This window comes from Rhinolophus sinicus, linkage group LG15 (assembly GCF_036562045.2).
Source record: "Rhinolophus sinicus isolate RSC01 linkage group LG15, ASM3656204v1, whole genome shotgun sequence".
Taxonomy (NCBI): Eukaryota; Metazoa; Chordata; class Mammalia; order Chiroptera; family Rhinolophidae; genus Rhinolophus; species Rhinolophus sinicus.
The window spans coordinates 21,271,331-21,342,493 of record NC_133764.1 but is presented as its reverse complement, the minus strand read 5'-3'; the positions used below and the strand labels follow the sequence as shown (position 1 = coordinate 21,342,493).

Genomic DNA, 71,163 nt, shown 5'->3' with positions numbered 1-71,163 from the left:
AAATGCAGCCAGAGTCCAACCACATCCCTCTCTCTCTCTCCTACCTGGCCCTGGTCTGGGCCATGGTCATCCCTTGTGTCATGGGTCATCCAGGAGCCTCCTTACTCCTCGTCTGTCTGCTATTCTTGCTTTCACCCTTGCTCCTGCTCCCTACCCAACGGGCCACTCCTGAACAGAGTAATTCATGAACACAGAGATCAGGCCATGTCACCAACATGTACCAAACCCTTAATACCCTTTAATGACTCTCTCTCTCTCTCTCTCTCTCTCTCTCTCTCTCTCACACACACACACACACACACATCTTCCTATAACTTATGAGACCCAACACAATCTGTCTCCTCTTACTTCTTCTGATTTTACCTTTTACAACTTTCTTTTTCATTTTCTCATACATTGGCTTCCTGGCTAGACCTTGGGTGGGCCTGCCAGGTTTCTATCTCAAGGCTTTGCACTTGCTGTTGTCTTTTTTCCGGAATGCTCTTCTCCCAGACACCCGGTAGCAAGCTCCCTCACTTCCCCCAAGTCTTTTCTCAGTGAGGCCTTTCTAATGGCCTTATCTGAAATTTTAATCCCTTAACATATTATATTTCCCTTTCCTGCTTTAATTTTTTTCCTCTGTGGTAGCTATCTCCACCTAATATTTTTATACACTTTTTATTTATTGTCTTGGGTATTATCTCTCTCTCCAACAGGAATATAAATGCCATGAAGAATCTTATCTATTTTGTTCACTGGTCCTTTGAGTAGTTATGGCACATAGTAGGTGCCCCATAAATATCCACTGACAAAAATGAATAAATTAAGCCCATGAAAAGATGCTTACCATCATTAGTCACTGAGGAAAGCAAATCAAAACCACAATAAATTACCACTTCTTAATGCTAGAATGGTTATTGTAAAACAAACATCCAATAACAAGTGCTGGTGAGAATAGGAAGAAACGGGAATGCATACATTGCTGGTGGATTGTAAAGTGGTACAGCCATTTTGAAAAACATCTTGTCAGTTTCTTTAAAAAGTTAAACATAAATTTGCCATATGACCCAGCAATTTTACTCCTGGGAATCTACCCAAGAGAAATGAAAACATATGTCCGCATATGCAGCAGGCTTCATAGTTGCCAAAAAATGGAAACTCCCCAAATGTCCATCAGCGGGTAAATGGCTAAATGAAACATAGTAAATCCATGCAATGGAATACTAGTCGGCAATCAAAAAGAATGAAATACCAATGCATGCTACGATATGGGGGAACCCCAAACTCCCGCGAAATGAAAATAGCCAGACACAAAAGACTATATATTGTATGATTCTACTCATATGAAATGTCCAGAAAAGGTAAATCTGGAGAGACAGAAGGCAGATGAGAGCTTGCCTGAGGATGGGAGGGGGACGTGGACCAACTACAAATGGGTATGAAAGCTCTCACTGGGGTGATGAAAATGTTTAAAACTGGGTTGTTGACGATGGTTGCACGACTTGATAGATTTACTAAAAACATTGAATTTAATAATTAAACACTTAACAGGGTAAATTGTATGGCATGTAAATTACAGCTCAATCATGTTGGTTTTGAACAATGAAGGCGTGATGCTCCCTGCCCAGAGCTCCCTAAGTCGGGAATCCTGGGGTGACTGGGGGACAGAGAGGGGACCAGGGCAGGGTCTAGGCCTTTCTGGTCCCTTCCGTGTGACTGCCAACATGGATACAAAGGTCACTCTGCTCACTGAATGGGAGCAGAATAGGGGCGAGTCGCAGCCAGACAAACCCTGGTTGCTAATGGGGCTCTATAGGGTCTGAAGGTGGGAACAGCTGCAGAGGCCAAGCCTGGCACGAAGGAGGGAGGGCGAAGCAAAGGCTGCAGGAGGCAGTTTGGGGGTGGGGCGCAGAGAAAGGAAGCTCTGGAATCAGCAAAGCCTTCAGAGAAACAGAAGGGCAAGAAATAAAAGGGAAGAAATAAAAGCTGCCGAGAGTCTTGGGACCGCCAAAGGGAAAAAGAAGGGCATTTTACAAATATATCAGGGGAAAGAGATCCTTGAGAGCCGCCTGGGCCATTAATAAATGAGAAAGGAAATAAAATTAATGATGATGATAAAAATGGCTGAGCCGCTGAAGTGCTTTGTAAAATTGGTCTTTAACCAGGAAAAGAAAAAAAAAAAAAAAAAACTCCAAGGGATGGGCAATTAGAAAGGGACAGAAGCCTTGTCAATATAGTTGATGAAAGGTAGGAAAGAGAATACTTAGAAAAATTGGATAATGTCTTCCCAATCCAAATCACCGTGTCTGGCACTGGGGTCTAAAGGGAATTAGCTGAAGAAATTATTAAACTCTGAGCAGGTATTTTAATATTAATATATACAAATAGTATTTTATATATTTACATATTACTTTTTTTTGAGGAGGAGGAGGAGGGAAGCAGACTAAATGAAGAGTCAAGAGCTTGGGGAAATAGTGGAGAGAACAAGAAGTACCGTATGTTGAGCTCTTTCACTGGGCCTGGTACAACGCATTACACATCTTCTGTCATTAATTCCCCCAGCAGCATTGTGTGGTTCTGTAATCAGCATATTTTACAGGCAAGGAAACTGAGACCCAGAGAGCTTAGGTGACTCTCCAAGATTACTCAACTCGCAATTGGGGGTGGCGGAACTTGAACCCACATTCGTTTTTCTGATGCCAAAGAGAGTTCCCTTCCATTCTACCAGCTGGTGATTCTAACTCTCAATATATGAGTCCACATGTCAGAGGGAATAACACCCTCCTGCCGGCAGTGATCGTGCTTTGTCCTGGAGCCTTGGGATTCTGATGACACAGAGAGAGGGCTGTCTGATTTTATTGTTGAGATGTTTAGAGAGAATGTCAGACTTTACATGTTTAGGAGAAGGAAATGAGACAGAGGTTGAGGCACGTGGACCCAGAGACACAGGATGTCAGAGGCGTGAGGGATGTGTATTTCTAGTGTCCAAAGTCTTTACCTCACCTGTGGGAAACTGAGGCCTGAGAGGGAGGAGGGACTTTCCCAAGGCGACACCAGAAGTTGGAGCCATAGCCAGGCCTATTGACTTGAGGCACCTGGCCATATTTTCTGCACTTTGGGCCTAAGCCCATTATTTGCCCTTGTCTCTGACTTCTGTCCTTTGGCATTGACCTTGACTTTGGTTCTTGGCTTTGGCTCTGTTCCCTTCTCTCTACTTTTGGGCTGTAATCTGTAGCTCACATCAGTGGCTTCTTTCACCTCACATCTCATCTCCGTTGCTGTTTTGTTAACCGTGATGGCCAAGGAGTGGGCAGGGCAGAGGGTGAGGATGATGGAGGGAGGAGCCTGTAGGACTTGTTGGGCTCCTATCCCACTGGGATCCTGTCATTTCTGGGTCCTGTGCATGGCATGATGGGAACCCATCGATGGTCGATTAAAATACTGACCCCAATCCTTTACTCCCCTCCACCAGCCCTTGCCATGGCTTCATCTTATGTGGAGTTCACTTGCCTATTTCTTGACTCTGGACTTCACCATATGACTTGCTTTGGTCACTAAGGTGTTAATAATGTGCCAAAAGCGAGGACTTGAAATGCGCTTGTGTGGTTGAGCATCTCCTCTTGCACCTCGACCGCTGCCACGAGATGAGCACACCTCAGAGAGCCCACTAGTCCAGAGTGGATGAAAGACACTGGGAGCAGAGCCAGCTCAGCCAATCCCCACTCTTCCTGGGAGAAGCAAAGCTGCCACAGCTCTTATGGCTGGAAGCAATTACTTGACTGAACTGAGACCAGCCAAATTTCAGTTGACCTGCATATCCTTGAGAATAAATGCTTATTATTGTATACTACTGAGAGTTTGTGGGGTTTTTGTTATGTGGCAATAGCTGACTGATACACAGCCATCTACACAATGTCCTTTGAGAGATCTATAGTTCCTATCTAAAATCTCTTTTCACCTCAATTCATTAAGAGTAAAAACAAATCATTAAACACCCACTATGTGCCCATTTAAAAGTTAGGCATGATGTGTTTAGAAGTTTTGGATGTTGTCTTTGAGGAGCACAGAGGTGGGGAGACAGGGAGGTAAAAGATGATTACAAAATATGTCAATGAAAGTTTCCTGGAGGAAAAAGATCTCTGAGTTGTGTCTTAGAGGAGAAAGAGGGGGAAGGGTGGTCAAGGCAGCAAGTATAGCATGAGGGTCTGTACATGCATGGAACCCAAGCCCGTCTCTGTGTTGGAACGTTAATCCCAGAATGGAGAGGCAGGCAAAGCCCAGATCTGGCTCTGACACTTTTCAAGTCCCTGACCAAATGTTTGCATAAAACAAGGCATCAACAACAGCAATTTAGAACCAGATGATGAAGTCCAGGGGAAACTCCAGTAAATAAAAAAGTGGCACAAATGTGATAAAACGCAAAGAAACTCAAAGGGAATAAAAGAGTCTGGGTACTGTTGCAGATGCAATAAACAAGCAGCATAATCCACGAATGCCAAAAGAGCTGAGGTAATTACACACTGACACCTGCTCCCGGAAGTCGGAAGTCGGGCTGGGTCCCCGAGGCCCAGTGGAGGGCTGCTGACGTGGAAAGCACCCAGCACTGCCTGCACCCCAAGGTGCCCAGATCCCGCCTAAGAAGCAGACCCTTCCCCTTGGCTTAGGAAGCAGGGGAGGTGGCTGGGGTGGGGGTGGGGGGGACAGAAAGCAGCCTCCCTGGCCATATGGCCTGAGTATGGCCTCTCCCTTGAGGCGCACCCCTCTCCTTGTAACACTCCCCCTCCAGGAGTGGGGAAGCCCAGCCAGAGTGTGTGTGATTTCAGAGTTAATCTGTCTGCACTAATTAAATATTGACGGCTGTTAAATATTCATGGGGTGTTTTAGCTGGCAGGTTTGATGTCCCAGGCCCTGCTGGCTGCAGCAATGCTGATGGGCTCCTTTGGCTGCACTGTGATCCTGGCGGCCTCTCCCTCACCCCGCTAGTCCCAGCTGCTGCAGGCAGCCTCACCTGACAGGACTCTCTCAGCCCCTAGGTCTCAGTTAACCTCTCCCCAGGCCCAGGCCTCCCCGAGGAGCTTGCTTGTGTGGAAGTTGATTTGGGAACCTGAAGCTTGGGGTTTGAGGGCTTGGTGGGAAAGAGCCTCCATTGTAAACAGTTCCACAGAGGGGATCTGGCCTGGGATGCGGGAAAGAGACCGAGTTCAGGGGTGACTGAGGGGCCAGGTGGTGTGTCCTCCAGTGGGGACCCCTGGGAGTTTCCTTCCTTCTTCCACAGACTTCTGTTAGCAGCTTAAAGGCTGAGCTCTGTGGGAGGTGCTGGGAGAAAGCCAGCCATCAGACAGAATCTCCGATGAGTGCCCAGTCTGGGGCAAGGAGACAGCCTGCAAAGGGCCTTCGTGATCCTGAGGGAAAGTGTTAGGCTGGGGCAGGGAGGGGTGAACTCATGGACAGGGAATGGAAGGAGCCCAGGAGGACACCAGCCAGATGGGGGCGGGGCACTGTCAGGGCAGGTTTTGCAGAGCCAGACTTCAGGAAGAATCCCGAGACACAAGCAGGAACCAGGCAAAGCAGGACCAAAGGGTTTGTGTGGAAGGCCTCCTGTCAGGGGAAGGGCATGAGTGAAGGCTTGGACTAGAGAGAGAGGATGGGTCCGAGCGAATGGCAGGCGTTCTAGAGTCTGAAGGACAGAGGAGGACAGGGGTAGGGAAGGAAGGGGAGGGAAGGGGAGAAGTCAGCAGCTTGCCAGGAATGGAGTTGCAGGGGCTGCCAAGTAGCCTGGGCCAGGTGCTTCTTTCCTTTCTCCCTCTGTGTTCCTACATCTGTCCATCTTTGCTCTGCACCCCATCGGAGGCTCTTCCTGCTCTCCCAGCCTGACCCAGCATCTTGCTCCCCAAATGACTGATTACCTCCACCTTTGACTTCCTGTGGGAGAGAAGGGGTGGGGTGGGGGGTTCAGGAAGGCCAGAGCCAGAGAGCAGGACATCCCTGGAGACATGGTGGCGAGCAACAAACAGGAAGTAGCTCCTGCTTGCTGGTCAGGAAGTCAGTTCATGCTTGTGTTTTCTTCCAGAACTGCACACAGACCTGAAGTAGGAGCCGGCATCTCCTTAGCTCCAGAATCTGTGGTTTCTCAAAGAGTGGCTCGTCTCCAGACAAAGGAGTCCAGGTTCCAAGTCGAAAATGCCAGTCGGTCAGCTCCAGCCACAGGTCATAAGCAGATGGCTCCCCAAGGCCAAGAGGAAGTATCCAGGGCCCTCCAGGCCCCCCAACTTCCCTCCAGGTGATAGAGCCTGTGGCTGGCCTCAGGTACCTCTATGTAATTTTCCACCTCAGTGCAGTGCCAGGTGTCTGAGAGGCTACCTCCTTCCTGAGGGTACAATTCTAGGGTGGGGTCCATATGGTCCAGGACAACTTGACCTGAGTAACAATGTGTATCAGCTCTCCCTATGAGATATGAGGTCTTGGGTGAGCAACTGGTTGCCTGAGTCTCAACATTGCTACCTGCAAAACGGGCTAATTATATCACTTAACTGAGAGAAATGTTATAGCATTAAATGAGATGCAGGATGCACAATGCCAGCAGTAGCTACCTCTCATGTGGCACTTCCTACATGACAACCACTACGTGCTTTACATACATTAACTCATTTAATCCTTACATCAGCCCTAAAGGCGGTATTACTGCTGTCCTTAGTTTCCAGGTGAGAAACTGTGGCATAGAGATATTATATTAATCCACTTGCCTACAGTCCCACAGGTAGTGAATGGTGAAGCTGAGCCCACCCTGCTGGGCTCCAGAGTACCTCCTCTTAACCCGTCATAGGTATCCAATGAATGTTAGTCACACGTCCTCTGTTTTCCCCAAGCTTCAGGGAAACTCTATGTTCTGTTTTCAATGAAGGCATTTCGTGTCTGGAGAATCCTCTTCTCAGGAAAACCCCCTGAGAGAATGGGTTTCTCCCTGGTCGACTCTGGGCTTTTCCCAGGGGATGTGCCCTCACTTGCTCACTTCCTTCCTTCACTCATCATCCCACAACTGTTTATTGAGCGCTTCCACGTGCGCTGCGCTGGGAAAAACAGCGGACAGGATTTGTGACCCTAATGAGACCACATTTGGGGAACAAAGAGAATCCAGGAACAAGAAACTAAGCATAAAATACAATGTTTCAGTGTGGTAACTGCTGTGGGGAAAGTAAAGTGAAGAAGGGAGGAGAGACGGGGGTGTCAGGGAAGGCCTCGCTGGACACATGCATTTGAACAAGGAGCTGATAGGGGGAGGGAGTGGGCCACGGGGGTGTGAGGGAACAGTGTGCCAGGAAGATGGAACACCAGGAACAAAACCAGGCAACGAGACCAAAGAGACCAGTGTGGCTATTGGCAGGGTGGATGGAGATGAGGTCAGAGAGAGAATGGTGGAGGGAGAAGGTTATAGACGGTCCCTTCAGGCGTTGCTAGTTCATCAATGGGCAAAAGAAGGGATAAGAGCGTCCCTTCAGCCATTGCCAGGCCGTCAGTGGACAAAAGAAGTGACGAGACATGATTCCTCACGGTTTCAATGAGTACGGCAAGGGTGGGTGCAGGGGACCAGTTAGGAGATCCTAGTGACAGGTGATGGCCTCTGCCAAGGTGCTAGGGTCTGAGATGGCAAGGAGTGCTTGGATGATGACATACATGTAAGTTCACGGTGAAAAGTTCACGAACTTAATTGTCCGACCTTTCGTATGGTGTTTTGAAAGTAGAACCAACGGTATTTATTGACGTATTGGATGAAGGATTGAGAGAGAAAGAGTTAGTCCAAGGATTCTGGCTGGGGCAACCAGAAGGATAGGGGTAGTCGTTTACTGAGGTGGGGTGGAGAGTAGGGTTTGGTGTGGAGCTTGGGGTTGGCTACACTGAGTCCAAATGGAGGCTCAGGTCGCAAGGGGAATGCACATCTGAATTTGAGGAGATGTTTAGACTAGACCTACACGTTTGGGAGTTACCAGCATACAGATGGTATTTAAAACTATGACACGTGCTGAGATTGCCCAGGGAGGAGGAGAATAGAAAGAAGCAGAGGTCTGAGGACCGAGCTCGGCGAGCAGGGCTATTTACAGGGCAGGGAGATGTCCAGGAGCTAGTAACAAAGACTGGGGCCTTGTCCCTACATCCCCAAACGCCCGTCATTGGATTCTCCCAGATCGCCGCCTTTCCTAGCACCAGCTCTGCGCTTTTGGCAGGCCTTTTCTGCCCTCTAGTGGTCATGATTGGAAATGCACCCAATGGATCTACGTAGCACAACCTTTCTGGGTTTCTTCTGGGTCATTTCACTCATTTATTCAGTAGGCAATTTCTACTAAGTACCTACTATGTGTTGCGCATTGACTAGTGAAGAAGATAAAATGCTCTTTCAGAATTCACTGCCTAATTAAAGACACACAAACACAACTGTAAGACCATGATTGTCAGCTGGGGGTAGGTTTGCTAATGTCTGGAGACAGTTTTTCAGTTGTCACAACTGGGTAGGGGTAGGTGGGTTGCTCCTGGCATCTGTGGGTAGAGGCCAGAGATGATGCAAAAGATTCTGTAACACACAGGACATCCTCCTACGACAAAGAATTATCTGGCCTCAAATGTCAGTAAGTGCTGAGGTTGAGAAACATTGATCCAAGGCAACGTGATAAAGGTATTAACCAAACCATTTGGATGCAGAGGAGAGAGTAATCAAACCTGTCTCTGGGGGAAAGGAAGGCTTTACTTCACAGAGAATGTATGGTTTTAGCTTGTCTTGAAATATGAATAGGGCTTTGCCAAGTAGAAAGCGGAGAGATTAGAAAAAGGAATGCTGGGAACATGTTCAAATCATGTCAGAAAAGAACCTGGCTTAGCGAGGGTGACCACAGACCCAGGTATGTCTGGGAGAGCCCAGTCTCTGCAAGGTGTTCCAGCATGATTCACTGGGCTCCCTTCCGCTCTCAAATGTGGTCAACTGCGATGACAAAGCAGATGGTCATCCTAGACTCAGCAGGCTCGGTGTGGCTAGAATGGCAGGGGATACATGGGAGCTGGGTCATGAGAGCTTTGTAAGGTAAGGCAGAGAGGATGTGTGTTAGCCGCGAGCAGTGGGGACCCACTGGTGGTGGCAAGCAGGAGTCTTACCTCAAGAGACCAGAGTAGAGGCTGCCATGAAGATCCAAGATAGGGAAGAAGAGAGTTTGAGCACCGGCTGTTAGAGCAGCCATCCCTTCCCAGGCCTGAGCATCCCTGTGTGGAGTGAAGGTTGCAGAGAACAGGGCCAAGAGCTCCATACAAGGAAAGACAAATGGAAATCCTTCCAGCCCAAAGCACAGAGCCCTGGAGGGGTCACTTGGCCTCCCTCTGCCTTTGGCAGGCCTTTCCTCATTCCCTGTCCCCAGGCAGAGGTGGCAATTGGGTACATGGAGAAGCAGGGGGTCAAGAAAGTTGGGATTTAGCCTGAACTCTGCTGCTGACAAACTGTGCGACTGGGGCAGGTCCCATCTTTTTCTGGCTTTGGTTTTTCCATGTGTCCCAGGAGATGGTGGACTAGATCATCTCTAAGGACCTTTCTGGTTCTCACCTCCTATGTTCTTGCATGTTCTACTTCTGACCTGCTCTCAGAAGGGGACTCTGCAGCCAGGCAGCCCCAATTCTGGAGCCTTGAATTCTGATCAGCCAGTGGGGACCACGCCTCCTTTCCAGGACTTGGGTCTGTAATGAGCCAGGAACTATTCTATCCACTTGGAAAAGGTAGCCCTTTGGGACGTGTATCATCCAGCATTCTGCCGGGGTACCCCGAGAGTCACAGCTTGGAATCTATGGCTGTGAGCTCCCAAGATGCTTTCTTCCCTTCTGGGGCTCGTGTCCAACGGAGCTTGAGCAGTGTTTCTGGAGAGCAGGTTAACCAGGCTTTGCTACAGGAAACTCAGAATGGGCACAGACAGCAGAGGCATCAGAGAGAATGTTGTCTTCCTATTTACAGATGGCTTAACGCGAGTGGGCAGAGATGACAGCACATGGGGCCCGAGCGGGAGAGGGCTTTCTAAGAAGACAACCTCCCATATGCAGTGATTCACAGCCCACGCAGGGCAGAGTGGGTGGATTGTCCCCATTGAAGGAACTGAGGTTGACAGGGGAACTCATTTAGCAAGTATGTGGCTGAGCGTGTGGGTGGAGAACTGAAGCACCTGACTCCTGTTTGGTGCTGTTTCCAGGACATCTATTCTGAGGCCTTTTCTTTGATGGAGGAGGAGAGTGAGGTCTAGAGAGAAAAGCAGAGTTGCCACTGGTCATCTAGCTGCTGAGTGAAACGTCTGGGACCAGGTCTGACTCCCTCACCACGGTCTCCTGCCTCTCGCTGGGAAAAGGGGTAGTGATGTCCTTCATCTTTTCCTCATTTCAGAAATTGCTTGTCTCTGTGTGTCCCTCTCTCTATGCACAACGTTGTCAAGTAACATCACACAAAACTTTCTTCCATTATAAAATCACAAAGAGAATTTAGAAAACAAAGCCAAGCTGAAAGAAGAAAGGTCCCATACCCAAGCATGACCTTTGGGGGTACTTTTACTTACTTTTGTTTTTCCTGTACGAGTATACAACTTTTTTTGGTTTTGTTTTCCTTTTCACGTAGTTGAGTTCCTATTGACTCTACAATTTCATGCCCTGATTTCACTCACACTATCATAAATATTTTCCATGTTATTACACACACTCCATAAGTGTCATTTTGAAGGCAGCAAGCTCACTGGGCCAACCCCTAATTGTTGAACAGTTAGACTGTGTCCAATTTTTAACCATCATAATAATGCTTCAAAGAGCAGTTTCATGTAGGAGGTCTTTGAATGCTTAGGATGATTTTCTTGGGCTGGGCTTCTAGGGAGAATACTGATAACAGGCACAGCAGGAGTTCCTTGCGTGGCTCTTCCACGAATGGCCCAGCCTTGGGAGTCCCAGGCAGAAGGCTAATAGACCTCTTCTCCTCTGCAGCATTTCTTGCAAATTATGTTGAGTTCTTATTACTCCCTCAGGACCTGTAAGTTCTTCCCAAGACCCCTCCACTAAAACCCATCACATTAGCCAGGACACTCTCTCTGTTGAAAGTGAAGAAAAAACAAATCACATCCCAAACTATATTGAATCAATAAACTGAAAAGTGCCTGCCTTCAGGCACAGCTGGATCCAGGTGCTTAAGCAACGTGATCAGGATCTGGTTTTTCACTGCCTCTCAGCCCAGTTCCGTTAACGGCTCCATCTTTAGGGCAAGACGGCTATAGAATATTAATTTCCTCCTGCCTGTTTTCAGACCTGCAGGAGAGAGTAAGATTTTCTCCCTGACAACTCCTACATAAACCTCAGAGTTTACTCCTATTGGACTAAGTTGCTCATTCAGCCCTGAACTAATCACTGTCACCAGCGATATGGCCTGACCTTAACCTTCGTTGGTCCAAGCTTGTAATTTGGATTGAGATTGTGTGGCAAAGACTGGTCTCTGATCACCAAACTCTATGTTCTGCTCTTCATTCAGAGCTAGACTGCATTTCCCAGTCTCTCTTGTAGTCACAGGTGGCCCTGGGATGAAGGTATGCCCTGGCCAATGGGAGATGAGCAGAAATAGGTGCCGCTCCGGGGACTGTCCCATACACAGTTTCCACCTCACTCTTCTTTGCTGGTCCTTCTCTCTGGCTGACTGAAATGGATGTGCTTTGTGTCTGAATCTGGGATTGGCTCCCCTTATCCAAGAGTCCAGAGGTTAGGAGAGGTGGGCCCTGTAAAGCATGCTTGGGGCATTGAATATCACAAGAAAGGAGAGAGGGTACTGGAGTGGGGAGAGCAAAGCAATGGATGCCACTCTATTTGGGGAAAGAATCTTGTCCCAGAAGCATAGCATTTTGGACCCGGAGGTCCTGCAAACACACACCCCTGTTATCTCAGACAAAGAGGAGCCCCTGTAACATGTTCTCTGCAAGAGAGCCATTCCGATCGTCCTCTACCTCAAATGTCCAAATCTGTCCATCTATCTCACTGTACACCCACAGCACTGGCCCTGTTGGACCCATCTGGGAGGCCATCAGATATGTGGGAACCGGAATCATTGCCATCCTGGGGCCTTTCCCTCTCTCGACCAACCAGCCCCTGGACTTTGTGGGCCGTGACTCAGTTTCCCGTCTCTTTGCCATTGGTTGACTCCCTCAGATACGCTCCTGTCTAAAGCGAAAAAAAAAAAAAAAAAGGCCCCACAAGGCAGGGGTCTGATGCAAGTATATGAATTCCTGGCTTTTGGAGAAGTCCAGTGTACGCTACCCAGGCCTCCCTTCTAATAGCTGCCCAGCTGTGGAAAGACTTGGTTCAGCTCCAGTCCAGGTATCCACGTCATTCCTTCCCTTGTGGCTCATAGGAATTGCTCTTTCAATCAATTTCAGGGGCCTGAAAGCAAAAGTAACAAGCCCAACTATGTGTTACTTTGCAGGAGATTTATTACATTTAGCCAAAGGGATTCTTTTCTAGGAAGAGAGCGCCATATGCCAGCCACAGGCAAATGGCACCTGTTGTTTGTGTGTGGGGTGGTCTTGGCCTCCCCGCAAGCTTTCTTTTCTTCTTTTGCTGCCCTGCTGCTCAGAGCTGGCCTCTGCCCTTGAGACAGCAGATCATAGCCTGGGTAGCACATGGATGGATCTCCTGTTTTGGCAACCCCACAGCATTCTGTGGGACTCTGTTTGCCTTTGTGTAGTCCTGGGGGGCGGCAGGGGCTGCCATTCATGATAGCCACCAACCCTCCCTTTCTGACCAGCCCTAAGCTATCGATTCCACCATTCCTCCCATTGCCGAAAGCAAGGAAGGGATCCGTGAAACCATCCATTGGCTGGATTCAGTCTGTCAAAACTGGGTGGCCATGGTTTCCACTCTGTTCGCCATCTGAGTGGGTTAGGGTAATGCTTGCTGCTCTAACAAATAAACCCCCGATTGTATAATGGCTCCGATGCAGCAGAAGCAACTTCTTCTCTCTGTTACAGGTCTGATGCATGAGCAGGTCAGCAGGAAGCTGTCCTTCCTGTGGTCTCTGGACCCCAGGCTGATGGATGCTCTGCCACCTTTAACTAAGGGATGCGAAGGGGCAGCCCAGGGTTGTCTCTATTTCAGCCGCCCAGAGAGAAGGACCAGCAAAGACGAGTGAGGTGGAAACTGTGTATGGGACAGTCCCAGGAGGGGCACCTATTTCTGCTCATCTCCCATTGGCCAGGGCATATCTTCATCACAAGGCCACCTGTGACTACAAGAGAGACTGGGAAATGCAGTCTAGCTCTGAATGACGAGCAGAACATAGAGTTTGGTGATCAGAGACCAGTCTTTGCCACACAATCTCAGTCCAAATTACAAGCTTGGACCCTGTGAAGAGGAAGCAGAGGAAAGGGGTACACTTCAGTGGGGGAAGGGCGTGGGCTGCAGGGTGCCCACTGAGACTCCCCTCTGCCATCCCTGAAGCTGGTTTCATCTAGTGCCCTCAGGTAGTTACTGTGACCCATTCCCAAGGCCAATGCAGGGATTCCACATGCTACGCGTTGCTTCGCGCACACACGATCCATGACTTAAAGACATCATGACAGCCTCATCGAGACACATTTTGAAACTTAACTAAACGGCTTGGGATGTCTGAAGGCTTGGGGGACAAGAGAAACTGATTTGTAACTTACAGACAGACCAAAAGTTGGGGATGGATTTCCGGTAACACAATGTGACCGATACATAGCGTTTGCTGATGTCTCTTCACAGCACTTCAGCTGCCATCACTCCCTCTTGTCAGCTCCGCGACGTTACCTTTCCTCTTCAGAGCATCATCTCTCTCAGGCTCAAGTGTCTTTCACAAACTCTCAGCCTGCTCACTCGGCTGTAATTATCACCTTGATGCTCGAGTTGACGTTCTGTTTTGCTGCAGGACAACTTCCACCGCAGGGGCCCCTCTTCTCAGGCCGGCCCCTGCTCACCCCCACAGCCGTCCAACGTCCCCTCACCCCCGAACATCATTGCTCTTCAACAGCTCGATGCTCCTGACCCAGCTTTCTTCCCTGCATCTACCTCTGGAAGGACCCCTCCTCCAGGCAGCCCTAGTCTTCTAAGAATGACAGTGAGAAGGGATTGCATTCTGGGCTTGCGACTGCATTTGTGTCACTTGACACGCTCCCCGATTATATGCAAGAAACCGCCATCGGCAGCTTAGGTCATCTCAGCAGAGAGAGCGATTTCGTTCAGTCACAAGTTCCTGCTGATGTGTTTGGTAAATCATACCATTCCTCGAAGCCCTTTCTGTTATTATTCTCACATAAGACCCTCTTGATTTATGTCCTTGTTTCCTTTTCAAGGCTCCCAGCTTTTCCTCTCACACAACACTAGTTTCTAAAGGCCAAGCTATACATTGTCAAACCAAACTATATGTTGAGTTATAATAATGCCCACAGCTCTCAAAACATCAACATTCAAATGCCAACTTGTGGCTACTTGCTCTCATGGTTTCTCGTTTGTGACATTCTACACACCACGTATCTGTTCATATTTATCTGAGCCGGGAGGCTTGCCTTCCTGATTTATTTCCCCCACTTTACTCAGTTTATTAACATATCTAACACATTCAGGAACCTGGTAACTGGCTAACTTCACCTGAGGTTCTAGGTCTCCTTTTAATATGGTTGGATCTTATCCAAGCATCCTTTTAAGAAAGGACGCTCCACAATGAGTAGGATGTGAGCTATATAAAATAAGAATCCTGTTTAAACGGGCATTCAGAATAGTCCTCCTCACATAGCACACAACACAACAGAGCATCTTTCCCAGGGCAAATGACCCTGTTTGACTTCAGTGAGGGGTGGGGTGGGGGGTGAATGGGGAGAGGGGTGGTTTGAGGGTGGAAGGTGGTGGTGGGGAATGGCAGGGTTGAGCTGGCCCTGGGCAGGCAGTCCCAGGTTCCAGAAGTATTCCAGACGCCTTAGGCCCTGCAGGTCTATTGGGATAGAGGACACACACACACACACACACACACACACACACACACACACACACGGAGGCTCTATATGGCCGCTGCTGTTCTTCCTGCCTGGAGCACTGCTTTCCTCCACAGCTGCCCAACCTGTGAATTACCCTAATCCTGTGTATGAAGGCCTGTGATTCCACCCTAACCCCTTCCTCTCTGCAGATGACACCCTTGGATCTACACCTTTTCTATCATTTGCTACATTTGATTGTAGTGTGTGTGTGTGTGTGTGCGCACGTCTGTCTGTCTTTCTGTCTTCTCTTCTGACCTGAGGCTCTTGGGGGCAGGGGACATTTCTGTCTCATTCTAAAAGCCTTATTGTCTGGCTATTACTCAATACTCAATGAATGACTAAAATTCGTATCTAACTTATCATAAAATGGTTAAGGAACATTAAACTCTAAATGAATTACATCCCATCCAAAGTCTCTTCTTTATCAATATCCAGGAAGACATTTGATGTGCACGCTAATGAGCTCCGTGCATATGGCATCAAAACGTTTCCAGACCCTACCAGCCCCCATATCTGTCATTTGTAGTGGCCTCGTGTTACTCTACTGTGTGAACACATTTCACTTTGCTTGGTCAGCCCCCTCTTCTCTAGCCTTTGGAGCATTGATGATTTTTAGTTATCACAGGTAATGCCGCTATAGACATGTTTTTCTCTCTTTTGGGCTAATACCGTGGAGTTTGTTACCAAAGAGAATTACTGGGTCAGAGAGTATAAACCTCGGCATAGCCCTCATTCATGTTGCTGATTGCTTATGTAAATTGGTCCAGCCTTTCTAGAAAGCAATGCTGAAGGATGTGCTTCCACTGGCTGCCAGTCTTGGGTTTTATCATATTTACTTTGGGGGCTTTAATAGGCCTGTAATGGGACCTGAAAGTTGCTTGGATCTACATTTTATTTTATAGCTGGCAAGGTGGCACAGGTTTCCACACGGTGATTTACCGTCTCCATTTCCTGGTGTGATTTTGTTTATCTCCTCTGACCACTTATCAGGAGGAATCACATAGCAGGCCATCCATTATCTCTTTGGGGCAGTAAATAGGCCTGGGAAGGAGAATGTGACAAACATAACGAATGCTACTGCTTTCCTTTTGATATTTATTTTTATTACATTACGGTGCAAAAATGTTCATTCTTAGATATTTGAACCCATCCATCAGAGCCCTGATGGTATCTGTTTCTTCAATAGCCAGGAATTCATCTCCTCCTGGGCAGCGAGGTCGGCAATGCTGGTCCCTTGTCTCCCGGTTTGTCCCAGATTAACCGTAGGACGCTGCTGAACTTGACGGGCATGTGGTATGAATTTAAATGAACTCTCCTCCTGCCCATTAGCCATCGTCCCGGAGATGTTTATTAAGTAACAATCTCTTTCCCCAGTGTCCCCCTTTGCTGGCCTAACATTAGTTTTTACCAGGGTTCAAATTCATCTCAGGAATCTCTTTTCTAGTGAACTCTTCTGCTTTTAATTCAGCAAAGGATGGTGTCAGTGATTGACAATTCACATCTTAATTGCTCAAGAGGGATTGGCTCTCAGTGCCATTAAAATACAAGTCCTTTGATGGGTCTTCACCTGGAAAAATAAGTGTCCTGCTCTCAGAGCCATCAAATTCTATTAGAGGACATAGGGGATTCACACTGGGATTGCATTAACTCTATGTATTGACTTTGGGACATAGCGTATGTACTTAGGGATTACAATTAGACCAGAGCTGGAAAGCTCCCCATAGAGCTCGGCCCTTTACACAAAGGGAAGACTCATGTTTCCTTCAAATGGGCCTGGCCTGGAGACTGTCCCAAAGGGCCAGGCCATCCCAAAGCTAATTGTTTCAAGTAATGCAATGTTTCTGTGGCCTCCACCCACCCCCACCCCAGGAGAGTGATCTGGAATCCAGAGTGAGAAGACCAACAGGGAACTGACTATACCCTAGGTGTCCTGTGGTAAAGGTGTTGGTGAATGGGTGATAGTTTGCGGTGGCAATGGCCACAGAGGAATCCCAGACCCTCCAATCAGAGTGAAGTCCACGGAACATGAATCCTACCACTTTAATGCCAATATTTTCAATTCTTCTGTCTCAGTGTCTTTCAGTTACACTCTCCTGGCAAAGCCCCCAATTTGACTCCATTTACATTTACACCTTCTTCTCAGTCTCCCCTGGACCACTGAGCACTCCTGAGGGAAGACCATCCGGCCATGCATATGGGTGCTGGGAAAATTCATTGTCTCCAGGCGCAATGGTACTGGTGATACTTCTCTGCTCCTGTGGTCTGCATTCTCTCCTCCAGCCTGTCTTTCCTTTGTCCTTTCTGTTTCGCTGGGAGCGGTGTGCTTGCTTGTACATGGACCTACTCCTCCTGGAGCCCACCTTGTTGCCGTATCAGGGACACTCTCCTTCTTATACACTCTCTGTCCTGTATCCTAAACTCACCTTCTCTGTCGGCTATCTCTCATCAATACTTACATACACTCTACTGTCTTCCTTTTTAAAGAATGCCTTCTTTCTTATTTTTTAAAAGATGTTTTAGAATGTGAATGTTCTTCACATGTTGAACATAAAATAGGGATAATGGATGAACAAAGGGGAAGGTACGCTTCAGCAAAGCTCTACGACTACCTCCAGCCATAGCTGTCTTTCACCTCCCCTTCAATAACACATTCAAAAGCTTGCCTACACTTGTTTTCACGTTCCTTCCATCAGAACTGACCTCTCAACTTGTTATTTTAAGGACTTTGCCCTACCACTCCACAGAGACTGTTTTTGACCCATGTAACTAATGGCTGCCTTACTTCTAGATCCCCTAAGTCCCTTCTGAGTTCTCACCTTCTTGACTTCCCAGAAGCATGACTTCCCCTCAATTCTCTCCTTGAATTTTTGGGTTTTTCTTTCTCTGACTTGGGACTAGCCTCCTCTCCTGGCTTCCCTCCCAACTCTCTTCATTCCTTCTTAGTCTCATTTCTGGGCTTTTCTTCCTCGGCTCAGCCCTCCAACATTGGTGTTCCTTGGTGTGCTGTTTATGCCCTCAGTTCTCCCAATGGGACACTCTATTCTTTGGCAATTACTTCCATTGTTGTGGTTTCAATGGACCTCTATCCATGTGTGGATGACTTTCCAGTCACACCTCCAGGCCCAGGACTTCTCTCTCCTTGGTTTGAGATTCCTAATATGAGCTCTAGAACCGAAATTTCTGGGTATGAAATTGTCCCTGCCTCTTCCTAGGTATGTGACCTTGACAAGGTAAGTTACTTGACATCTTTGTGCCTCAGTTTCCTTTCTCCTAAGGTTATGGTGAGAGCCAAATGGAGTGATGCCATTATTTTTATGAACAGCCAGTTTCCTGTTGAACATTATCTCCTTTAGGTGAACCAAAGATGCATCAAATGTGACCTGCCCAAATTGAACTCACTGTTTTCTCCATTTGGTCTCCAAAACCTTCATCTTCCCACGTGTTGCTTTCCTTTCGGTGGATGATATCACGGAGTCTCCAAACACCCTGGACCTGTCCTTCTGTCTTCACCCCAATAGCCTATCCATCACCAAGCCCATGCGTCTACCTCCTAAACGTCTCTCTTTCCCCTTTCATACCCACCTCCCCTGCCCACACCCTCGTTTGGGCCACCATCACGTCTCAATTAGAGGTTCACTGTACAAGCTCATCAGTGGCTCCCTCTTGCTTTAAATTCCAAATTCATGCTTCACAAGTCCCTATCTGGTCTGGCGCTGCTCATTTCTCTCTCCGCTCCTTTCCCCGCCTCTGACATCTAGCCGTTCTAAACGTGACTCCTTTACTTGCACTCGCTATGTCTTCTGGCATTTTCACCTGCTGTTCCCTATACCTGGAACAGTCCTGTCTCTGTTCTCTTTCTTTGCATCGCTAACTCCTAATCTTTAGAGCTTCATATCAAAAGCCACATTAAAAGTCAGCCTCTCTGACTTCCCACTGCAAGAAAAGATGCCTGGTCCTGGATGCCCTCATAGGACTCTGTACTTCACCCATGCTTGGAGGCCTCTCATACCAGCCTGTTTACAGGTCCATATTCCCCACCAGAGGAATCACAACACTCTTGTTCTCTCCTATATGTCTGTTGCTTGGCACATAGTAGGTGCTCCATAAATATTTGCTGAAGAAATATTTCATTCCACATCCTTGTGACACTATGTGTGCTCTATGCATCCTCTTCAATACATTATTCTATTTAATACCTGGTGCTGCATATCAGGTATCCTGCTCTCTCTCTCGATTACTGTCCTTTAAATAATTCCCAGATCTTGCCATTAAGAAGCTCAGAGTGTAGTGGTAGGAAGTGGGTAACGACCATGGGGATAACACCTCCCCATTCCTGTGTGTACGGGAATCAGTGGTCCAAAATGGGGGCAGAGGAGAGGATGGGCAGTAATACTTCCTGGAGGAATTGACTCTGAGCCAAGTTTTTAAAAATAAGGAAGAGTTGTACAGGGGAAAAGGAGAAGAAAGATGCTCATGTATTAATGCTCATATTCTTCTCGGTGCCAAATAGCAGCTAAGTAGAGACAACTCTTGTGTTTACTTCCACCGACAATATTCACACCTCCCATCAGCTCCATTTCATTGAAAGGCTGTGATTCGTACCTGGGATACTGAGCCCTGGATCCTCTTGTCAAAACCTGTCTGATATCGTCGCTCATTTAAATAAACTTGGTTGACCCTGCAGGGCAAACCCTGCATAACTAATGCTACCGCTGTCCAGTGCGTGGCTGTCTTCACTCACGCTTTCTCCAGCCCAGGGAATGGGCTCCGAGGAGGTGAATCGTTTGTCCAAGTTGCACAGAGATTATTAGAAACACAGCCAAGAGTCAATTCCAAGGACCTGCTCTTTTCACCACAGCCTGATACGTTTTTTTCCCTCTACCTTTCTTCCCCCGAGAGTTTATTTTTGATAAAAGGCAGAAAAATTCACTTTTCTACAAGGGAAATCTGCTTCTAAATGATAGTTCAAAAATCTTGGTATATATTATATATTTTAAAAGACACATAAAAATAATGGAGAAGTGGGAATAACAGAACAGGTGCTGTAACTTTATAAAGGCTTGCCTGAATCAAGAAACAGCACACACACACACACACACACACACACACACACACACACACTTGTTATTTTGTGCAAACTAAAAATGTATATAAACAACACAATACTGTAATACTGGATCATTGATACATTACCTGCACACATAACTACTGCTGTTATTAATAAACCTTTGGGACACTCAGTTGTATGCCCAGCAAGACATCAGTAAGTCTTTAAAATCTCCTCCTCTCTGGGAGAGTATTTCTAAACACTCATTTTTCCATCTAATGTTCTAATATAGGAAACTGACTCCACAAGGTGCTTTAGTTGATGAGGCCTTGAGTGCTATATTCTAGCTTGGGTTTTTGGATGGTCAACAGCCTGTGAGACCGCACACAAATACTATGACAGAAGAGTTGTTACATTAAGTCTTTTGATGGCACTCGATTGGTGACAAAGCTTTATGGCATGCTCGAGCAACGCACTGAAGGGGATCCCGTCTGCGTTCATACCTTGTCCAACCACAGGAGAGGTCCGTTCGGATGAAGTCCAATCCAGCAAAGAGTGCTCGTTACCATCTGCCTTCGGTATTCTGCTCCTCCCCCTTTCACGAAATTCGTTCGTATGATGCGCGTTCTAGCTAGTGGGGACACAGCTGCAAAACCCCAGTTAACAACAGACTGAGCTAGAGGAGCAGCAAATTCCCGGTGGTTGTAGATCGTCAGAGCACAGGCTGGTGGAACGTTACAAACTGTTGCAGGATGCGAGCTGTATCTCTGATTGCATTTGGGGCTCTGCACAAAGATTGCACTGTCACTTAGGCACTCGGCAAAAACTTCCCTACCTACGGAATATAAGTGCACTCCTGTTCCTGTATGTCTTCTTGTCATTTCTGCGGTAGCATTTCAATTGACATTCGCGAGTACACCTAAGCAGAGCCTCTCTGAGTTTAATGGATCTCTGAAGCTGTCTACAGGGAGGGAGGGCGGTGATGCATGGAAGGTGGTCTCTCCAACTCTCTGGTTTACTTCCGACTATGCTATTGAGCACCAAAATGAAGGTTCTGAGTAACTACTGGGTGTAAATCCAAACTACAATTAGCAGGGGAAAGAGTAGTAGGAGACAGTTTTGCCCGAGATCTTGTATCCATTCTTTGGTTCAACTGTTGATCACTTGATTCTCCATCTTTGCTGACACACCCAGGAGGTGGCGTTTCTGGGATGTAATTACTCTGTAGCTCAGTTCCCCCTGGGAAATTAGTGTTTTCTGGGGTAAAGTGGGTACAATCATGCAGAGGTGGAAAGTCCTGTGTGCCGTAGCATTAATAGTAGAGGCAAAACTAGTGTCTCAACTCTCTGGTAGAGTAAGGGTTTACACGTCCGAGTATGTCATCGTTTTTAAGATTAAAAGCATATTCGCAGTTTTCAGTTGCTTTGAGTTCATGAGGACTGTGAAGGTCAGGCCAGCACCATAATCAACAGTGTGCCAATCCTTTTTGATGAGATACCAACCGGAAGACGATCGTCAAGAGACCTGGTTTGTTCTAAGAAGCTGTAAAGGCTTGTTGTATGCCACTAATGTATCGCATTTAGTGTACTCAGTCCCCACATGTCAGAGCAAGTGCTTGGTATGGTGACACATTTAATATTACAGTTTGGAGTGGTGACGGCTTTCTCAAACTCGTCCCAATCATCCTGTTTTCTTTCGCTTCTTCACCAAACTGCTGTCGCACATCATTCTTGCTGTCCATTCTGCTGTCCCCCACCTGCTTCCTCAGATCCACCTACCAGCTGATTTCTTCCATCCCAGCAGTCTGTTCACAACTGGTGGAGTGCAGGGCAAGATGGATGACATACTCTTACCAAAGACAGTAATCCACACTGAGAAATCATCCTCCTTTATCTAACCTGGTCCCAGGCTCCCGGTCCGCCCTGTCAGAGCCAGGGGTCTGGGACCTTTTGTTCCTTCCTCTTCCGAATGGGATGAGAGGCTGGGAGGAGAGAGAGGAATGGGTGATTGGAGGCAGAACTGAAAACACTGTCCTGGCTGTCGGGCCTTCCGCCCCGCCCCCCGAGCCAGTGCCGCCCTTCAGAAGGAACCAGTAGGGATGCTTGGCCCACCACAGCCCCTGCTCCCTTCAGGCGAGTGTCCATACCCCTGCCTGCTACATTTTTAAACATATTAAGGATGGTTGTTTGATGGGGGTGAGGTATAGCGTAGCAACACCCAAATCTTGAACTTGCAACACAAAGAATCTTGGATAGATTCTTCACGAAATATATCATTTACTAGGAAACAAAGACACTTACTCAATAAGAAAAGACAGAAACATTTTGCCTTCCATATCCTAAAGCTGAGGTTCAACGAAATTAGAAATAAATCTCATAAACAAGAAGGGGTTATCCAGTCACATAGAAGTTAGCACTCCTAAATAAAGCCACAGAGAGGGAAGCAATTCGGAACTGAGTATTTAAGGAACAAAGATATAAACACAGCATGTCATATAAATTTATGGGCTGCTGCCATGCCGGTACTTACAGGAAAAAGTATTGCTCGTGATGGCCTCTATTAGTGAGGACGAAGCAAAACCAGGAATTAAGTCTCTACTTAAATAACCCAGAAGGGGTACAAATTATCAAGAAAGGAAAGAGGGGAGAGTAATAAACCCCCAAACAGAAATGATTAAAACAGAGACATAAAATGGAATTTGACGCACAAGCCAAGCCAGGGCATTCCACATCTGGCAATGCAGCAGAAGTGCCTGGATGCTTTTCTAAACCACAGATGCCCGGGCTCAAGCCCAGACTTACTGAATCAGACTCCTGGAGAGCTGGGGCCCTGGCATCTGAATGTTTGACAAATTCTCTTCATGCTTGTTATGCAGGGAGCACAGTCACCTTTCTGTCTTTTGCTGTTGAGAGCTATTTCTACGCTGATTCTCTCCCATGAGACTGACTGGGTCTTGGTCAACATCCATTTTGGTCCTCTTGATCCTCTCTTCTGTCCATGGTGGGAGCAGCTGGGTCCCAACGGGACTCAAGCCCCTGGAAACAGTTGATTGGTCTGTGAGTCAACACTCAACTCTGGCTGGGTCAACGCATTCTTTTCCTGGGACTTTTATATTTGGAGACAAGAGAGTTATGCAGCCTCCCTTTCATTGTCTGGATTCTTACCCATGAAGCAATAAGTTCGCTGGCACCTGATTTCCCACGCTGTGAAGTAATAGCCAGAGGAAGAAGCTGGTCTTTAGAGAGAGAAGGTTCAAGGCATTATAGTAGAGAGGCCAAAGAGAAGACGAAAGCCCAGCATTCATTCAAATCCTTGCTTCCTTTTGTCCCAAGACCCAGTTGCTTTTCTGCTCTTGGTTTCCAAGAGATACTCCTATGCACGTATATTATTTTCCTTTCATGTGTAAGCTGGCTTGAGCAGCGTTCCCATCCCATACACCAAGGGAGGCATAGCTAACTCACAAGTTTCCTCAGTTCCTTTCTTTCCAGATACTGGCTTCCAATATCACCATCCACACTCATCTTCCTAGGTGAGTGGTAAGAATGTAGGTATGGGTCATACCATCTGTGCCTGGGTGATGCTTTCTGGGTCCTGGTATGATAGAGGCTTGTCATAAGTCAGACCTTACTTTCTTCTCTGTGACGTATCTACTTGAATCTTAAGTTCAAATCTGTTTGTGCAGCCAAATAGCCACAGAGATGGGCACAGGTACAGCAGCATGACAGAGGTGACCCATCCTTTGGAAAATTATGGAATAAGACCTAAACCATAAAATCTATATTCATAATATTTTTTAAATTGAGAAGACACACCTAATAGTAGGTACTGTCAAAATAATCATCAAGAAATATCTGTTGACTATCTCATTCAGATTGAGGACAGTGTTAGGTCTGGGTGTCCTGAAATGAGTAAGCACAGTCACTGTGTCATGGGTTCTGACCGACGGAAGAGATATACACATGAGTAAGAAGAGGGGAGAAAAATATCAATAAACAAGGCATGAAGGAGAGCCAAGATGGAGACTCAGCTCTAATCGGAGAGGCCAGCCAAGGCGGCCCTGGGAGAGGAGCCAAGTCTTTAGGAATGAGTTCCTAGGTAGATCGGGCAGCAGGAAGAGCCTTTGGGAAGGCATGCTTGAGACCCTGAGTCACCTGGGTCACCGGAGACTGGAGGGGCCGTGGGGGAGAAACGCAGTCATGTCGGGTGGTGTTTGGGAAGGAGGAAACTGAGGATGTGAGAGAATCAAAGTACGTAGCTGGCTTTCATGGGAACACAGGAATCTGAATCTAGGATTTTATGACTCCACAAAGCGGGCTGTTTCCATTAGACAGCATGAGTGACAGACCAAACATGCATTTCAGTCTAGGTCGTCTGACTGCTCTGGGAAGAAGGGGTCAGGACTTGAAACAGGAAAACTAATCGTTAGGATCTTAAGTCAGGAGGAAGGGGACCTCCTTGCCCCATCTCATTCTCCTAGTTATCCTCTTAGGTGGGTACTGTTATTTCCTCCATTTTACAGGTGACAAAACTGAGGGTCCAGGGGCTGAGTGATTTCCCAAAGGGCATAAAGCTGGCATATGGTGGTCCAGACCGTCTGGCTCCTGAGCCTCTGGTCTCAGTCACTCTGCTGCCTCTTAACCATGATAGTGGCCTCCAGGGTGGAGAAGAGACAGAGGGGTTTAATGATACTTGACAGAGAGAATTGCCAGGGACTCGATGACTGGTGAGATGGGGCTGGTGAGTGAGAGGAAGGAGGTAAGCGTGACAGTTAGGTTCTGGCTGGGTAAGCCTTCTTCACTTGTAAGAGGGAATATAGGACAGGGCATGGAGGTGGTTTGAGGAGGAAGGGGAAGATAATGAATTTAGTTTGGGGCATATTGATTTTGATGTGCCTGTAGGATTACTAAGCCAGAATTGTGTGGATTCAGGAAATAATCACAATTCATCCATCCATTTAACAAATATTTATTCAATGTTTAATTTGGCAATGCTGTGCGCCCAGCATAATTTCCAGGCTCTTGAGGAATATTTCGTCATGTTTATTTTTGATATCTTCTCTGGATGATCTTTTTCCTTCCTTCAAAGTTTCCGCTCATATCAATCATCAGTTATCAATCACAGATGACAGAGTCTGTGGCTAAAATGACATTTCTACCCCTCAAAGCCACAGATGTGTGATTGCCATTGTGTGGCCCGGGCACCTTCGTGCTAACTCCGCGTCATGGGGAGCAGTCATGGAAGACTTGGAAATTCTTGTCTTTTTGCCCATCTTTTCCTCAGTGCTGCTCTGGCCAAGCCCAGTGCCAGAGATGAGAAAGGCAAACTGCCTGCCCTTCTGGAGCTCCCAGCCTGGGGAGGGGAGGGAACCACACCTCTGACAAGGGTGGGAGATGAGCTGTCTTGCAGAGATGGTTATGAGCCGTTGTGGTTGATTGAGAGAAACCTGCAAAGTCACTGATTTTATTTCCAGCTGTGCCTGCTGGTGATGCCTGCGTAGTGTGGTGAGGTGGAAGCCACATCCACAGGCTGTGTGATGCTGGGCAGCTCACTTTACCTCTCTGAGCCTCACTCCCCCATCTCTAAATGGGAATATGATACTCCTTTGTAGGGATAGTGTGGGGATTTTATAGGAAACTATTGCAAAATACTTGGCACATAGTAGGTCCTCTCCTGTCAGTCATTTAGGGGTTTTGATTAACAACAGCTTCCCATTTTGGTGATGCTTATAAATCCACTTGACCTTCTGTAAGTTTCTATGGGTGTGCATGTAGGTGACTTTTTGTATTTTCATATGGGTATGATAAATCTATATGACTATGTGTGTTTCTGATTAATTTTCTGCAAAAGAAAAATGAATTAGATTTGCACTGGTGTGATTTTTATATAAATGTACAACATAGTTTCATTTCTCAATATTTTACATTTCTATTAAAAGGACTGTAACTTCAAAGAAAGTTTCTAAAAATTATCCATATTCCCTAGACATTAACTCACCTAATTGTATCTTTCTATCGTTACTCATAGAGAGCCTTATTTTCCCAGAATTGCTTCATGGTCTGCCCTCCATTTTGTTTTGTCCTTTTGTACTTAATCATATTACAAAACTCTCTCTCTCTCTCTCTCTCTCTCTCTCTCTCTCTCTCTCTCTTTCTGTCTGTCTTTTAATGCCTTTGTATCAGTAAGTTCTCAGGGTTTCATAGTATTTCATTGCATTGGTATTCATTAGTTAAGAAAGCACTCTTCAATGCTTATTATTTCACTCTTTGCCTGTAATCTTTTCTGGATAAATAGAATTTAGGAAGAAGACCCTTTCTGCGACAATGCCTGTGTCCTTCTGGGCACTTGGAGGGGTCTCTTTTCCTAAGCAAGGGCTCACTCTCTCACTTTGAGCGCCCCCCCGCTAAGAATTAGGGTTTGATTTTAGAACTCATTCTGTTTCTTCCCTTCTAGACCTGGTGGGCGTCCTCCTCCTATTTAAGAGGCAGGAGTAACTATCCCAACTGGTTGTTCTTTAAATAAGAAGAGAGATTTGTTACATTTTACCAAAAGAACATAGTTACAAGGAGCAGACAGCTGAAGATAGTGAAAATAGTGAACAATCTTTCTTGAGCACAATGCAAGTGACAGGAGCTCTTCTAAATTCACTGTATCCTCACCTCAACCCGATGAGTTACGGGCAATTCTTATCCCTGGTCTGCAGAAGAGGGAGTTGAAGTTAGAGAAGTTATGTGACTTGGCCAAGTTCACACAACAAGGAGGTGAGTTGAACATGGACCCTCCAGAGCTCAGGCCTGGGTTAAAATCCCAGTGGTGCTATTTGCAAACTGGGCGTCCTTCAACAAGCCATTCGGCCACTCTGAGCCTCAGGTTCACGTGCAAAGTGGTAGGACAAGTTTGAAGGATAGAGGTAAGCACTAGGCAGGTGGCTTAAGTTGCAGCTTATCCAGTAACTGACATAAGATATTTGCTCAGTAACAGTACCAGCTCTCTTTCCCCTCCTTCCTGACATGCTGGGATCCCAGCCCTGCATCCAATCTTGGCCTCTGGTCCCAGGAAAACAACTCTATTTTCTACTGAACTGTTTGTGCTCTTGAGTTGTTCTTTTGGCTTGTGAGTTCATTTTTCCTGGGAATATTGTTAACTCCTTCGGGCAATGCTTGTGGTGAGAGGCCAGACCCCATCTGTTTCAATTTTAATAAGCTCAGTGAGTCTTAGGTGGGTCTTAAGGGTGGGAGTCCCAAGCACCAGAAAACATGAAAAAACAAACAAACAATCCTCAGGTCAGGTCTTAACCCTTTGCTGCCCAGGGAGAGGCAGCTTTAGGAGGACACACTCCTTACACTGTAATTTCAGAGCCCTGGAGGTTCAAAATAGAGCAAGAGAGGACGTCACCGCCAGAGGCTCGTGACTCCATCTGCTTGCCTCAGACTCTCCTACGTACAGGATCCCTACAGTGTTCTCTGGTTTTACTGCTGAGGTAGGATACCTGGACCAGAAGTTTGAGTCTACATGGATTTTTTCTCAAAGCTGTGACTGGGAAGAAGTAAGGAGAGAATTTCTACTATTTCTCCCTCTCTTTTATATTTCCACCGCTGGGCTGGACTGCCTCTTGCCCAGGCCAAAACTACCATCACCTTCCACCTTACCCTCCAGTTCAAAACAATACCCAGCCCCCAATGGTGTGTCATCATTTTCAGTCTTTCTTTTCTAATTCCGTTGGGTTCCTTTGGAGACGATTTGGGGAAGGGATTAGCCGCTGTGTTTGTTCTGAATCTTGATTGGAACTGAACCTGAAAAGACACTTCCATTTTCCATCCCTTTCAGCTTTCGACATCGCACATCACCCATTCTATGGGGCCTGCATCATTTAACTATACACACACACACACATGTGCTACACCTCCAGCACTGCCAGGGGTGCGGGAAAGTTCTGGGAGGAGGAACCGGCCGGCTCAGTCTTTGCCCTCACTCTGCCATGAGCACCTTCTGAGATCACCACCAGCTGCCCGCGATTACTGATCTTCCTGAGGCTCTGATGTCCAGGTTGATCTTTGATGCTATAAGGTGGCCCAGGATTCTTCTGATACCCTTCCTATTTTCTTAAGATGCTGATTCACTCATTTAACACATATTTATGGAACATGAACTGTTTGCCAAGCACTGTGCTACATGAAAAATGGAATTGGTTCCTCTGCCACTTACAATCAGAAGTGTCTTAGTTAAGACACCAGGTATTATTATATTTATTTTATAGGCATGAATGTGGGGGCAAGGAAGCACAAGGGAGGCTAAACTAAGAGCTCTTAGCCAATCAGGGTAGAGCTAGGAAATAGACCTTTTTCTGAGCTTTGCCCACTACAAATCACTAAATCTCTGTGAATGGCCGGTGAGTTAGAACTATCCCTCAGCCTGGTCCACAAAGCAACAACAAACCTTTCCAGGACGGCTACAAGAGGAATTTATTAACTCTCAAGCCTCCTGTATAACTTAAAAATGTTAATATCATGTATAATTCTTAAAAATCATATATTATTTAAATACTCCTTTTTTCCCCTTATAAAGTATCTGAGGGAGGCAGAGAGAGAAGAGAGAAAGGGACAAAGCTAGAGACAGAAGCCAAGAGAGAGAACTTTCAAATATCATTTGATGCCTAAATGTCACAGGCTTGAAAAATTCAACAGAATTCTCATGCATTCTTTCCCACAGGGGGTTACCCTTTAAACAATGACCTTTTAAAAAAAACACCAAGCAAACAAACAGCCCTGATACTGATTACATGTGTTTTTTATCAGTCTGCACATTCCACTATTGACAAGATGAATTTTATCAGCCCCAATGGGCAGTATTTGGGGCAGGAATCTAACAGATTTTTTTTGGACCACATCTGTCTCTCTGAGGTGATTGAGTCCCTTGTTCTTCCAAGATGAAATGGTTTAAGTAATTATCATTTCCCGTGGTTGTAAAAATTCCATTTCACCTGCTAGCTGCCATGATTGATCTGGAGATTCGGGGAAGCAAGGTTGGAACACAGTATTCTATAGGAAGACATGTCAGTTACATTGCAGGTGCTACCTCCCCAAAGATCGCAAAGAATGGTGCAAAAGCCATCAGTGTTTCACAGTGGAAAGGGCATGGTACTTGAAGTATGAAGGCCTTGGTGTCGTTACCAAGCTCCCGGAGGGAGCTGTGGGACCACGGAAGTCTTTCCAGATAACAGCAGATATTTTGCAAGCCTCCTGGAGACAAGCAGCCCTCTTGAGAAATACAGGTAGTAAGAGCTCTGCTTAAAACTGGGACTTTGAACAATTGCACAACGAAAGACTGATAAATCTTTGTAATCAATACTAAACACGTTGATACATGGAAGTGACCTTCCCAGCTCAGACTAGTATTCAAGTTTCATTCGGTTTTGGGTGACAGAGAAGAAGGATCTGGGTGAGCGCTACACATAGAAAAAAGTTTTTCTTAGCTAAGAGGCTCACTACTTGCTGGTGAGGAGGAATTAGAAGTCAATTATCTGGATTTTGTTTGTACCTATATAGGATGATTACAAGTATTCTGTGCTCAGTCCCTTGACTATCTTCAGAGACTCAAATATCGTAGCCCTTCCTGGTATTAAGGAAAAGGTGAACTCTGTAAATAGTTGTCCATACTCACTGTGTCCAGTTTCTTTCTTCCGTTCTCTCTTGAATCCATCTTAATAATTCTCATCAAGGTCCCCAGTGAGCAATGCTACATCCACGGGTCATTTGTGAGTTCTCATTCACCTTGACTTCTCAGAGGCATTAGACTCCGGTGCTCACTCCCCCTTTCCTGAACTATTTTCTTCCCTTGGCTTCCAGGATAACATATTTTCCTGGTTTCATATTGTCCCACCCTTACCCCCACTGTGTCCTCTTGGTGTCCTTTCTTGGTTGCTCCTCCCCTTCCTAGCATTTTAACAGTGAAGGAGGCCAGGGATGTCAATGGACCTTGTCTCTTATATGCCGACATCCAACCCTTGGTGAGTTGATCCAATGCTACGGCTTTAACAACTGTCTCTAGTCTGACCCATAAGCACAAATCCCCATTTTGTAGATCAAAATGGTTGAATATTGGCACTTTCATAGGTGGGTTAAACCTATGACTCCCAAATGTTATCTCCCTTGAATGTCATCTCCCCTGAAGTCCAGATACCTCCATCTACTTGTGTATCATGCTAGATATCTTCTGTCAGATGTGGAAGAGGTATGACAAGCACGGCTGAATCAAAACCAAACTCCTGATATCCCCCCACCCCGCCATCTCCCCATCCCCCATTTAACCGGTTTTGCCTGCATTCTTGCTTATTTCAGTTCATGACAATTTCTTTTTTTTTTTTTCCTTTTCGAGTTGCTCAGCTAAAAATCCTTGGAGTTATTCTTGAATCCTCTATTCCTCTGACAACCAACATTCCATCCATCTGCAAGTCCTTTTGACTAACTTCAAAATCTATCCAACCCCGACCACATTTATCATCTCCACCACATGTTAGTTCAAGAAATCATTGTCTCTCACCTGGCTTATGCCAAAATAACTTATTAATTGATATCCTTACTCCTGTCCTTGCCCACTAACGCAGCTGAAAGACGTCTGTTAACACACAATGTAGATCATATCACTCTTTTGCTCAAAAATTCTGACTTACTCAGAATAAAAATCAGCGGCCTCCCAGTCTCTGCAGAGATCTGCTCAGTTTCCTCCCTGGCCTTGACGCTGGACTTCTCTGTCTCACCCATTCCAGCCACACTGACTTCTTATAGTTCTTCCAGACATGCTTCTGGCTCAGGGCCTTGGCACCAGTCAGTTTTTCTGCCTGGAATACTTTTTCCTTGGAAGGCCATCTGGTTCACTTCTTCTTCTCCTTGAAGGCATTGGTTAAATATCACTTTTTCATGAGGTCTTGTCTGACCACCCATTTCCAAATTGCAGCCCTCCTCCCACCCTTCCTTTAGTCATTTGTCTCTGGTCAGTCTCCCCAACTAGGTAGGGGGTTTCGCTCTATGTTGTTCATTGCTGTTTCCCAACACTCAGAATAGGATCTGGAATGTAGGGGTGTTCAATCCATATTTGTTGAATAAGTGACTGGGTACCAGGACGAAAGTATTTGTGAGAGAATGCATGTTGCCAAAAAAAAACTTTCAGGGAATTTTCTTGTTTTCTCAATAGTCAACTGGAAAATGTAGCCAGGACTGAAAGCATCCATACCATAATATTTGTCATTATGCTTTTGATCCCCCTATTTCCATTACCTGCCACTATGTGCCAGTTGTGTGCCAAGTGCTATGGATACAACGAGAGCAAAACCATTCTGGTACTTGCACTCATGGAGCTTCTACTTAGTGGGGGAGACAGACTTTAACCAAATAATCGCACAAACACAAGCAACAGTGGAGCTCAGACAAGTGCTATGAGGAGAGAATGGTCCTCAGAACAATAAGAGCTTAATTGGGAGGATTTGGGAAGGCTTCTCAGAGGAGGTTATACCTGAGCTGGAAATGATGGAGGGACCTGCTCCTCTAGGCACGCTGATTGGTGCAGAAGCAGGCATGTGACTCCCGCGAGGCCAAGGACGCTTGCCATGCTGCCACACCCTGGGGATTTTCTAACAGACTTGAGAGTAAGTGATCGTTTTCTTCCAGGTAGCTGAGCTTGTGGCTGTGAGCCCAGAGCTGCTGCGTAGGGTCACATGGCTATGAAGCATTTGCCTGCTGGAGGAAAGGATTCATTCCGGGAGAGGAATAGTAGGCTGGACGGGCAGGGGGTTGAATCCCAGGAGGAGGAGTCCAACTCAACAAGACTCAGGGTCTCCTTCTCAGGTTCTTTCCTACTCCTCAGCATCTGGAGTCTTTTCCTCACAACGGCCTCGTCAGAAGGGAGCTGAGTCATGGACTCTGGCCAGGCCTGGGATCTGAGGACAGCGGTGTGGGGACAGAGTCCCAGAGAGTCATTTCCAGGCTCCCGGCCTCACGTGGAAAGGTTCTGGCTCAGGCAGTAGATGGCCATCAGCTGTGACTAGTTGGTCATCAGCGGTAACCAGTGAGCTATTGACCATGGATAGAACTGCTGCGGCTGAGCTAGCAAGCACGGATTGCAGCTAGCAAGTGAGGTTGGTTGGTTGACAGAGAAACACACGGCAGATTGCAGATCGTGTGGCTCCTGCTTCCTGTGTCTCCAACCCAGTCGCCAGCGAGGATATAGTGGTATGACTCCCCTACTTATGGCTCCGTGGGTGTTCCTTTTTGGCCTCACTGTATCCTGCGTTCTTGCAGGGAGCAGAACCAGAGACCCCCCCATGACAGCGGTGACAATGACTGGACAGGACTGAACCAGGTGGAGAGCCTCAGCTTGTTTATCAAGTGTCTCACCTTTTTTAAAGGGACCATTAGGGTCTAGAGAAAGAAACTCTCTGGGCCCATGATTAAATACTTGTCACTAAATTCTCCCTTTTGTATCTCTTACTGTAGACCCTTCCTGGTACAAAATTCGAAAAGCTTGTACCATCACCAGTGCCTCTCCTTGGAGACAGTTGCATGTCCTTCCGGAGGAATTTTACACACACACAAGTGAATATGTAAATCTGAACGCATATGATTTCACACACCTGGTTTCATGTAGTGCACTCGGGTTTATCCCTTGCTCGTAGTACGTCACATAGTTTGGATTTTGTTCCATATAAATCACACAGAAAGTGGCCTCCTTCTTAACAGCAGCAGAACATTCCACTGTCTAGAGGTAGCCCATGCTTGACCAGTTCCCAGTGAATGCTTATTTAGGTTGTTTCCAATCTGGTGCTGTAGCTACAGCTTTCTTGACTGTTCAAAAGATGACACGCACCTCTTTGGGCCTTGTACAAGACAATCTATACACACATTTTGGGATGTTCTCCCTTTAATTTTCATGGTGTCCTTGTTCAAGAGAAAACCACAGGCCCCACATGGCATCACTTGTGCTAATGCCCATGATACTAAGCCAAGATTTCATATCCGACCTAATTGCTGTTTCCGCCTTCACCAGAAATGTAATCTTTTTATTATTTTTTATTATTTTTATTTATTTATGTTTTATTAGTTTCAGGTGCACAAGACAAAGCAAAACTTAGACGTGTATCATTTATATCCCTCACACCAGTCTGGAATTTTCTGGTTAAGCATCTACAAGGTAATCTGTCAATGGGCCCTTTCCTCTCCCTTCCAGCAAAAGATAATGTCCTGGCCTAAAAATAGCCCTGTCTTTTCTTTTGTTAATAGCATCCTTGCCCAATTCTTCTTCCTAGAAAAACCTTACATTTTGTACAACCCCTGGGAACACTCCTGTAGTTGTAGGTTGGTGCAAAAGTAATTGAGGTTTTTGCAATTATTTTAAGCATTGAAACTGCGATTACTTTTGCAACAACCTAATAGATGGGATGTGGCCCTGTTGCTTAATAAAGGACATTAGATTTCAAGTTTACTAGGTTAAATTTTATGGTTTTTCTGACATATTTCTATGGACTGAAATATACTCTCACCCCAAAGACAGGGTGTAATTCAGTGGAGGTGTAAGCGAGTGATGAGCTAAGCCAGAATTAGAACTCAGACCCCTGGCCTCCTAGTCCAGCCCCTTTGGGAATGGTTTGGGTTTCTTTGTGCAGCTGAATCGAATCTTCCCTGATACAGAAGGTCGGCCTATTGAGGGTATTGATTTCTTCTGGTTATGACAATGGACTCGTCCTGAGCTACTTGGGCTCTATTTGTTAGATCACCCGTGAGTCTTGGTCAAGGTCAAGGTCATGAATGGAATTGCGATAGTTCCCGGGAAGGGCCTGAGGAGTCAGGAAACCTGAGTCCTCACCTGGCTTGGCTGATGACAATAAGTTACCTGCGGTTTTATGCAAATAACTCCCTTTCCCCAGGTGTCAGTTTCCTCATCTGGAAAAGGATAAGTCTGAATCAGACCATCTCTAAGATCTCTTCTAACGATGATGCTCATAGCTCTGGATCACATGCCTGACCTGGGTCTCTTGCCCTTTCTATCTGTGTCCTTTGAACTCCTCACAGCATTTCGTTGGCACCTCCCTTGCGACCATGGTCACGGTTTGCCTTGCACCTATCTTCTCCACTAAGTTCTCTGAGGTCAGGCTCTTGTTCTCTTCATGTTCTATGCTGGCCCAGCTTCTAGAACAGGGCCTTGGATGTAGTGAGTGTTCAGTAAACCATTTGTGAAACAGATCACTCGTGGGTACAGACATGTTGTGGCTCAAGATAGAATGGAAACTGAGGTCTAGAGAAAGGCCTGACAAGGAAGAAAATCACTCTGTGGGCTTCTGCTTATCCTTGTCTGGTGGGTCTGACGGCACTGGCTTCCCGTGGTAACCAGATGGATCAGATGGATTCACTGCAGTCCTCGTGTAAAGGAAAGAGTGTTGGCATTGAAGTCAGACAGCCACTCTGTCCCTTGCCAGTTGGTGGCCTTTGACAAACTTCTCTGAGCCTTGGTTTTGTCTTTTCCCTGCTCTTCGGGGTTGCTGACATGGAGCTACTCATGTCAAGCTCTTATTGCAGCCCCTAGTATACAGCAGGGGTGGGGAAAGTCCATTCCCCTTCCTCCTAGACTGCAAAGCATCCTCCCAACATGCTGTCTGGGGAGGGTAACGACTCAGGGGCAAAGGCCAGCGGCTGCTTGCTTGCTCCAGGGGAGGGTCAGCATCATGCATGATCCCTGGAGTGAACTTTCCTGATGTGCCATTGGATTCAGCACTTTCAGCTCCATCCTTTTGGAGTTCACCCCTTTACCAAAATCTCACACTTCAGCACAACAGCGGACAGAAGAAGCCACCTTGAAAGAGACCTGGGCTCAAGATAATACATAGGAATACAGTTCATTCTGGGTCATCCACTTCCTCCTGCTAAATTACCTCCCTGAGTACCTGTCACCAGCATGGGCGTGCAGGGGGACAGATTGAGGTACCACTAGCCAGCAGCAGGTGGGGTCAAGAGTAAGTAGATCACAGTCCTGGGCTTCTATGTTGGCAGCCTCTGGGGCAAGCGTCTGCACCAGGAATCCCAGGTCCCAGACCAAGGCCAAGGAGCGAGCCCAGAGGTGAGGCAGCCACTGAGGATGGAGTAGGGACCGAGGGAGAGGGCCTTCGGAGGGGAGAATGAATCACTACATCTCAGTTACCTCATGCCAGGCTCTAAGCATGAAGAGAGCCCCACAGACCTGGGGTCTGACATCCAGCTTGCTTTTTACCAGTTGTGTCTTGGACAGATCACTTAACCTCTATGAACTCTTCCCTTCTTGGTAAATGGGGATGAAAGCATCCATGCGGCAGGGCTGTTGTGAAGGTAACTGAAATACCATGCACCCTGGGATATACCAGTAGGTACTATTCGTGCAGCTGTATTTCCTCCTCTCAAGTACTCAGTGAGGTAGGTATTACCGTCCCATTTCAGAGACGAGAAAATGAAGGCTCAGGAAGGTTAAGTTTTACTGACAGCTACACAGCTGGAAAGAAACACAACTGGAATATTATCCCAGATTTTTCATGCCCCGCTTCTGCCCAGCTAATGCTGGTTCCACTTCTACCTGGTGTGATCGGGGAGGGAAAAGAGGGCCGAGGGGCAGCTGTCCACACCCACCTCTCCTGCAGCAGCTCGGCTCCCTCTGTGCTGTTAGGTGGAGGCAGAGCTGCAACCACAAAGGGTTCCCCTGTATGACACTTTTGCTATTTTTGGTCTCTGTGGCTTGGTTCTTCTCAATCATACCTTCTTGTGAAGTTCTCCTGCCCTACCCCCTAGCCAGGGCTAAAGGCAGGGAGACACCACTGAGTGCCCCATTGGGCAGTTCTTTGCTAAGATCGTCTACCTCTTTCCTTTCCAGTGGCTTATAGCTCTTCATCATCCCTCCTACCCAGGAGCCTTGTGAACTTCACTTTTGCCTACTGTGGATACCCGAAAGAGAAGGCACAGAGTGGGTGAGTGATGCCCCCCTCCCTCCAGGGTTATACAGCTAAAAGGTCACTGTGGGCAGTCAACTCCTTGGTGGCCATCTTGAGCAGAAGGTGACTGAAAGACCCTGTAAAGGTCTGGTAAAGACAGCCCAGTAACGTCTGCTCCATTCATCGTTGCTCCATCCGCACCACAGTCTCTCTGTGGCTGGGGAAATGCCCACCTTGGTTTTGCAGTAGGAGTTTGGAACTTTCTGGGTATCAGAAGGTTCCTTCTCATCCCCTGTCCTCTCCTTCGCACTGCCCACAGCTGATCAGCCCCTTTGGCCCCAGGGGAATTCCAGTCCCTGCCTCCGCTCTGAGCCATGCGAGGTGCTGTTGTATATACCATGTCTCACCGGCACCCTGTGCAGTTGGTAGCATAATGCTCCTCATTCTAGACATGAGGGCACTGAGGCTCAGAGGTTTAGTGACTTGTCCAAGGTCACACAGCCCTGGTAAGGCATAGAGTTGGGCTCCAAACTCATGTCTTTAGATGCCAAGCCCAGTACTCTCTCCACTACAGCTTCCATGGGTGAGGACAGCCAGCCATGCTTTCTTCTCTCCTGAGCAGTGGCTTTTCTTAAGAAGACTACAAGCTCACAGCTGCCACAAATCAAGTGCTGACATTGTGTCAGGCGTGGCCCTAGCTCCTTCAGTCCTCAAAACACACTATGCAATAGGTACTACTACTTTCTTTGGTTTATAGCAAGGAAAACTGAAGGCCAGAGAGATGAGTGACTTGTCTGGTTGTACATCTAGTAGTTGGCAGAGGTGCGAACTTGAACTTGAGATGAACAGCCCAGTGTCTAAGGATGGCACTATCTGCCTGGAAGAAAAAGCATGGGTTAGAGAATGCAATGAGTCTGGATTTGAATCCCTGCTCTGCTACTCTCTGGCTGATGAGGGCTCTCTTACTGTGGGCTCCTCAGCTATGCAATTCAGGTGCTACTTCCTTCATTGTTGGGCTGTGTTGAGGCAAGAGAGGCATCCAGAGATAAAGCTTCATATAATCTGGCCCTGGGAACAAAGGAGGCTTGGTCAACCCGAGTTCCTTCTTTCTCTTTCTAGGCTTCTGCAAAGTCTCAGATCCTGGGGGAAGGGTCTGGGATTAAAGCACAGGGGACTTTCTGCTGGGGTCAAAGCAGGCCCATCCTGGGTCCCAAGCAGTTTGCTCTTTTCAGCCTTGGTGACCTTGCTCCACGGGGCCGTGGGAGAGGCTGGGTCCCATGGTTCCCTCTGTTGTTTCTAGCCTAAATAGTAATCTCCTCCCTCTCCCTGCCCACCCTGGCTTTCCTTTCCTGGTCCCTAGCACACTGCCTGTGGTTTTCCACTATGGAAAGGCCCTTCTACCTAAGCTCCTATCTGCTTCCTGTGGTTAATATTCGGCAGATTCTTAGAATGGGCTCATCTGTCTGAGCCACTGTCCCCTTTCCAGCTCTCCCTGACTCAGCATTGGGCTTTTCTTGGTCTCCTTCCTGTGCCCATCCCCAACCCAGGTGAGCTACCGGCTCCTTTGCCGACCGCTCAGAGCCTCTGACAGAGGGCAGGGTTCAATTTCAAGCCCCCACCCTCGCTGAGCGCCCACTCTGAGCCTGGCACTGCATTAAGTACTTCCCATGCGTTATCTTACTTGACTCTCACAACATCGCTGCAGGGTCACGAGTGGTTAGTAATTGTTTCTTCTTAGAGGCTCAGGGAGGTTAAGGAATTTGCCCCAAATCAGATAGCCAGCAAGTGGTGCTGCCAGGGCTTGAACCCATGTCTGGCTGGCTCCCGATTCCAGGCTTTTAAACACACTCTCCCGCGCGATATTTTTTGTCCGGAAGCAGATGGAAAGACATACAAGAGTTCTTACAGCTCGGAGAATTTGAATGCTACCTCACTCACTCAACTTTCGGGGAAAATTTGGCTCGTGAGCACCCACTTTGAACACAAAAGGTACCCTGGGATTTCCCAGAGACCAAGAGGGCTACCATGTGTGGGAGGGAGGAAGTGTGACTCTTCAGGGGCCAAAGGGGTTCTCAGAACTGAGGGCCTCGATTCAATGCCTGGAGTCCAGTGGCCAGGGGAGGGTTTCTCAGCTCCTCGGAGGTCTGGGTTGTACACTTGGACTGGGCTCCTCATTCCCGTCAACAAGGATCCTCTGTGACCCCACGCTCTGCTATCATGGACCCCTGGCCAGCAGAGGAGACGACAAGTATTGTCAGGGCTGGGTAACAGGACTGTGATGGAAGCAGGCTAAGAAGGAACTCAGAACAAGGATCCCCTACCCCCAGAGGCCACCAAATCTAGCATAGTGTGATAGAAGGTCAGAGAGTACTGGGAGTGCTGAGTTCAAATCCAGACTTTGTCACTTCCGAGCTGGGGTATCTCTTTTCAAATTCTCAAGCAAATTTTCTCTGGGCCTCAGTTTGGGGATAATCACAGCCACCTCTCTGGAGTGTTGTGACTATTACATAAGGTGGTATTGTAAAGCCCCAAGAGGAATCAGATGCCACTCCCTGCTTTCATCCCCATCTTGTTTTGTCCTCGGATAACTGTCTCCAGAAGTTGTCTGCTGATGCAATCAGAAGATTGCTGGTGAAGCAGCCCTTATAATCAGCCACGGGTGTTGTGAAAACCAAAGACTTGATTGTCAGATCAGACAGTATCTCTGTGTTCTGCCCTTCTGTCCTGATCACAGAGGGTTTTAGGTAAGAGGCGAGGATAATTTGGGGCCACTTCCATACCTCTACTCTGATCACTATGTTGTATGCCTAAAGCTGATGTAATACTGTATATCAGCGGTAATTGAAAAATATAAAAAAATTTAAAGAACCACAAGGTCTTAAACAAATATTTTAAAACCCCCAAACAAAACAAAATACCAAAAATAAAAAAAAGGTGTCACAAGGTCTATTGATAGGGAATTGGGAACGTTAAATTGAAAAGATGACACTTAACTCTCATAACTGGGAGGCTTTACTGAATAGGGTTAAAAACACTGATTCTGGTTTGCTTCTTGGCTCCATAACATACAAGCTGAATGAACTTGGGCACGTTTCTTACAATGCCCAATATCCTTGTACTGGGCCTTGAATTCCTCACCTGTCGAACGCGTACCCTAATAGTACTTTTAGGATCTTCCTCCTGGAGAATACAGGAGGGTGAAATGAGATAAGGTATGCAAGGAACTAAGCTCACAACCTGGCATATAGGAAGCTCTCAATAAATGTTAGCTGGTCTGTTACTGCTCGGAAACTGTGGCTCAGCTTTAGAGAAGGGTGGTGTTGACAGGGGTTCAGCAGGCCACCTAGATGCATCTGGGGCACTCAGGGTGTGTGGAAGTGCCCCAGGAGCCCCTCCTTAGACTCCAGGGAGGAGGGGGGCAGTCCATTCATCCTCTGCCTTGGCACTTCTAACTGTTTCACAGTCTGGAGTTCCCTGTAAGAGCTGTGTAAACAAGTGTGTGTGGGTGAGAGAAATTCCATTGGTGTTTAAACAATTTGACAGCAGACGTATCTCAGTGATTTCTAATTCCTCCTACCCCGTAAGGACCTTTGACTATCTTTCCCCTGTGGATCCCATGGTTTGAAAAGTTTTGTCCATCCCCAAATTGCATATCTTTAGCAATGGTGGGAGAGGCTTTAGCTTTGGTCAAGACAGAGTTTTGGAAAGACATATGGCAACCCTTATGATCAGGAGCCTTCACCGCTATTTCCGGGTCTGAGAACAATCTGAAGTCCCAGGACTAAGACCTGAATCTCCTCCACTAGTTTTCCAACAAGGGACCACATCTCCTGAGCACCTGCTGCGGGCAAGGAGCTATGGGCATTACCTTACTTAACTTTCACAGGCACCTTTTCTTCTAATTCCCACTTTAGACTCAGAGAACTGAAGCATAGGGGTGAAGATGGGAAAAGTGGCATGTGGCCTGCCCAGTGTCACTCACCTGATAGATAAAGGCTTTGCAAAGTCCCATCCCACTGAGGGTTTATCTACTGTCCACATGGACAGTACAGCCAGTCTTTTCCTTGTAATGATCTGTCCGCTTTTTCCCGGTAAAATGTCCCCAACACCTTTAAATGTTTCATTGTTTGGAATCTATGTGTCTGTTCCCTGTTAGTGGAGCTGTGAAGGAAAGGGATGGTCAACAAGAAGGCACAGATGGTCTGAGTTTGTTTTGTTCATCACCTTGTGTCCATGATCCTACAATACGATGTATTCACACGTACACATAAACATATTCTAAGGACTGCACGCTCAGAAACACAGTGTCTGCAACAGAGCCCCAGATGTACATACTCCACAACACGTGTGTTGTTTGAGGCATAAACATGGAAACAGGTACCCACACAGAGATAGTCATATACTCAGATACAGAGACATCCTGGGAGCCAACTGAGGTGTGTGGCTTTAAAGCCATGGCTGGAGGACAGTTGCCATTTTTCCTGTGTGGGGTGCTTCTCCAGTGCAGCTGGGCAAGCAGCCACCATCTTTAATGTGTTGAGCTTGCCCCCTACGCATACGGCCAAATCTGAATCTGATTGGTCGGGTGAGCACCAGATTCCACCCTGCTAACTCACTGGGACCCTCACCCCACCCAACTCAAGTACCACTGGAGGCACTTTCTTCAAGAGCAGCCAGCACCTCCCAAATTGCACTTTCTTGGAAAACTATTGGAGTCCACGGGCCACAGGCAGGTGACAACTGGCCTCGGGGTGCTCTGAGACTTTTCCTGAGCAACTCCAGTATCAGCAATGGCACCAAACCAGAATCTACATTAATCTGGTGACCACAATTCTTCCCACTCTAATGACTCCCCGAGACCCTCCCGTCATCCAACTTGCATACTGCACAAGCCTTTTTCAGTGGCTGAACTGTAAGGTAGTTAGCAGGTGTCAGCAGGCCTCGGGGCATCCTGGCGTTTTTACAGAGCTACCCCAGGCCTGGTATTGGTGGTAGCTATCGTCTGTTCTCCTCTCCCACATGCCTCCAGGTTAAGCACAGGCAGTGAAAAACCACGGATCACTTTGTAGCTCCTACCAGGTAGTCCCCAGCTAGTCACAGGCAGTGGGTGACCTACACCTGCACTGAAGCCCCTCCCCAAAAGCCCCAGAACCAACATACCTGGAGGTTGGCTTCAGACCACAGCAGAGCACCGCCCAATTAGCCCCACAAATGACACACACAAAGGGTGGTCTCAACAGGCACCAGAGTCTGCTGGGGTGAATCCCACTCACTGGGGTAAGTCTCCCCCCACAGCAGCCTGTAAGCTATGGACATGGCCAAACCACATAGCCAAACAGCCTGAGGGTCAATCCTACCCACTGACCTGACTATAGCAATCGAGGTTCGACTATAACAGGAGGGCACACACAACCCACACAAGGGACACTCCTGGAGCACCTGGAGACCATGACTAGGGAGTCTGTGCCATGGCACCTACTATGTAAGGTCTCCTGGCTAAGACTGGGAGACATAGCAGATCTACCTAAGAGATAGAAACAAACACAGGGAGGCAGCCAAAATGGAGAAACAAAGAAATACGTCTCAAATAAAAGAACAGAAGAAACCTTCAGAAAAAGAACTAAATAAAATGGAGACAAGCAACCTACCAGAGACAGAGTTCAAAACAATGGTCATAAGGATGCTCAAGGAACTCAGTGAGAACTCCAACAAAGAGATAGCAAGCATAAAAGAAGACATAGAAAACATAAAAAAGAACCAGTCAGAAATGAAGACTACAATAACTGAAATGAAGAATGCACTAGAAGGAATCACCAGCAGACTAGAAGGAGAGGATCAAATCAGTGATTTGGAAGACAAGGTAGCAGAAAACACCCAATCAAAACAGCAAAAAGAAAAAAGCATCCAAAAAAAATGAGGATAGATTAAGAGACCTCTGGGAAAACATCAAGCATTACAACATTTGCATCATAGGGGTACCAGAAGGAAAAGAGACAAAGCAAGGGATTGAGAACATACTTGAAGAAATAATAACTGAAAACTTTCCTAACCTGGCAAAGGAAATAGACATATAAGCACAGGAAGTGCAAAGAGTCCTAAACAAGATGAACCCAAAGAGGCCCACACCAAGAAGCATTATAACTAGAATGTCAAAGGTTAAAGACAAAGAGAGAATCTTAAATGGAGCAAGAGAAAGGCAACTAGTAACTTATAAGGGAGCTCACATAAGATTGTCAGCTGATTTCTCAACAGAAACTTTGCAGGCCAGAAAGGATTGGCACAAAATATTCAAAGTGATAAAATGCAAAGATCTGCAATCAAGATTACTCTACCCAGCAAGGCTATCATTTAAAATCAAAGGACAGATAAACTTCCCAGACAAGAAAAATCTGTAGGCGTTCATCACCACCAAACCAATATTACAAAGAATATTAGAGGGACTTCTTTAAGACAGGTGGGGAAAAGATCAAAATTATGAATAATAAAATGGCAATAGCTACATATCTATCAACAATTACTTTAAATGTAAATGGATTAAAAGCTCCAATCAAAAGACATAGGGAGGATGAAAGGATAAAAAAGCAAAGCCCTTACACATGCTGCCTACAAGAGACTCACTTCAGATTGAAGGACACACACAGATGGAAAGCAAAGAGATGGAAAAAGATATTTCATGAACATGGAGGGGGGAAAAAAAGCTGGGGTAGCCATCATGCTTATACCACACAAAACAGACTTTAAAACAAAGGCTATAACAAGAAACAAAGAAGGACCCAGTAATCCCACTTCTGGGTACTTATCCAAAGAAACCCAAAATGCTACTTTGAGGGCAGGTGTGCATCCATATGTTCATTGCAGCATTGTTTACAGTGGCCAAGATATGGAGGCAGCCTGGGTGTCCTTCAATGAAAGAATGACTAAAGAGTAGGAGGTACATATATACAATGGAATATTGCTCAGCCAGGGAAGGGAATGGGTTCTTGCCATCTGTGGTGGCATGGATGGACCTGGAGGGTACTGTGCTGAGTGGAGTATGTCAGACAGTAAAAGACAGATGCAATGTGATTCACTTATATGTGGAATGTAAAGAACAAAAGAAACAAACAAATCAGAAACAAACTAATAGATACAGAGAACATTTTGATGGTTGCCAGATGGGAGGAGGGTTCGGAGGTGTGGGTAAAAAAAGGGGAAGGGATTAAGAAGTACCAATTTGTTGTTACAAAGTAGTCATGGGGATGTAGGACATAGCATAAAGAATATAGTCAATAATATTTAATAACTATGTATGATGTCAGATGGGTACTAGATTTGTTAGGATGGAAGATGGGAGGGGTTGGGTGAAAACGGTGAAGGGATTAAGCAGTACAAATTGTCAGTTACAAAACAGTCACAGGGATGTAAAGTAAATCATAGGGAATATAGTCAGTGATATGGTAATAACTATGTATAGTGCCAGATGGGTACTAGACTAGTTAGGGGATCACTTCTTAAATTATATAAATGTCTAACCACTATTCTGTACACCTGAAATTAATATAAAGTAATATTGAATGCCAACTATAATTGAAAAATTAAAAGGGGGGGAAGATGAAGAGCAATAAGAGGTCCAAATTTCTAGGTATAAAACAAATAAGTCATGAGGATGTAACGTACAGCAGGGGGAATATGGTCAGTAATATTGTGATAGCATAGTACAGTGTCAGATGGGTGCGGGACTTGTCATGGTGATCACTTCTTTAGGTATAGAAATGTTGGACAACTATGGTGCACCCCTGAAACTCATGTAATATTGTATGTGAGCTATGTTTTTAATAAACATTTTAAATAAATAAATAAATACAAATAAAATTTATTTTTCAATTATAGTTGATATACAATATTATATTAGTTTCAGGAGTACGGCATAGTGACTAGACATTTACATACCTTACAGAATGATCGCCTGATAAATCTAGTACCCATCTGGCACCATGCATAGTTATGACAATATTATTGACTATATTCCCAATGCTGTACTTTACATCCCCATGACTTTTTTTTTTTTTATAACTGACAATTTTTACTTCTTAATGACTTTCACAAGAGTCTTAAATGACAAACTATGAAGTGGCTATGGGGCTTTCCATGCCTAAGACTCTGCTCTGTTTTTTTTCCAAGCCCTAAACTCTGAGTGTTTCCAGGTGATCTGTACTTCACACCAATGTCTGACTTATAACTAAGCCTCCCAGATATGCAGATCTCTCTCCTAGGAGGCAGGAAAAAGTTGTCTAGAATCAATCATAGGGCCAGAGACCGAGTCCTTGACTTGCCATGAACTAGCTCTGTGACCTTTGGCCAAAAGTGTTAGTATTCATTGAGAATTTCTCCTGTCAGCTTCTGTGGTGGGTTCTCCTCATCAGTGATTTTCAGCCTGTAGGAGCACCAGCCTCATCTGGGAGTGGTGAGGGGGGTTGTTAATGCAGAGATTGCTGGGCCTTTCACCCAGACGTAAGACTCTGGTAGGTCTGGGATGGGGACCAAGAATTTGCATGTCTAACAAGTTCTCAGGTATTTGCTTCCCCCGTATTGAGAGCCACTGCTCTACATCTATTATATTGCTTTGGTCAAAATAACCTTGTTAATCAAGTCCCTTAAATATTACTCCCACTGATTAAGGGCACAGAGAATTGGAGTGAGTTGGTACGTCATTTAACCCTCTTTGTTTCATTGACTCCAAGAGAGAGTAATAAGATTACCTCCTCCTCTTTCAAGGACTAAGGAATCAAATGTGTATAAAAGGGACAACCCAGATACTGGTAAGGTAAAGTTTGCTCTGATGTGTATACCAACACACAGACACAGAAACACACACACACACACACACACACGCACACGCACACTCACACCCCACTCCTGTATTGTGGAGACCAACAGCCTGACTTCTTTTTCAAATATGAACCATCTCTAGTATCAGGCCCCTGCTTGTTTCTTTGTTTGATCAGTGAGAATGAACTGCCTCAGATGTCGCCTGCCTGCATGGTTTCTGCTGTCACCAGGAATCCTCAGCAAAGGGACAGCATGCACCTCAGCTAGTGACTCTGCAGATAGTTCAGGCTGTGTGATCTCAGGCTTGTAATGTGTCCACTGTGCTGCCTGAGCGAGCTGGGAGCTGGGAGCCCGCAGAAGAGGGAGAGGAAATACCAGGTGTTTGATGAGGCTTTTGCCAACGTCCCCTTTCTTGTGGTAACCAGAGGGCAGGTATGATTCAGCATCTCTTAGATAAGCACATCCAACCCAAAACTGTGTGATGTGGGGACTGCAGGGGTTCTGCAGTCAGACAGGCCTGGGTTTGAATCTGGGAGCTACTGCTTTGTAGCTGTGCGCCAGCATCTCTGTGCAGTTCAGTTTCCTCATCTGTAGGATGGGGAAAATAATACCGACCTTCTCTGGGTAATTGGGAAGGTTCAGTGAGCTTGTATATGTGAAGAGTGCAGGGTGGTGCCAGAGTTTTTCCTAGCACTTGACAAGATGGCTCCAAAATGTATACAGAAGAATAATAGGGTAAAAAATATTCAGAATACATCCGGCTGAAAAACAAACAACAAGCAAAAAAAAAACAGAGAAGGAAAACTTCCTTTCCTAGATACTATGAATGTTATGAGTTATATAAGTAGTAAATGCAGTGATAGAAAGTTGACCAATGGAATGATACAACAAGAAAGCCCAGAAACAACTGCTCATATTATGAAACTGTGGCTTGTGATTGTGACATCAACGGGGAAAGGAGAGATTGTTCAAAAATTAAGCCTGGAAAATGGCAATCCATATGGAAGAAAAGATTAAATTGAATCTTTACAGTACACCATATACAAAAATCAACTCTAGATGGTTAAATGTTTAAAATCAGTCTTTAAAACGTTTAATAGAAAACCCTAGTAGAAATATTTTTTAAACTTTGGGGGAAAAAAAGATTTCTTAAGCAAGACACTAAAACATTGCCTAGAAAAGACTGATAAATTTTTCTGTATTAAAATTATGAGTTTTCTTTCTAAAAAAAAAAAAAAAAAACGACAACTTGAAAATAAGCTACAAATTGGAGACTATATTGTGATACACGTGATACACGTACTAACAGAGGCTTGGTACAAGAATGTATCAAGAGCTTCTTCTGTGGGAGTCTATATTCTTGTTTAAAATTATTCAGAATATAGTTCTCCACATCATTGGCTTTGGGCTTGGCCATGTAACTTTCTTGAGACAATAGAACGTGAGCAGATATGCTGTACCATAGCCCAGCAGACATTTTAAAAGCATTGCAAGTGTCTGCCCATCCTCTTTGTCTTGGACCCTCTGTCAGAAGAATGACATGTCCTAAACAAGAGCTGTTTCTTTAGCCTGGGCCCAGGAGTCCGAAGACAGGGGACCAAGAACTGACCCACAGCTTTGGGCAGAGATACAGTTGACCTACTGACTTGAGAACCAAAAAGAAATGTTTCTTATTATAAGCCACTGATAGTTTGGGGTTGTTTATTGCAGCAAAAGCTGACCAATATGGAAACTAGTAGCTTGAAGTGGAGTGCTGTGCTAACCCAAGAATAAAATGTGTCGTTTTGGCTTTGGAGCTGAGTGGCAGACAACAAAGTAATTATTACAGTGGGCTAGAAAAAAACGGCAACCTGTGTAACGCAATAGTGAAACATTTGGTAAAACTGTTACGTGCTAATTTGGAAGGCAGAACATATACCTATTGAATTACCAGCATTGGGAGAAAAAGTTTTGAAACAGAATGTCCTTAGCGTGAGTTAGTTGTTACTAACTGCATTTCATAAGGTACAAGAAAGTGACGACAGCAGATAACTGGCTCATCTGCAAGCACACACATTGAAAGGGAACACGAAAAGTCTAGATAGTCTAGGGTTTACAGGATTGAAAGGAACAATTATCTCTCATTTCCAATCTCTGCAGCCTATAAAATAGTCTCAAAATAGCACATAGCTTTAGGGGCAAAGATCAAAACTAAAGGCTATGAACACTTAGCCTGGAGGTCAAGGTCAAACCAAGGGCGTGATCATCAGTCACTTTGTGAAGATCTCTGAGGAGATAAAGATAGTCCCAAGGAATCCTATTAGTTGGACAAAATGACTCATGGAAAAGAAACTGGATAGCATAAGGCCTGCTAGTGTCAAAGTACTTGAAATTATATCCAAAGAAGGGCAGGGGCATGTCTCAAAGTCAATTGTGAGTTTAGCTACTGACACTTGAGAAAAGTTTATGAGAGAGTTATATTGCCCAAAGTGCTCCAGTCTGGATTAAATAAGGCTGACTTCTCAGGGCACAAAATGATCTTGAACCCCAACATTCTACAGGAAGGAAGCAGGCTGATGATGTCGATAAGAAAGACAAATACCCAGAAGAAAAATGGCCCCCAAAAAACAAAAAAAAAACCCTGAAAAAACAAAAACGAAAAACAGGAACAGACGTTTCATAGAAGGGGAAACACTTATGGCTGAGAGACAAGTGAAGAAGTACTTAGCCTCATTACTGGTCAGGGAACCGCAAATCCAGATCAGAAAGAGAACTCAATTCAAAATAATTTGGTTAGAAAAAAAGTGAAAACTCGGAGAATACCAAGCGTTGAAGAGACTGTAGCTCTACATGGTTTCCCATGCATTGCTGGTATTTTCATGCAGCTGCTTTGGAAAATGATTGGAACTATCTCATAACAGTGACTATCCTAAACCGACAATTTCACGGCATTATATATGCCTGATAGAAGTTTTGCTGATACTTAAGTGTTCATAGCTGCCCTTGGTTTACAATGACAAATATCTGGAGAAAAACTCAGGCCCATTGAGAGTATTGGTTGAGCAAATAGTGGTCTACTTAACCAGTGGAATATTATACACTACAAAAGTGGATGTATATTAACAAACCACTATTGGGCAAAAAAAGCAAGTCCCTACAGTTAGAAACAGTATGATACCCTTTTAGTAAAGTTAAAAAAATACACATTTTAGAACACATAGAGATTAAAAATATAGAGAAAGGAAGCAAGGGAATTTAGGATGTTAGTTACCTTGGGTTGGAGGAATCAGGGAGACTAGAATAGAGGGAAAATATGGTTAGAAGTAGATTCTTGTTAAGGTGCTAGCTTTTGTTTTGAGTGGTGGTTCATATGGGTTTATGACATTATTAAAAAGAACTGAAACCTTAAAAAAAGATTGTTTTTATTGCTTTTAAGTCATAGACTATGACAATTATGAGTTCTTAGAAAGCTGTGAGTTCTACTCCCTTATTTTGCAAGTGAGAAAAATGCAGCACAGATGGCAGGAGTGAGTGACTCAAGTTACACAGTTATTGAATGACACAGCCCAGCCTGCTTCTGTTGTAACCCTCTATCTCAAAGCTGACATCCAAACCAAGGCTTCATGTCTCCTTTACTTTCCCCCACAACTGACCCCTCCTTCAGTCCTGTCACCTGAGTCCATCCACTTTGTCCCACCCCCGTGCCAGTGGAAGCCACCATCATCTCTTGTCTGGTCTTCTGCTGTTGCCTCCTGATTGGCCCTCCTACATTCTCTCTTGCTCTCAAAAAAACAAAACAACAAACAAACAAAACAACAAAAAATAACAAACAAAAAAACACTCTTCTCCACAGAACTGAGAGAGTAATGTTATATACGTATGTATTTTAAGTCAGTTCTTATCCCTGACTAAATTTCTCCGTTGTCTTCCCAATGCACTTAGAATAACGTTCAAACTCATCAGGACCTACCAGGCTTCACATCAGCTGGTCCCCGCCTTCATCGCAGACTCCATTGCCTACTCTTGTCCCCCTACAAGTTTTACACGCCACTCTCGCTGACTTTCTTTCTGGAACACTCCCGGCTGGTCTCTGCATGTAGCAGATGCTGCCAATACCCAGCTCACATCTCTCACGTAGGCCTTCCAGTGACTGACTTCAGCCCTGGAAACCACCCTAGCCATGAGCAGGGTGGGACAGAAGTGCCAGGGAGCAGCCCTCACCCAGTGACAGACAGGAACTGCAGTACCTATACCCCAGCTCTGTCACTCCTGAGAGGGGCGGCTCTGGTGTGTGCGCTTCAACGTTTCCCAAAGTGTCTCTGGGAATTGCAACTCCAGTCACCCACAACAGAGCTGGCTTGATAACATATCCTTTAGTAAGCCCTTCCCCATCTTGGTTTTACTCATTTTTCCTGCACCTACCAAGGAAACTACTTTCACTGTAAGCTGAGACGTACATTAGGCCTTTGCACTCACTATTCTCTCCGCCTGGACTGTTCTACCCCTCCATCTTCATATCTTCTTGTCATTTGGGTCTCAGCTGAAATACCAGCCCTTTAACCCTCCTACTCTCAGATCCCTTTGTTATGTTTTTTCACTGACTTAATCCTACTTCAAATGTTATCTTGTTTGTGTAATTAGCTTGAAAATGCTGTCTTTTCCCCAGCATGTTAGATCCAGGGCAAGTGCCTTGTGTCTTTTTGTTCCCAGCACACTGGAGAGTGCTAGGGAGGCATTCTTTAAATATTTCTTCACTTAGTAAGTGGGTGATTTTGCTGGGAGAGATGTCAAATACTGCATCAAGACTAAGATTTACAGTAGCTGTTTGAGTACATGCCTTTCTAATTGGCACAGCAATTGTTGGCATGTAAATGGATACTGCTATTGTGTGTTTTTGAGTGATGATTCTCTTTAGTGGGTTTAATCTGCTTCCAACTGCTTTCAAGAGATCGCAATTGTTCTGCGAATTACTGATCCTGATAAACTCTCCATGAAAACATATCTTCTAAGTACCTTCAACCCAATAATAGTTAGAAGAAATTATATATGGTTGAAAGTTAGAGAACCACATTTATTCAATAGCAGTCTTAAATTCAACTTGCCTTTCTACTGATGTACTTGAATTGGTAAAACCAGACTGCATTTATAGTCTGGCTATTAGTAAAGCCAGACCGCTTACTTAATACAGGTGAGATGATGACAGAGACTTGCCCTGGAAAATACAGATGTGGAGGCTAGAAAGAAATGCTCTGTGCACAGCCCTTTGGAGAAAATTCATTTCTTGGGTGACCTTGATCCATCCCCTCTTCACCTGGCATGGGCCTGCTTCAACATGGGACTTGGCTGGGGGCTTCTTGGACCCATAGGGCCCAACGCTTTGCTCAGGGAATTTGAGGGGAGACCTGTGTGTGGTATTAATCTCTGAGCCTTAATTTCCTCATCTGTAAAATAGATTTCTGCTAATTATTTTATACCTTGTTGTGAGACTCAAATTAACGCATGGGTGTAAGGGGCCAAGGAAGCCACAGCTAGCTGTGAAAATCTGGGGGACTATTGTTGTAACTGGCAGACACTGCTTCCTGTTTGGAGACAGTCCTTTCTATGTGGGACGTGACTTGGTGGTCAAGTTGTAACTGTTGGGCCACATGTAATCAACTGAATATTATGGGAGAATGTGAAAACTCATGGTTGGGATGAGACATTGTGGAAAAGGCAGGATTTTCAGATGCCTGGAAGTCTGTGCAGACCAGAAAAATGGCCTGAGGGGTTGGGACTGTCTAAGGAAGCCTCAGAACCTAGGAATTGGGAGTAGACATGTGTGTCTCATTGTTTGCACATGAAAGCATGTGTGGACCAGAATGTGAAGACTTAGTTTTGATGCTTAGGTTATTAAAACACCAGGCAGACGAGGATAAGACCTCACGTTCTATTTCGAGATGGGTCAGCTGAGTAGTTCACCTACACATTTATCAGCGGTATCACATGCCTTGTGTTAAGCCAGCAGCTCAGAGTCTAGACGAGAAGGCAGGCCTGGCAATGGACCAGTGAGGCTAGATAGCCTGAGTGCGCACAGAGGGAAGACAGCGCCTGGACCCAGAGAAGAGTGGGGTCTGGGAGGAAGGGAGAAGGCCTCCCAGAAGAGGTGATTTGGGACAAGAGTGGAAGCTCGTAATGCGATGAAACTGGTGGAGGAGGTTATCCCCTTACACAAAGGATCATGTATGAAGACCAGGGTGTGTCTGCAGAAAGGCATGGAATCCAGTGTAAGCACACAGAATGTGTATATGGGATTAAAGTGGTGTGTTGTAGCCAGATCAGGAGGAACGCTGCAGGATAAGCTAAGGTATTTGGGCAGCACCCAGGGGGCAAGTCTCTGCCTAGAGGTCGTGCCAAGTGCTGGTTCAGAATTGGAGCGAGACTGTCTCCCTGCAATCTCATCTCCCTGATGACTAGCTGAGTCAGCTAATAGCCAACTCTAGCTGAGTAATCTTGGATAACTTCTATGGCCTCGGTTTCCTCATCTGTAAAATGGGGGATAATAACAATGCTTCCAGTGCTATGAGGAAGATTAGACAAGTTCACACACGAGAAGGGCTAGGAGTAGTGCCTAGCACACAGTAACATTAGCTGTTAAATCCTGTTATTCCATGGAGGGGTAGGGGAACGTGAAGATTAAGGGATGGATGGAGGACAGGGAGCCTCTAACCACGCCCCAGAAGTCAAAGACACACGGCGTCTGACAATTAAGTTCGCAAACTTGTTGCAATGATGTTTCTAACAATTTTTTTTAATATCAGAGGGATTATTCATTACGAATTTGTACCAACTGGACAAAGAGTTAACCAAGTTTACTATTTGGAAGTGCTGTAAAGGCTGCGTGTAAAAGTTAGACGACATGAACTTTTCGCCAACAATTCATGTTTCTTGCATCACGACAATGCACCAGCTCACACAGCACTGTCTGTGAGGGAGTTTTTAGCCAGTAAACAAATAACTGTATTGGAACACCCTCCCTGCTCACCTGATCTGGCCCCCAATGACTTCTTTCTTTACCCAAAGATAAAAGAAATATTAAAAGGGAGACATATCGATGACATTCAGGACATCCAGGGTAATATGACTACAGCTCTGATGGCCATTCCAGAAAAAGAGTTCCAAAATTGGTTTGAAGGGTGGACTAGGTGCTGGCATCGGTGCATAGCTTCCCAAGGGGAGTATTTCAAAGGTGACCATAGTGATATCCAGCAGTGAGGTATGTAGCACTTTTTCTAGGATGAGTTCGTGAACTTAATTGTCTGACCTTCTAAGGTTGGAGGAAAACCAGGAGGGGCACCTGTCATTCAAGCCCCGGCAAGAGGATGTTTCCAGAAGCAACGGTCAACAGGGTCAAGGGTGCTGAGAGGTCAGGCAAGATGACAGCCATGGGTGCCTTGGATTTAGCAACAAGGAGGTCACCCACCGGCGACTTTAGCCACTGCAGTTTTTGTGATGTGGTAGAGACAGAGGCTAGTACGCAGTATATTGAAATTGTGGGCAGGAAGGAACTGGAGAGAATGAGGTGCAATATTTCAGTTTGGCTGGGGAGGGACACAAGCAAAAGGAGGCTGTGGGAGAGGGGTGGAAATGTTGGTAACCATGTCCTTTGCTGAACACCTGCTCCATCTAGCTGTGCTGTCTCCTATGAGGTTTGTGACCTCCAATCATCTAATCAGGGGACAGACAGATTAGAACACATAACTTATAGATGAGGACACTGTGTAGATAGAGCTCAAGAATGGTAGGAGTGGAACAAAACCAAGTTACCTGTTTATTTTCCCTGGTGTGATTGTGTGCAAGACGGGAGCAGCGGAGAGACTGTGTGGGTGCTCACTGTCATGTACCTGCTTTATCTATCTAATAGCACACCCGCTGAAGGTGATAACACCTGGATATCCATCAATTAACACAGACGCTGAAGGTGGGTGGGGGAGATGGCAGAGCAGGATGGTGACCAATCCCTTTAATTCCTTAACTTGACATATCCTGGGTGCCAAACATGTTCCATCTGACTGAATCACATCATATCTGGGTGGTAGGAGAAATCCTTGGTTGAGGTAAGTTCCAGGTAGAAACAGCAGGGCAGGATAGACCTAGATCTGCAGAAAGAACAGTCTATTTTTAATACCTTCCTCTTCTCCACAATCCCTTCTCTGCCATCTTAGACGTGACTGGCTGGCCGCAGCTCTGGTCTTTGAGCCTCCTGCTGAGTCGGGCTGGGGGTGGTGGGGAAACTTGAAGGTTGATGTGTCACTTGGAGAAATGTTTGCGGTAAGTGAAATGCATCCTCTGGCTCCTGTGGGAAGTGTCCTATGTTAGGACTTTGGCATGACAAAACCATAATGGTGGGACTTTGGAAAGACACCTTCCAAACCCGGGCTAGGAGACCCAGAGTGGAGAGAGGGAGATTCCAAAGAGTAAACTGATGGTTGCCTGGCCACCACAGAGCAGAAACATGGCGGGAGGATCGGTAGGGGCAGGGCAGCCTTCATGGTATGTGACTTGTACAATCTCTGCTGCCGCACTCTTGAAATTCTTAGTTTTTGAACAAGGAACCCCTCATTTTCAATTTGCACTGGACCCTGAACATTATGTGAGCCACCCTGGTCCGGGGTACAGGGCTGGTGGAACCCCCCGACTGCAGACTTTGGCTAAGTCTAGCAGACCACAGCCTTGACTTCTGCTCTGAACTTGGCTCCTGAAACACCCAGCTCTGAGATAGCTCGGTGAGCCCGCCACAGTGGAGAAACAGGACCTGACCAGGTTAGAATACAACTCCACAGAGCAGCTGTAAAGATGCCTCTGCCACACCAAGCAGGGCGGGAGGAAACACAGACCACTCTCAGAAACAGGGATGAGGAGCTGGGCTCTGAGCCAGAAGCTGTCACACACATTTCCATGTTTGGTCCTCACCACAATCCTGAGATGGAGGCATCGTGTCCCCAGTTTTAGTGACGACGACTCAGAGGTTCAGGAAGATGATCAGTCTTGAGCAGGTGCTAGTAAGTGGCAACTGGATGAAAACGTAGGTGTCGGGTCCCACGTCCAGGGACCTTCCCACTCCACGAGAAGATAGAGGTGATGGCTAGGCGTCCTGGGTGCCCAGGCTGTGCGGGTCAGCCTATCTCAGGCCCGATTCCAGTTATGAGAGATGAGCAGTGTGAGCTCAGTGCACTCTCTGTGGTCAGTTCAACTCAATGCAGAGCCCAGGAAGCCAATTCTGGCGATAGTGCAATCTCTGGGGGTGGGCCAGCTCTGAGCTGAGCCTGGGAGCCAGGCCTGAGGGACACCGACAGAAGGGCACCCTTGCCCAAGCCAGCCTGGGCTCCCTGGGCTGTGGGTACAGAATGTACGGGGAAATGGGTTATGGGCTGTGGTGGGCCCCAGGCTGTCCATCTGCCTCCCCAGGGAGAGAAGGGCTCCTGAGGGGACTTTCCCAGCAGGCCGTGGGTGTATTACCTGAATCATGGGGGCCTTGTTGGGTTTTGGTAGGCATATTTTGCAGTCAAATTGCTGCCACTTCCTCTCTACAGGGTAGAAATGCTGGGGTGAGTTTTCTTCACAATTTCCTGCAAAGTTGGCACCATGCCCTGACCTCCAGGTGGGTTACAGGAATCCTGCAGGGCTTTCCAGCGTTCCAGGGGGCCCGATCATGCCCACCTTCTCTCTCTGGCCACAGCCCAGCTCGCCGGACATGAGCACAAAGCCAGAAAATCACAGAGGAAGAGCCCAGCCTGGGAATACAGAGGTCGTGCTGTCTTCAGGGCACTGCCACTGGTCCCTATGATACAGCTCACTTTTCTTTTCTGGACCTCCTGCTCCTTAGCTGTAAATTGCAATGGCTCACCTTGGGGCTTTTCCTGCTCTGTGGGGATTGGGGCTGGGAGAGGGGTGGAGGAGGGTCGGGGGGAGAGCTAAAAGGCTGGAGTCCTGAGTGCCAGGCTGTATATGACACCCACCTGACCCACACCAAGTCCTTGAATACTCAAAGGGACTTTGCAAGGTGGATATTTTAGATTCAGGGTCAAACAATGCAAGAATCACAAAACAGCCCACAAAACATTCGGAATCCAAGACCCTGTTCTACCTACCAGGTTTCTTGATTTCCTGGTACTTTCTAAATTTCAGATGGGAGCATTCTAAATGTGGCCCGTGGCTCCTCAGGTGGCTGGGATCTAAATGCCTCAGGGCCTGGGGTCAGCCCTATGGCTTTTGATCCTCATCAGGAAGGAAGGGCGACCTCCCAAGCAGCTCCCTCAGGCCTGATCTACGAGGCCAGGTCCAGCAGGGATGGACGAGGGGGCTGTTTAGGGTGTGGCTGGTGGGCACTGGTTGCCGCCACTTGGAGACCCAGCGAGTCATTGATATTAACTCTTCTAATGACACCAAACCAGAGAAGGTGTCAGTGGCCGGCCATCCAGGTTAGGGGCTTTCGATGGCTGACGTGGTGGGATTGGACTCTCTGGGGAGACGTTTCATGACACTCCAACTGCCCTGGACTCAGAATATGCAGTTCCAGAGTGGCGCTCAAGCACCTACCTTTGGATAAGCTTCCCAAATGGTCCTGATAAGAATCCCATTTCCAGGGAAAGAGTTACTGATTTAGGCCAACTTTCCCGCATTTTAGGTGAAGAAATTGAGGCCCAGAGAATGAAAGCAACCTGCCCAAGGTCTCACAGAAAATGAGCTGCAGAGCCCAGAGACCCCCACATCCAGATTGTCAGTCTCTTTCCCCTAGAAAAACCCCACCTCCTCACCTGCCACCTTTCCCAGACTCTTCCAAACCTAAATCTGATTGCCTTCTTCCATTCATTCATTGTCCTGCAGCCTCGAACACAAGCCCTCGTTCCAAACTGCAAATCCAGCCACAGCCCAGTCCTGAGCAAAGGATTGCTTGAGGCCCACAGGGTCAAGTTTTTAGGCCTGAGCCGAGTAAACAGGATCTTGGGAAGCCTGGCCCAGTCCCTTGGCTTCATTCCCTGCAGGCCTCCTGACCTGCCATGCACCTCACCAAGCAAGAGAGCTCGAGGTCTTGCTATGAGGAGTAAGTTTGGTTCACCCAGGAGCTCAGATGAGAATCTACAGGAAGTTAGTGCAATGAGGCTGCAATGAACATCCCAGGCGAAGGGGCAGGCACCTTCTCCCGTGTGTGCCGAACAGTGATGGTGCCACGCAGCCCGAGCTCGGTTGGCCACTCTGTGCAGAACTGTGTACGTGGAGCACAGGGGGCCACGCTGTTGCCAGCCAGCTCAGCAGCTCAATGGCTGTGGACACACATTGAAAAGCGGATGACTCTCACGCTGTGACTTTCTTTGGGTACCCTAAGGTTTGCTGTTGCCACGAGAGATTCTCGGTGTCCTCCTTTACATTGTCACTGAGAACTAGATAAAAGAGGCCTTTAAAAAAAAAAAAGTGCTGAATGTTAGAGGAAAAAATAGGGGACGAGAGAACCCAGGCAGAGTGTAAGCGGCAATGGAAAACAGGAGAAAGGGTTTTGAATCCCAAGGTGTTTGCGTGCTGGCTGTGGGGCCTGGACTTGTGCTTGTAAGAGGCAGCGGGGGCCTGCTCCAGAGGTAGGTACCTATTTCTTAAAAGATGAGTAATAAGAAAACCTTTCTATAGGCACTTCCTGGATTTCAAACTTCTAAGAAAAGAGTTGTTACCATGAATAACTGGCTCAGTGTTTACGCTGAGAGCATTTCTTGCCTATCCATCCATCCTGTGCCATTCTGACCCGTCTCATTCAAATCCACACATATTTTGTTGAGTTATTATTTGGCCCTTACGTTTGTGCCAAGGCCTAGAGAAGAAGAGGCCCGCTTGGGGTTGGTGAGACAGGTATGTGGAACGTTAGGTTTCTGCGGGATGGGCTCCTCCAGTCAGTTCCTTCCTGGTGCCGAGGAAGCCGGGAAAGGGAAGTCATGACTAATCTTTCCGTTTCCTCTTTTCCAGTCCTGGGTTCACAGTGACCACAGTGAGGGGAGGAAGCGAAGTGAGTTTCTGGAGGGGCAGCCCCGTCGACTTCTTGAGTGGGCCGGGCTGCATCCCCAAGAGGAGGGAAAGAGTAAAGAATTTCCTGGGTGGCCATGTCTTCCCTCTCCGTGTCCCAAGTGAGTCAAAAAGACTGACGGTGACATGCAGCAGAGTGACCACATATCTTTACCTTCTTTCTCTCCTGAAACCCCACTAAACTGACAGTAAAGGAATAAAAAAGTATCAATCGGCAAGGACAAAGAGATGAGGAGAGCGACAGCAGTGGGTTAGTTAGTTTTACCACTTCAAGTCCTGTTTGGGTGGCAGGCAGCAGCAGCTGGTGGGGTGAATGGGCCTTGACAGACGTGGAGGTCAGATGGCAGGGTGACCTGACTGTCCGTAATCCCATCTCTGCAATGAATTTTCAGTGTGACCTTGGGAAGTCAAATTCCTCTTTCTGAGACTCCTTTTTTCCCATCTATAATTTGAGGGGACTATACTGGATATGTGATTCTTATCTCCTGGGGCCTGAATTACCTGGAGTTGTTTTCTCCAACACGTACACGAGGTCAGACAATTAAGTTCGTGATCCCATCCTAGAAAAAGTGCTGCATACCCCATTGCTGAATATCACTATGGTCACCTTTGAAGTACTCTCCTTGGGAAGCTGTGCACCGATGCCAGCACCTAGTCCATCCTTCAAAGCAATTTTGGAACTCTTTTTCTGGAATGGCCACCAGAGCTGTCATTGTATTACCCTTGATGTCCTGAATGGCATCCAAATGTCTTCCTTTCAGTATTTCCTTTATCTTTGGGTAAGGAAGGAAGTCATTGGGGGCCAGATCAAGTGAGTAGGGAGGGTGTTCCAATACAGTTATTTGTGTACTGGCTAAAAACTCCCTCACAGACAGTGCCCTGTGAGCTGGTGCATTGTCGTGATGCAAGAGCCATGAATTGTTGGAGAAAAGTTCAGGTTGTCTAACTTTTTCACACAGCCTTTCAGCACTTCCAAATAGTAAACTTGGTGAACTGTTTGTCCAGTTGGTATAAATTCATAACGAATAATCCCTCTAATATTGAAAAAAAGTTAGCAACGTCGTTGCAACAAGTTCACGAACTTAATTGTCAGACCTCATAAGCACATATGTTTTGATTCTGATTCTGAAATGAGGCCAAGACATTTTTTCTAAAGCTCTCCCAGGAAACATTAAGAGCCACTATTGCAGATGATATTCCAGGCCCTTTGAACTCTGACACACCAGGACTCCCTCCCAGGTGTTCATCTGAAGAATACACAGAGTGGAGGGGTTGCAGCGATCTAAAACCTACCTTCATGGGGGAGGTCCAGGAGCAGGGGGCACTTCAAATGAGGCTGAATGCCTATCTGCTGGGACTAGTGGAAGTGTCTTGAAAGAGACAAAGGCATTGGAAATGGGCAGAAAGTTCAAAGGGAGACAGTGAGGAGGGTCCTGCCGCAGAAGCAAAATCCTGGCGCTAGGAAAACATGTGGCACCTTCAGGGAATTGCAAGTATTCAAATGTGCAGGAATCCATGGAGTTATAACATGAGGAGCCACGACTGTCCAGGTGACCAGCTTGGACTTCATCCACTTGACAATGGGAAGCCATTGCAGGTTTGTGAGCAAGAGAGGATACACTCAAAATAGATCAGCCTAGCCAACGCTCTGTGGTTATATAATGCACAGTGGCCTCATGATTTTAATACACGGATTCAGCCCAGCTACTCTTTCTTGAGCACCTACTACATGCTATTTAGCATGTAGCACTGCACACAATGGCTTCGTGACCTGGCCACTCTGTAGCTGTACAGTCACATCTCTTCCCAGTCATTTCCTCACTCCTGTTACTCTCCTGACACTCCACACCACAGCTCTATCTGGCATCTCTGAATGAATGTGCTCCTTCAAGTCACACTGTCTGTACACAAGCCCCTTCCTCTCTTGGCATGCTCCTTTCCATCCAGCTCTCTGCAGGAGACTCGGCTTGAGGACTTCCCCCTGGGAGGCCTCTCTCATGCCTTTGGGAAGCTCTCAGTCCTTGGTACCTTCCACATGGCACATCTACTGCTGTCATTACACTGGGCGGCCTTTACTCGTGTATCTGAACAGTGGCTGGAAGTCGGTCATGGCACCTCATTTTCTTCTCTGGTGCAAACCAAGGGCCTAGAACAGAGGAAGTTGTTGGAAAGTGTTGAGTCATTGAAAAAGGTGAGACTGGAAATATCTGGGCCCGACACTTGACACGGCAGATCTTATTTAATTCTTACTGCATATCTGTGAGGCATTCTTAGTGCATACCATACATGTTACTATTTCCATTTTGCTGTGGATATGTGACTTGGATGAGTTTAGGCAACTGCTAATTTGCAGAGCGGGGATTCAAACACAGGTGTGTCTCCGTCCTGGTCCGGGCTCTTCAGCTTTGCCGTGTTCCAGGGACAGTGGTTGCATCCCTCGATAGAAAATGTGGGATCAGAGATGCAACAAATAGTCCACTTCCTCTCACCTTTCTGCCCTTCTGACAGCTTCTACTCATTTTTTCAAGATCCTTATCTGCTGCTGCACTTGGGGTTAGGGAGATGGGTGTGTGGAGTTTCCACGTACCTGCATACCCCTCCCCACCCGGTGAGGGAAGGAGAGGCGTTTTCCATGTGGTCACTGGATGTGAGTAACCAACCACCTCTTCTGGTGACTTCCCCACCTCTGCACCAGGGTCCGGGAAACCCCGCACAGAGCTCCCATTTAAAGCTCTGGGCACTGCAAGATGGGCCAAGGGACTGCTCTCAGCTTCCCCAGGCTCATCAAGACCACTCGAAGAAGTCCTGAGGCAAAAAGCCGGCGATGAAGCTCATCACCATGGCCCTGGTGTGCCTGCTGATGGCAGGGATGTGTCTGCAGGATGTGGACAGCATGAGCTGTGAGTGTGGCTGGCGTCCCTTTGCTTCTCCCTGGGAAGGGTAGAAATGCAGTCAGGCGCTCTGGGGGTCGGGACAGGGCTCATTGTGAACTCACTGCCTCCATCTCCCCTGCTCCAGGAAGAATTCTTCCTGAAGAGGAGGCATGCAGGACTTGGTGGGGTGGGGGCAGAGGGTCAGCAGGAGAACCATGAGTCTGGGCAAATACACACAGCTGAGCTGCTAGCTTCAGCAAAAGGAGACCCTGCTTCACCCAGCCCCTGCAGATGGATGGAGGGGGCTGTGAGGTTATTAGGCCAAGCTGGGAGGTCTGAAGTCCAGAAAGGGGACTGTGTCTTGTCTCCACAGAGTAACAGATAATGGGTAGAGTCTGAAGTCAGGACCCGGGGCTGTTCCAATTGGCTAAGCTTAGGCAGGTCACTTTACCTCTCAAACTCTGGTTTCTCCATCAGTAAAGTGGGATTGATAATGTCTACCTTCTGAAGCTGCTGACAGAATACTGACCTGAAACTAAACACCTGAAAGGGGGCTTTGTAAACAGTAAAACCGAGAGGAAGGAGCCAGGGTTGGAATGCAAGTCTTTTGAGGGTGGAGTGTGGGAGGGGGTGCAGATCGGGAGTTGGGGGTCAGGACAGAGCTGAGAGGGGAGGAGGGCATTCTGGAGAGTGAATTGGGGAGGTGGCTAGTTCCTGAAGTGCTTTTCTTGTCATTTGATCAGTTTGAACTCCTTGAACAGTTTCTCATCCTTCCCCAGCTTTTCAGACCATAGTTGTCTTGCATGTATCAGACTCGCCATGCCCCTGGGTGTGGCATCCAGAGCCCTTGGACTCCAATATTCAGGCAGAACCACACACTAGTGGTAGGATGTCAGAACTGGGAGAGATGTTAGAAATCAGTCTAAAAAGTTTTATTTTACAGATGGGAAGTCTGGGGCCCAGGTGAGGGTTCATTTTTGACCAAAGCCACCAGCTGGTTTGTGGGGAGCTAGGATCTGAACCCCAGTGTCCTGACTCTTTGCGTAAATACAGAACTAGGTAGCTGATGAGACAGCGCTGCACCAGGGCCCTCTGGATGTGGTCCCAAAGCCTGGGCCTGTCCTGGAAGGGTTTTGTTGTTGTTTTTAATTTTTTCTTTCTATTGAGGAATAGTGTGTTTTTCCAGGACCCATCAGCTCCAAGTCAAGTTGTTGTTTTCAATCTAGTTGTGGAGGGCGCAGCTCACTGGCCCGTGTGGGAATTGAACCCGCGACCTTGGTGTTATGAGCACTGCATTCTAACCAACTGAGCCACCTGGCTGCCCTGTTGTTGCTTTTAAAACCATCCTGAAAGAAAGGAACAGAGTCCAGGTTGAGAAATGGATGTAAACTGTTTTTGTGCTTCTCTTCTAGTGCATGTGTCGTCCTCCAATTGTTGCTTTACATTTGTGAAGAGAAAGATTCCCCTGAAGAAAATCCGGTGTTACCAATACTCCAGTTCCTCCTGCTCCCACAGCAAGGGTCTAATGTGAGTGTCTTCCCCTGTTCAATCCCTGACTTCTTCCTCTAGAGAACGGGGACCAGTCCACCTAAAATTAGCATAGCGAACGCTAGATGGCAATGTCCCACCAGATTAAGGTTTCTAAACCCGGACAGTGACGCCGCCAAAACCTGGGTGCAGAGCCAAGTGTGGGCGCTAGGGGGAGCTCCGCGCTTCTTAGCTGGTGCCAGGAGCTGCACCTGTGTTCCTGCCGTGACTCGTGTTTCTTGGGGCTCCACGGCGCCAAGTATTATATCCTAATATTTTATGCCCAGAGGAAGGAATTGCTTAAAAGCTCTAGGCATTACCGCATAGTAAAAAGATTGAGAGGGTCATGATTAGTTTCTGCCTGTAGATTTGCCAACCTGTAGTCTGGGGCGACTCTGGACAGGTGCCTAACTCTTCTGTATTGCATTGTGCTGGTACTCCTTTGCACTCCGTATCTGTGAAGTGGAGTAAACAGCGCTGCATCGCAGGGTTATAACGAAGCTTACACTTGCCACTCAGTGTCTATAAGGCACTTTCATGTATATTATCTTGGCTAACCCTCTTGGGGCGCACATTTTCATTGTCATGAAAACTGAGGTTCAGGGAGATAGAGAGATTTGTCTAATATCCCCTAGATAATAAAAGGCATAACTGGTCTATAGTTTGGACAATAGTCAAGTTTAGGAGGTGGACAGATCAGAAAAGAAACAGAGAGAGATCCAAAGAATGACGTGTGTCCCAGATGCACACAGATACATGAAAAGATAGAGCAAAGAGGCCACTTTGAGGGGAATTTTCCATGCTAGCAAATCCTCAGAATGTTTTCAGTCTTCAGCCCTACTCTGATGCACCAAATCATACACTCAGGGAAACAGGTCCAGGAAATGCAATTTAATAAACTCTCCCTGAAGCTTGGGTGTGCCTCCTGGTATGCAAGCCGCAGGTCTGATGTAGTAACTTCATGTTTTACCGAGAGAGCAATTTAGGGACACCCAGCAGCAAGGAAGGTGACATGGGACTTGTGCATGGCATGCAGGGGGTGACTCAGTGTTTCCTTTGTTCTTTGCCCACAGATTCAAGATGAAAGGAGGCAGACAGAGCTGTGCCTTGAAGACAGACACATGGGTTGAAGCTAGTTTAAATGATATAAAGCCCTGTGAATAGTAAATTTGATCAGACTCCTTTCTACCCTGGACTCCAGAGACCACATGACTTTAGCTGGCCCCCCGATCCCCAACCCTATACCAGTCCTTCTGCTCCAACTTTGCTGGGGCATGGATGATCTGGTGGGTCTTGATAAGCTATGTTGTTGAACTTGATATATTTAAATAATAAAATCTTTAATTCCTGCCTTCCTGTGCCTCTTTGACCCCTCAGGGATTTCAGGGTACAAGTTTGATTGGCATTGATGGGCAGGGACCAGGAGCTGAGGGGGGGGGAAGTGGGAAAACATGTTGGGCCTGGTGCCAAGGGCACTGACTTCTTGTCAATAGGGTACAATAAATGACTCACGCCTCTCCGTTGACTGTCTTTGTCCTGGGGAAGTAAGCGCTGATTCGGGCTGTAATGTAGATTCTCTGCTTCCAGGTTTGGCAGTGCGGGGAAGATACAGTGTAGCAGAAGGCTGGTGCCCAGGCCTGGGTCTACATTTGGTTGCAGGACGCTCTCCCTCCCTGTCCCACCCAGAGGGTTCAGGAGCTGATGTTATCCAAGTCACAACTGCTCTAGCTGGAGGGGATCTTGTGAGGTCACCTGCCTATAAGATGTTGCTAGCCCCATTTTATAGATGAGGTGACTGAGGGCTGAAGACGGACATGGAGAGGCCTGAGGATACAGAGCAAGTCAGAGTTAGATCTGGCATTAGAGCCCGGACAGAACTCTTTCCCGGGTCCCAAGTTGCCAAGTGCCTGACACAGCAGGGCTCAGGAACCCTCTCTCCACGAGACAGACCGTGCAGAGTGGGTTGGCAGGGCCTTTTCCTTGGGGAGGGTCCTGGTGAGTGTCCGGCATGATTGGATCCAGGGCCAATAGAGATGCCAACACAGCTTAACTGGAGGGAGGCAGGCTTGGAAAAGCAGGAGACTCCTCCGTGGACATAGAAGAAGGGACAATCACAAGCTCCCACTTGTGTAATGTTGACTCTTGTGAGAATAGCAAGGGAGGGCTGTCAGCTCTGAGTCTTGGCATTGGTACCCCTTGAAAGCCCAGCTTGGTAGCTGCAGGGGAGAAGGTCTCATGTTCTGTGTCTCAGGGCTTCTCCTTCCTTCTCCAAACATTCAACATGTCACACAGCTGGCCCATTCTTCTTAAAATACCTCTTCCCCTCTGACCCCAAAAGCGCCCCGTTTCACCCCATTTCCTCTTGCCTGGACCAGTGCATTTGGCAGTTCTCCTTTGCCAATTGTCTTTCCCATTGCCACAGGCTACACTTCCCGGCACCCTCCTGCCCTCTCCATGGCTCCAAAGCCTTGGGCATCATCGTCCTGCCGTCAGAACTAACTCCAAACTTCCCACCTTAACATTGCAATTCCTCTATAACCACACCACTACCTCCCTTGCTAAACTTCTCCAACTTTTCCATTCTGGAACCAAACTCTGACCACCTGGGGATATTCCTTCCTTCTGCCCTCTTTTCCATCCAAGGTGGATCTTGTCCCATCGTCTCTGTCAAGTCCAGTGCTAACCAGGCTTGGGTCATCTGGTTTTCCCCTGGGGGTCCGGTGCACATAATGTGTGTATTACTCCAGGATGGAGGACTGCTCCCAGCGGGGAGGCACTGGGGCACGGGTACCAGTTAGAAGCTGAGGCTGGGACTAGAGTCATTGTTCTAGAATATCCTGGGCTGGTAAGCCAGGCCCTCCCTGACACTCAAATACGCCTGGGCTAGCCATGGCCAGGACTGCTACATCTGCATTCCTCTAGCGCCCTCTGCCATCCACCTGCACCTCAGAGCGCCCCCTATTGATTGGGAGTTACCCCTTGAAGAAAACTCTGCTGTTAGTGAGTTCGAGCAAAATGTATTTTCTGCAAAAAGTCAGCAGTCCTATGATTGCATTCATCTTTTCATGATGACATACTTAGCAACACCTGGCACTCACAAGGCGCTCTTCTCCTTAGAATCCAGTAGCCCGCCACCCCCTGATTCTTACAGGCACGCTCACAAGCCCCGGGGAGTTAGGCAGGAGAGGGACCCTGCCTGCAGCTGACAGAACAAGGAACTGGGACTCATGACAGGAACCAACCGGCTCAAGGCTCTGTTTCTTTTTCCTTCTTTTTTTTTTTTTTTTTTTTTTAAAGATTACCAATATTCAAAATAACCCAACCAGCAACAATTCAAATAATATGAAATATTACTTAAAACATAGTACATTTTACATCTCAAAACAGAAAGCACCTTATTTGAAAATTACAGTAAAATTCGTCCAGGGTATAGACGGGAAGGCGAGAGGAGAATAGTGGTTTCTCATGCTCTGGCTTGGTCTTAGTGTGACTGGAAGAGTTCAAGTCCTCGGGGTGGGAGATATTTGATCCAGATGTTTCATGTAGTTCTGGACCCACTTCTCCTTTGGATTGGCACAGATGCTCTTGGCCAGTTTGGTTCTGAAGCTGTGGAGGAAGGAATGCTAGCACAGTTAGATGAAACACTGGAGGGTTTTCCCCAAGAGATCCCATTGGGGAGCGAGGGTGTGGAAAGAAGGGGCCTCTGGAGGTAGCTGCTATTTTTGCCACCCTGGGGGAAGCTGGCCTGGCACCCACTAAAGCCACCTTGAATGGTGCCCATTCAAGGAGCAGGCTGTGGGGCGTTATTGGCTCTCTCTGGGCCTGTTTTTGATATAATAGATTGATTTGGATTACATAGTCCGGTTAGATCTTATCCTCTGAGTATAAGCTTCCTAAATTAGTCTGATGTCTGTCTTCTGGGGCAGAAGTTTGGATTGGGAGCTATGAAGAATGGGCTGGGGGGTGAGGTGAGGTGGAGTGGAGGTAAACAGCGTTTTTCTACTCACATGACAGCTTTCTGGACACACTGGCTGCTGGTGTTTTGATAGCTCTTCAGCTTCTGCAAGGCGATCTTCTTATTAAATGTGAAACAGCAAGTGCGGGACAGGACATTGAGGGCATCTAGAAAGAAAGTCACAAAGAAAAAGCCCTTTAGGAGTTGCTAGGTTTTTCTCAGCTTGACTGCAACAGGCAGTGTCCAGAGGAGAAGGAAAGCAAAGAGGGAGAAGTGGGTCTTACCCACCCCAGGTCCAGTGCTCCTGCCCTCAGCCCCGAGGCAGATGGGACCTGGAACATATGGCTAAAGATCTGAAGTCAGTTCTCTCAGCTGCATGGTGGGGACGCTTCACTGCTGATTGGGGGAGCCCAATGCGACAGGTCCTGGATATGGCCCCCAATCTGCAGAGTTTGGGAAGATCAGCTGGGGCCAAAGAAAAGGCCCTGGATTTGGAATGGGCAGCTTGGGTTTTATTCTGGCTCTGCTATGGCCGACGGGAGGGATAGGACTTCTCTTGTCCCCAACAGGGACGTCTGCATTCTGTCTTTAAAATCAGACGTTAAAATGAAGCTCTGAAGACCCTTGGCTACTCTGAGAGGCTGGGAAGTGGGGCACTTTGGCTTAGGGCTTCCTAGAAGGAGAGAAAAACAGAGGGAAGGAGAGAGAGGAGAGAAGGAGGGAGGGGCCTTACCTGGCTGAGTCATGACCCGGATGCTGAAGGCGGCCACGGTGAGCAGCAGACACAGAAGGGCAGCGGAGACCTTCATGGTGCAGGGTGAGGACAGGAGCTTCAGGTGGGAGTTGTTGGTGTCTGGGCTTGTCTCTCTCTCTGCTTCTCTGGCCGCTCTGCCTGCCTTTTATAGGAAACAGAGAAGGTGGAAGCTGCCTGGGCAGCATCATGGTCAAGTTAAGATGAAAGGGGTTCCTGAATCTGATGACCCAATGATGGCTGTGCTGCCAGAGTTTTCCAAGAAATGCAAGAGGGAAGCTGCGGGCTAGGGCAGGGTAAGCACTGTTTCCTTCCAGCCTCCCAGGCCACAGGGAAGGGTGGGGGCGGGGGGAGGACACAGATGTGCCACCACTCACCATAGGAAGTGATCCAGAAAGCTTTTCCGCAGTCTTGTTCTCTCCAAAATGAAAAATAGTTCCGGTCGAGAAAGAGCAGTGTGTAAGGGCTTTACACGTGTTATGTATTTAGTCCTGACAAGGTATGCCGGTACCACTAACATCATACCCACTTACAGGGGAGATCACTGAGGGGCAGAGAGATGAAATAACTTGACCTACGTCCCATGGGAAGTGAGTGGTGACATTGGAAGAGAAAGCTAGTCTATTTACATATAACCACCAAGGCGGTTTCAAACTTCCATTTAGCTGCAGAAGTCTTTTTCCAAGCCACGTTGTATGTGGAAGTCCCACACTTGAGACAAATCAAAGCCAGCTTCTGGTGACAGGGGCTTCTCGTATCACATATTGGTGTCCTCTTCTGCACCTTGGGCCCTGAAGGATCTGAAAACCACTGATTTGTCGAGGCCCCTTGTTTTCAGGAATGACAACACATATTGAGTTTCTAGAGTTGTGGATGGGAGGGGAGGTGTGTGCCTGAGCCAGGAGCTGGGAGGAAAGCCCTGCAAGGAATGGTGGGAGGGAGGGAACAGAGCTGAACTCCTCTAGAAAACATGGCAAGGCCCTTTACCCCAAGTTCCCCTTTGCACACTCATTCCTTGTTCCCAGACATCACTTACTTTTTGTGCCTGCCTGGAACACTCTCCCTTCTGCTTTCCATTCTTGCAAGTCTTTCCACTCCAGCAAATAAACCCAGGGAGAGTAAAAGACAGAAAATAAAGAGCCAAGATGAGTGAAATAGAAGAGTATGTACAAGAAAACATTGATACAACCCAAAGTTGATTTTCTGACAGGCCTACAATGAAGCTAAAGCTCTCTGGAGACTGACCATGAAAAAAGGGGGGAAAAGGCACAAATAGCTTACGGCAGGAATAGAAGAAGCGGGCATCAGCACAGAGCCTGCAGACACCAAGAAGAAAAGAAGAACTTATGCCAATAAATTTGATTTAGATGAAATGGATGAATTCCCCCAAAATATAACTTAATGGATTGCAAGAGAAAAGTGAAAAAGAAAAGTAATTCCAAAACTATTAAAGAAATTGCATCAGTAAGTGAAAATCTTCCCACAAAATATCCTCCAGGCTGCAAGGGCTTTAACAGCTAGTTCCTCCAAAGCATTCCAGGAACTAATAATAATTTCAATCTTACACAATTTTTTTCCAGAGAATATCAAAAGAGTATGCACTCTTTAAGTGTTATGCGTCTCACATTACTTTGACACAAAAACTTGTCAATAACCACAGAAGAAAAGAAGATTGCAAGCTTGTCCCTCCAGACACACATTTCATTCTTTTCTGTCCTCTTTCGTGGCCTGGGAAGCCAACCTTTGTGGATCATATTAATGGGATTGCAGATCCTCTGGCTCTGGGTTGGGTTTGGACACTGGGGAGCCCCTAAGGGCCTTGGAGAGAGGGAGAAAAGTTTAGGTGAAGAACTTATTTCTCTGCTGTCTCCACCCTGTGCCTCAGCCTGGATGGAGTCCTCAACCAATGGTTTCCACTTCTCACTAGGTGGCCCTCTCCATGACTCTCTCCATGACCCTTTCCAGCTTTGGGGAACCATGTCCTGTCCTTTCCCCTTCAGCTCTAGGGGTGGTCACAACCCTGTTATTACCCTTGGAGTACTGAAGCACTCTGTGGATTCGCCATACCCAGCCCACATTTTGGTAAATAGCATCTTCATTAAACCCTCCTCAAATCACTCGAATTTAAGCATGATCTATTTCTTTCTGGGACCCTGACACATAGGTTTGCATGCCAGAAGTAGTTCCTGGAAATACATCTCCCACATGGGATTCTAGAAGTGAGGCGCTCATATGTTTAAGGAACGCAGTAATGACCTATGTTACTTAAGTTATCACCAGGAATTATTATTACTTAAATTATCACGAGGAGTAAGATGACAGACTGTTTTACCAATCCTCCAGGTGATTTTTATGTGCGCTGAAGTTTGAGAACCCTGGAATTACAGCTACCCCACAGCCATGTCTGATCTGCAGTGAGTAGCTGCCAGAGGGCTCTTAAGGATACTGGCGACCTCTCCTGACCGCATCAAAGCATCTCACAGTGCCTCAAGACAGGAGGGGTCCCCAGTTCTTCCCCGAGAGTACAGCTGGGGACAGCTGAGCACCTGGCACACGATGGATCCATTTCAACAGATCTGCTCTCCTGAGTCTTTGGACTTCTTCCCAACATCCCAGGGAACTTCCGGGATTTCAGCTTCCCTGACGATGAGCTTCGTTTTAGGTCTAGACTCCGATCAGCCGATCCAGTTGACCATTCACATCACTCCCAGGTATTGCGCCAACACACGGAATTCTGATTTCTGGGCAAGCATGCCCATGTTAATGAACTGGCTGATGGACCCTTGTATGTTGTTCTCTACTTAAAATCCACTCCCACACACATCCCAAACTTTCCTCCGAATTGAGTGGGTGAGGGGACATTCAAACCCTTCCCGCTGTAAGGACTTCTGTGTGTCCTTCCTTCGGCGTCAGGACCCAGTATCTCATGGGAGAGTGTGTGTAGGAGGCTGGCCCCTGGAGTCAGCCAGACATGGTTGCAAGTCCTGCATCCACCATTTACTGAGTATGTAATTTGAAACAAATTGCTTACCTCTCTGAGCCTCTAAGAGGAACTGATTGCTAATTATCACCTCATTGTGATGTTGTGAGAGTCGAATGAAACAATGAAGGGAAGAGCTCAGCCTAGGGCCAGGGATTCCCATTTCTAACCACCCCCGGGTGATGCTCTTGCTGGTGTGGGGGCCCTGTTGGGAGAACCATGGCTCTAATGGAGGTGGGTTTGCATCTCAGTGGGAGGAATGGGATCTGAGGGCAGGGGGAGGGCAGGGGCTGGGTGGTGGTGCTTCTTAAGCAGCAGAGGCAAGGTGGGCATGGGGACCCCAAGAAGCCCCAGAGCTGGAGTGGCAATTGGAGTGCTCTGGCCAGCAGGGCTCTGTGGCAATGACTATGGGATCTCTAGACATGAAATAGAGGGGATGCCTGCTAAGGTACTGCCTGGCTTCTCGCTTTCATGGGCAGAAACCTGATGTGAGTCTCTACAGAAAAGCTTCATGGCCTCCTACCTGATAATCACATGCAAGCCAGTTCCCAGAGCTGAAGACCCTGAATGGGTAAGGACACCAGGTCCCATCCAGGGAGTGCCCTTCAAAGCCATGTTGCCAGATGAAATACAGGACACCTGGTTAAATTTGAATTTCAGATAAAAATGAGTAATTTTGTAGTAGAAATATGCCCTTGCAATATTTTTGTAAATCTGGAAGCCCCCAGGTTTATACTATAAACCGTCCCCTAAGCCTTTCCCAGAGGTGCCAGCTGCCATATAACCAGGGTAACTCTGCAGTGGGGAAAAATACAGAGACCATCTGGGATTACTTTTTTTTTTTTTTAAGATTTTTTAAAATTAAAATATAGCTAACATTCAACATTATATTAGTTTTAGGGGTGCACCATAGTCTTCAACATTTATATACCTAAAGAAATGATCACCATGATAAGTCCTGCAACCATCTGACACTGTACCACGCTATCCAAATATTATTGACTGTATTCCCCATGTACATTACATCCCCATGACTTATTTGTTTTATACCTGGAAATTTTGACCTCTTATTCCCTTTCACTCTCCCCACTTTTAAAAAATTTTCAGTTGTAGTTGACATTCAATATTACTTTATATAAATTTCAGGCATATAGCATAGTGGTTAGACATTACATAATTTAAGAAGTGAGGGGACTGACTAGACTAGTACCTACCAGGTTCTATGCACAGTTATTATCATATTATCAACTATATTCCCTGTGCTTTACATCCCCATAACTACTTTGTAACTATGATTTGTATTTCTTAATCCCTTCACCTTTTTCACCCTGCTCTCCAACCCCTCCCATCTATCATCTCAACAAATCTAGTATCCATCTGACACCATATACAGTTATTACAATATTATTGATTATATTCCTTATGCTATACCGTACATCCCCATAATTACTGTGTAACAACGAATTTGTACTTCTTACTCCCTTCCCTTTTTTCACTCCTCCCCTCCCCCCCCAATCTGGCAACCATCAAAATGTTCTCTGTATCTATGAGTTTGTTTCTGTTCTGTTTGTTTATTTTGTTCTTCAGATTCCACATAGAAGCAAAATCTCATTGCATCTGTCTTTCTCTGTCTGACATACTCCACTCAGCACAATTCCCATCAGGTCCATCCATGCTGCAGCAGATGGCAGGAACCATTCCCTTCCACGGCCGAGCAATATGCCATTGTATATATGTACCACCTCCTCTTTGTCCAGTCATCCACCAATGGACACCCAGGCTGCCTCCACATCTTGGCCACTATAAATAACACTGCAATGAATGTATGGATGCACACATCCCCTCAAAGTAGCATTTGGGTTTCTTCAGATAAATACCCTGAAGTGGGATTACTGGGTCTCTTGTTATAGCCTTTGATTTAACATCTGTTTTTGTCTGGTAAACTATGGCCACCCCATCTTTCTTTTTTTTTTCCATGAAATATTTTTTCCATCCCTTTACTTTCAGTCAGTGTGTGTCTTTCAATCTGAAGTGATTCTCTTGTAGGCAACATATACAAGGGTCTTGTTTTTTTATCCATTCAGACCTCCTATGTCTTTTGCGTGAAGCATTTAATCCATTTACATTGAAAGTAATTGCTGATATGTAGCTGTTGCCAGTTATTGATCATAATTTTGACCTTCCCCCCTCTTCTGGTCTTAAAAAAAGACTCTAAAATTCCTTATGATACTGGTTTGCTGGTGATGAACTCCT

The 71,163-nt window shown here is 46.7% G+C and overlaps 2 protein-coding genes and 1 pseudogene across 2 annotated transcripts; 1 reads left to right on the top strand and 2 right to left on the bottom strand.

Annotated features, from left to right (window-relative positions):
• Positions 1–20,507: 20,507 nt before the first annotated feature.
• LOC109447811 (mothers against decapentaplegic homolog 2) lies at positions 20,508–21,900 on the bottom strand (annotated as a pseudogene).
• A 37,633-nt stretch (positions 21,901–59,533) lies between these two features.
• Positions 59,534–62,503, top strand: CCL1 (C-C motif chemokine ligand 1). The gene is made up of 3 exons (XM_019732474.2): positions 59,534–59,724; positions 61,110–61,224; positions 62,298–62,503. The coding sequence occupies exons 1-3, from the start codon at positions 59,649–59,651 to the stop codon at positions 62,386–62,388; spliced, it is 282 nt and encodes a 93-aa protein (XP_019588033.1). The 5' UTR covers positions 59,534–59,648; the 3' UTR covers positions 62,389–62,503.
• A 2,053-nt stretch (positions 62,504–64,556) lies between these two features.
• On the bottom strand, positions 64,557–66,061 carry CCL13 (C-C motif chemokine ligand 13). The gene is made up of 3 exons (XM_019732481.2): positions 65,913–66,061; positions 65,232–65,346; positions 64,557–64,830 (listed from the first exon to the last, which is right to left on the bottom strand). Exons 1-3 carry the CDS (start codon positions 65,986–65,988, stop codon positions 64,725–64,727), a joined length of 297 nt encoding a protein of 98 aa, XP_019588040.1. The 5' UTR covers positions 65,989–66,061; the 3' UTR covers positions 64,557–64,724.
• Positions 66,062–71,163: the final 5,102 nt, after the last annotated feature.

Excerpts from the sequence above, each read along its gene's own strand:
- CCL1 (XM_019732474.2), top strand. The coding sequence starts at position 59,649 with ATGAAGCTCATCACCATGGCCCTGGTGTGCCTGCTGATGGCAGGGATG. Across the intron at positions 59,725-61,109 it reads GGATGTGGACAGCATGAGCT|TGCATGTGTCGTCCTCCAAT; the intron begins GTGAGTGTGGCT and ends CTTCTCTTCTAG. Across the intron at positions 61,225-62,297 it reads TCCCACAGCAAGGGTCTAAT|ATTCAAGATGAAAGGAGGCA; the intron begins GTGAGTGTCTTC and ends CTTTGCCCACAG.
- CCL13 (XM_019732481.2), bottom strand. The coding sequence starts at position 65,988 with ATGAAGGTCTCCGCTGCCCTTCTGTGTCTGCTGCTCACCGTGGCCGCC. Across the intron at positions 65,347-65,912 it reads CCGGGTCATGACTCAGCCAG|ATGCCCTCAATGTCCTGTCC; the intron begins GTAAGGCCCCTC and ends CTTTCTTTCTAG. Across the intron at positions 64,831-65,231 it reads TGTGTCCAGAAAGCTGTCAT|CTTCAGAACCAAACTGGCCA; the intron begins GTGAGTAGAAAA and ends CTTCCTCCACAG.